This window comes from Poecilia reticulata, linkage group LG23 (assembly GCF_000633615.1).
Source record: "Poecilia reticulata strain Guanapo linkage group LG23, Guppy_female_1.0+MT, whole genome shotgun sequence".
Classification (NCBI taxonomy): Eukaryota; Metazoa; Chordata; class Actinopteri; order Cyprinodontiformes; family Poeciliidae; genus Poecilia; species Poecilia reticulata.
Window position 1 is genome coordinate 15,687,328 of NC_024353.1, and position 66,020 is coordinate 15,753,347.

The 66,020-nt window shown below is 39.7% G+C and overlaps 1 protein-coding gene across 1 annotated transcript; it reads right to left on the reverse strand.

The window, feature by feature from the left end:
- Window positions 1–18,285: 18,285 nt before the first annotated feature.
- On the reverse strand, window positions 18,286–57,033 carry ntf3 (neurotrophin 3). Its single transcript, XM_008401435.1, has 2 exons — window positions 56,875–57,033; window positions 18,286–20,026 (listed from the first exon to the last, which is right to left on the reverse strand). The coding sequence occupies exons 1-2, from the start codon at window positions 56,890–56,892 to the stop codon at window positions 19,130–19,132; spliced, it is 915 nt and encodes a 304-aa protein (XP_008399657.1). The 5' UTR covers window positions 56,893–57,033; the 3' UTR covers window positions 18,286–19,129.
- Between the last annotated feature and the right edge of the window lie 8,987 nt (window positions 57,034–66,020).

Below are 66,020 nucleotides of genomic sequence, written 5' to 3' on the forward strand. Positions count from 1 at the left end.
CTCATGTTAGTAAACCCATTTCCTGTTGTGAATTTGGGTTAGGCAGAGTTATGGAACTGATCCAGTTCACTCAAGTCACTTGCCAAAAATAAAAATTGCTGCCACTGTTGGTCCTGGCGACGACAATGAGCTCCTTACCTACCAGTTATTAACAGGAAGCTTCTGATGAAACTGTTGAGGGCTTCGATCCAAACTCCTGAGTGCTCTGCCTCCCCCCGAAAACCCGGCTAACTGCGCCGACAGCCAGAATGACCTGTCATTACACCCATCAGCTTCAGTTACTACTGCTTGGCTGCTGCATGCAACCTGTATGTGAGTCTTGGCAAAGCATGTGGTCTCTCATCATGCTGGTGATGACAAACAAGCTGTCAAGGTTGAGCCCATTTCACTTAATAAATGAAGCCGCCACATTGAGCCAAAGTTTAGAAATTAATGCTGTTTGCTTTTACAGATGTACAGACTTGTTTTGTGTGTGTGTGTGTGTGCGTGTGCGTGCGTGTGTGTTTGACAACCTTCTTGCTGTCTTCTATTGCTCTGAGTCGTTCTTTTTCCTGCTGCTCCCATTCCAAGCGCCGGCGGGCCTGACGCACGCAGACATGGACGATCAGAAATGTCGACATGGTGACATTTGATGTCCTGTTTGGTGGCTGTCGTTTCTCTTACCCTCTCCTCCTTTGTGTCTTTCCAGTTTTCCTCCAAGGCTCCCCGGTCGTCTGGGGAACCTCTGGTCGAGCTTCCTGACGCTCCCAGAAATGCGTAGTCCTCCTCTTTACACAAAGCCCTCATCGACTAGAATCAGGTGACAACTTGCTTCAGAATCAACCAACCAAATGTCTCAAAATGTAAGTTCAATGATGCCGATGCCGGGTCTGGCATTAGCCAAAATAAATAGAGTAAAATGTTTTCTACAAGTTGGACCCCCGACCTTGTTCAAATGAAAGGAATTTGGTGTGAAACATTTTGTGCTGCGTTTGTGCAGCAGATTTTGTTTTGTTTGTGCTTCTATCATTTTAAAAAACATTAGTATGTGTCCAGAGGTCATCAAAGGTCAACCAGTCAGTCCACATTTAGAAAAAATCAAACAAAATGCGGAGCCAGTCAACTGTGCTATTTGTGCTGCAACAAAATTTGTTTGTGCCGTTATAATTTTTAAGATTCAAAAAAATAAAATAAAAAAAAAAATGTTCACATAGGTCACGAGAGATCAAAATGACAGTGGCACAAAACAAACAAAAATGTTTGCTGCACAAACGGAGCCCAAATGTTAGACATCAATTTGGTTTGAAGGAGGTGGGGGAGCCAACTTCACTCTGGTTCGTACATGTTGGATTCGTGTTCTGTATTTCCTGACTGAATTTATATAACTACTTAATTCAACTGTGACTTTACATGAGCAGCAGGTCATAATGTTTCAAAAGCAGAGAAGCCACTGTGACATGCTGCACAGCCACTTGCTATAGGAAGTTAATAACGCAGAAGTAAGCCAGTCTTCACATCATAACTAGTTTTTTTTTAAATAATGGATTTTTATTTAATAGTATTAGTGGTGGAGCATGATTAGAATTTTTAACTGAGTGAATTGCAGCATCAGTAGTTAATTGCAATTTTTCTCATCTTATTTTAAAGATACGAACAAAATAAGCAACATCTTCCATTAAAAAATAATAGGAGAGCAATCTCTGCTATTATTGTGCATCCTTCAGAGGGAGGCCACGGCAAGTAGCAAACACACTGCTGCACAGGCAGTACAGGATTAAAGCATAATTCATATGAATAAAAGTAGAACTTTACACACCTTAGACATGGGGATACGTTGGAATCGTTTCACGTGAGACATCGTTGCATGAGATGGTCATACAGCTCCCTGTTGTGATTCTTAATCTATTTTAAATTGTGGAATTAATTCAAGCAAATCCTGAGCCCAAGGAAAAGATCATCCTCTCACCTGTTTGACCAGATAAAGTGACAACCTCAAGGCTTCCTCTCTGATGTTGGGCTGTTGTGGATGTTCGGCCCATCTGATCGACCTTATGGAGGTTTTTGACCAATGACCACACACTGCTTCCTCTCCAGTCACTTCCACAGCACAGTGGCAAAAGTGACACTTGTTCACTAATAAAAACTCAAGCGGCTAAAAGAGAGCATGGGATCATTATGCTGGCATGTAGCAATATGCTAGCGACGCCTGAGGGCTAATAGGAAGAAGGTTTTGTGCTTCTCAGTTCTGTTTGCAACCTATGCTGATTTGATCTTTTTAGAATTTTTTTTAATCAACTTTTTATAAAAATGGAAACAAATAATAAAAATTGCAGTGAATTGAGGAAAATAATGCTACATTGATCAGATTCATGTGTCTTTGTAAATGAAATCACAGGTATATTTTCCCTCATCACATCTTAATGGAGGTAACAGGATTTACAGCAGGTTGCTAACGGGGACCATCCGGCCAATCAGATTCAAAGTGATAGTACAAGAATGGTGACAGCTTGAGAATTGTTTATGTGTAGTATTTCTATTTAATAATGACAAAATGGTTTTGTGGCTGTCTTGAGAACTTTTTGAATTGCCCTCGGTAAAAATGACAACATTCTGGTTACTAAGGAAATGTCCTCCCTACTTGGAGGAGACGCTGAGTCTACTTACCTGAAGCTCTTACTGGGCGTCAGGTCGAATGAAAAGATTCTGCTACATTCAGTACACTCACAAAATAGTTCTTCAAGAAAATAATCTGGAGTGGATAAAATCATAAAGGGCGAAAAAAGCTGCACATCTGAAGATGAGCAACTATAATAAAAGTTACATTTTTGTAGATGGTCTATATTCAGATAACAGTGCAGTTGGGTCAATCGGAGGAGTCTGCCCAGCTAACACAGGATAGCATGAGTAGAGGATTAAATGAATGGAGTTAGCATATGTCATGAAACTCAAAACATGCTGGATATTACTCCATTATTGCTTTTAGCTAAGGAGTGCTAAAGAGGCTTAATCATGTTCGGGCCCTGTCCATTTGGTAGGTCACAACCAGCCGTGGTGGCTGAATCTGATCCGGTTAAAGTTAAAGAGAGAGCAGGGTCATAACTTTAATACTTTGTTGGCATGACCGCATGGACAGTTCTCTGACCTCAATTTCTCCTTGGCCTGTGTGTGTGTGTGTGTGTGTGTAGGTGTGTGTGTGTGTGTGCGTGCGTGTGTGTGTGTGTGTGTGTAGGGGTGTGTATGTGTGTGATTTGTTAGCTAAGTGCAGGAGTCGTAGACATTGTTTTCAACCCAGCTGAGAGTTGTTATCATGCGCAAGTCTGGGCTGATTGTTCCACGATCCTCAAGGTGACGTTACATTTTTAGATTAGGATTTGGACTTAATTTGTTGCTTAGTTTTGGTAAAACTAACAATGTTCAAATATTCAAAGCTGTAATGTACTCCTCAAACTGACTTTTGATTAACTTAAGACATGTCTAGCATGTTAGGTAGTTCTACCGATGAACATGCCTCACTGTAAAAACCTTAAAGTAGCAAACTAAAAGCAAATGTAGTCAAATACCTAAAGCATGATATAATTAATGTAAGCAATACAACCAGCAAAAAACCAGACTAGGAAACATTTTCATTGTGTGTTGTAATGAAGAGAGCTTCATTACTGGGTCTACTTTTACTTAAATCACTGTATAGCACTTTAAATGCACTTTTTGCACTTTATGAACAAGCACTTTATTTAGCACTGCACTTTAAGCAGAGATTTGCACATAAATAGCAATTTGCACACGAGAAGTTTTAATGGTATTTATTGAGTATTGTTAGTAATTAGCATGTAGCCTTTTGTTCTGGGCTCTGCACAGCTGCTCGTCATTGGAAAGTGAGCTGGTTGCCTGTGGAGGGAGGATAATTGTTACTCAGAGCAATGAGCTACTGGTGGGTAAAACTGAACAAATGTGTGTGCATAATCTGTAAAGTGTGGAGTGCTGATATTGAGTGACTCACCTGTCTTTTCTGTGTCCTCTCCAGGGTGTTTGGGCAAATACTACCCCGGGGGTCCAGACACCATTTATAGGTTCTGGGAGAGGCCATTGAAAAGTGTGGGGAGATAATCGTTTTTGTGGTGTTTCAATTAGTAGGATAAAATATGAAATATTTATAAAAAGTAAATTTAAATGTTTATATTTATTAAAGTGTGTTTTATTTAAATAGGTGGAGATTTGTTAAGGGAGATCCCACTGTGAAGTGGAAGTGGTTGAGTCCAACACAGCTGAGACTATTTAAGCCTTCAGTTTTCACCTGTGAAGAGAATAATTATTGTCTGTGTATTGATGCTGTGAGGAGAATAAACCCACTGCTGTTACCACCTGACTCTGCCTCCTGAAATCTTCCATCATCGTAAAATCCAACCGCAAAACGGCCGCCTTGTTACATATGTAGAGGCTAACAGTATGCTAACAATCTCAGTATGTTTTCATTTGAGAAATACAAGAACCAAAGCTGAAAGTTTGTCCTTTACATGTTCTAATAATTATAAGAATTTTGATTCGTTACATTGTTTTAAAATTACATAAGAGTTTAACACGATAAAAAAGAGAGGAAGTTGTTACAATGAGTGATCTAAAAAAGAATTATTTGCTACATTCCAGCTAATGCAACATTAGCTAGCTGTTAGCCTTGTGGTCTTTGGAGTGAGGTGTTTGGTTAAGGAGACTTTTATAATGCCTCTTGCCATGAAGTTTGGCCCAATAGAAAGACTAAGAAATGGTAAATGATTATTTTCTTTAATGAAACGAAATCAGGCTACAACAACAGGAACAAAAACAAATCATCTAAAGAGGCTCTATGGCTTTTGAGAAAGTTTTTAAAATCAAAAACTTACAAAAAGTTATGCAAACAAAACTGAAAGTACCCTTATATTTATCTCTATTCAGTATAAACAATTTTTGAATGCAATTTGTATCATGTTTTTGTGCTGAAATCTGTAAGTAACCTGTTACATAGCAGGAGTCCAGAACCTTGTAAAAGGTTGGCAACAAATTAAAAATCTTGCAAACATTTAGCTGAGAAAAAGGATCAAAAATTGTATAACCACTGTGATTATTAATAGAAATTGATCAGCAATACCTTTTATACAACCATAAATTTCACTTTCTAGTTGTCACTTTTAACACTTACAAATACCTCAACAAACTTGGCTATTATGATACATTTGCACTCAACAGTACAAATTTATAGACATTATAGTAAAAAGAAAAAAATCATCTGAAAACTCTGTACAGCTATGAAGGAATACAGAGAACCTGCAGAGTTTATCTGATGAACGTTTCATGAGAAACACATAGATTCATCTACAAACAGTAATATATTACTGTTTGCCTGTTGTTTTTTCAACCTAAAAAAGGGTCGTAAAACCAGTCTGGTAGAATTTATTTCAATGTGCTTGTTGTACTTTAGGCCCATTTCCTCAGGAAAATAAACCAGACAGTTCAGTTTCAGGTTTTGCTTATAAAAACTTAGCTTATAAAAATGGTTATTTAAGTACTTAGGTACTGAAATAACAATAGACTAGGCGTTTTGAGACAGTAAGACACAACAAATGTATGAAATGAACACAGACAATTTCTCCCCAAAATAAAGGAATTTTATTAACAAAAAAAGAATCCAACCTTCCAGGTAAATTTGATATACAAAGTAGCTGAACTAGTAACTCTCAACTAATCTACTAACTAAAGTGGAAGAATAATGGAAATTAATAAACTAACAAAAGTGAAACAGTAAAAAAAAATTATACAAATATAAAAATTACAAATGACAATAGAACCATTAATCTCACTGTTTGAGGCGATATGTGGTTGTTGATGAACCACATTTTTTTAAAGAGGCAGTATTATGTAAAATCTACTTTTTTTTAGCTTTACATCATGTTGTAATGTCACTTCCTCCCTCTTCATCTAAAACATACCTGGATGTTTGAAAAATCCTTCAATCTCTCATGGCAACCATTCAGTTGTGGTAAATGCCTGGGTGGACGTAGCCCCGCCCTCGAGACGGAGCTCCTCCTCAGTTTCCAAGCTTCTGTTTCACAGAGCGCCCCCTCACATAACTCCCCCTCTCCTGAGACACTTCTCAGTTCAACACTGGTTAAAAACGTTGCTAAAGGAGGGGATGTTGTGATGACTTCCTGAAGGCAGAGTTTCAGAAATGGTAGGAGTTTTTAAAGAGACAAGGCGTTAAGTTACAGTCTTTCACACCATAATTAATATATGTAGCATTTTTATAACAACCAAAGTTAACATATTACTTGATTGTGCTAGAAAATGCAACTACGTGGCTGGAAAAAAGGTGAAATTTGCTGTAGGTTTACACCCAAATCTGTATGACAAACAAAAAAGTCAAGTAAGGTTTAGTGTAATTTAATGTGAGATGGTAAGAAAGATGTTTGTCTCTTTAGGCGGTGGATGTGAAGATCTGGTTTCAACTGTAGATCCATCTACAAACATCACATGTACCTTTAGTAAAGAGCTGAATATAATATTTTAACTTTAAAAGTGGAACTGGAAGCCAAACTCGGAGGAAAAATAACAATGTGCCTTTGCGAAGCAAAACATAGTTAACGACATCTCTTTTGGTGAGACGAGCGTGAGGCCAGTGTTGTCTTTTGGAGGGAAAGATAAAGTCGACAATAAGGAAGAAAAGATAAACATTGGGTTTTATGACCAAACTGGGGCTTCGAGCAGCGAGAGCCAACGACGGACTATTTCTGGCTCCCAGGTCAAGGTTCTGCTTGAGCAGCGACTAAAATAACATTAAGTCAAATGCTTGTGGGAGCGCGGGTTCTGTTGAGCAGATCTCTCCTCGCCGAGGCCGAGGGCTCAAGCGTGTCCCGCTGTCCTGCGCCCGCGACCGCACGGCGGCGTGACCAGTCCTGTCGGAGTTGACGCGTAGAAAAATAATCCAAAACGATTCTTAGATTTCAATGAGTTCTCTGCAAAACTTTTTAAAAACAAACACACGAAGCCCCAGCTTCCAGGGGTTAAATCATACGACACAGTTCAAGAGAATGGAGGGAAATATCCCTGTAAAAACAATTTGCAGCATGCAAAGTAGGTTTTCAGGGGAATTGGAGATGCTGCATAAATCAGCGCGCTGGGAGTTAGTCAGTGTAAATGCATAAGGGAATTTCCAGCATACTGTAAAGTAGCAGCTGCTGTGGAATCAGATTTATTGTAGTGCATTTGTGCTGCACGAGGCGGGTTTTTGTCATCATTTCTTATTTAATAGTTACATTTGTAGGCTTTTTCTCACTTTTTGAACCATTAAAACATCCCTGTGAGCTTACTATGTTGACCGCATCAGTCTCTGACATCATCAGTAGAGCAGGTGTTTAAATGAGCTAACAACCACAGTTTGTTCAGGCGATCTGCCCTTCGTTTGGGAAATGTTTTTTTGGTGTTGAGTCCTGATACATTCAGGGAGTTGTTGTCTGTCAGTTGCTATGGCAATGAGTCTGAGTGTAGCGTAGCCGGCACAGAACGCGAAGAAAAAGCAAAATATGTTTTTTTCTGTGCTACTTCCTCTTTGCTGGGGCGCTCTGCACTCTTTACGTAGTTGTTCTACCCCCAGCATTCTGCTCACGCACAAAGTAAGCAGTATCACGCAACATGCCTAAAAACACTCTTAAGCACTCACATTTATTGTTTTTTTCAGAGTTTGTCCTGTATTGATTTTTAGGACCAAAGCAAGCTTTAACCTTTTTTCGTTTTAGAAAAGTGGGAAAGACCTGCACACACACACACACACACCCACGCACACACACACACACACACACACACACACACACACACACACACGCACACGCACACACACACACACTGCTGCAGCAGCAGAGCAAAAAAACAAAGCCAGCTTTAGCATCCGCTGGAATTCCTATAAGTCAGCCGCCATAACAGCAAAGAGTCTTAGTGCCAACATCCATCCTGTTCATTTCGTACGGCACAGCCACAAATCCAGACATCATCTGGGTATTAGGATTGAACGGGATTTGAGGATTGTCTTTAAAAGCAATGGCTTCCAGCAGGAGAGAACTGCATCCATATTTGGCCAGGTTGAGAAGTCTTCAGCTTGTCTTTTTTTAAAAATGTCTCAATAAATCATCTTGAAGCCTAACTTGGCCTCTGCAGACTTTTTAAGGTAAACTCCTTACACACGATGGACAGACAGACAGACAGACAGACAGACAGACAGACAGACAGACAGACAGACAGACAGACAGACAGACAGACAGACAGACAGACAGACAGACAGACAGGCAGGCAGGCAGGCAGACAAAGCAGTGGCAGCATTATACTGTGGGAAGCCTGGTTGAGTTAGATTTAGGGGTTGCACAAAATAATCCTAAAGAAAAAATCAATATGTTTGGGTTTGTTAGAACGACTTTTGTTTGGAATGGCCCAGTTAAAGTCCACACCGAAATCCACTTGAGAAGTGAAGCTGTGGCAACATAAAAAAATAATGTTCCAAACGTTCATTTTGAGCTTTTTGTAAAGAAGAATGGCCAATAATTTCAGTCCGTGGCCCATTTTTCAGATCTTACAAAAAATTGAAATGAAAACCGTCTGTGGAGTTTTCCGTTACACTGATTACAACAGGAGATAAGAGTTTCCACAATGTATCAATAAAGTAAAGCTGAAGTCGTATTAGTGATTTTGGTTTCCACGACCAGGTTGTGATCGCCGACTCAGCGTTCTGCATCGACGTTAATGATGTCACACCTTGAAGGACCTGGAGCTGAACTTCATCTCAGACATGTTATAACAGATGAGACAGAACTAATTCAAGATGAAGCTGTGAACTTTGCTCGGATATATTAGAATGAATTCGCTGCTTGTTAAGGATGAACCGGCGTGTCGCTGTCGCTGCAGGGACCCAGTGGAGGGGGGGTAGAGGGGTGGGGGGGTGTTAGGGGCCAGGGCTGCGTTCAGTATCACATGTTCAGACTGCAGGGCAGCGACCGAACAGCTCAGCACACAGGAACATCTCATTTCCTCTTTTCTGTGACCCAATTCTTTCTGCTGTCAGACTTTAACGTGGAGCTGCGTTTCCATTACAAGCATAAAAAAAAAAAAAACCTTGTCAAAATAACACAGTTTCGCATTTGTGGTGTTTCCGTTCAATAAGAAACGCATTTCAAAAATCATATGTGGATGAGCGACGTGCCGCCATCCTCCTACTGCTTCCTGTCGTCTTCTTCTTCGTGGCTGGCGCCAGGAGTCACAGCCAGTTGTTTGATCATGTGACTCGTGTGACTTGGGGAAAAAAAAGTGTTTCCATCGTCGTTTTGCAAAAATCAACCAATTTCGATACGGGTTTTCTCCAAAACTGCCACATTTCCATTAAACACATTTATTTTTGAAATATCAAATTATGCAATTATATCATAATTTGACATAAATCACAATAAACGATTATGATGTGCATGGGATTGAGTAAAAATCAACCCAATGCAAATGTAACATTTCATAGAAAGTTCAGAAAACAATGTTTCCCTTTAAATTATTCAACCTTTTTAGACTCAAATTGTTTTGAGATTGTTGAAACCTGCTTTGGCCTGAGCCTCCATTACCATTGGATTCATGCTAAAGGAGTGTTAGCTACTGCAGTTAAGATATTAGCTGCCGTCATTGGAAATGTTGTACGTCACAACACGTTGTTTGAAAGATCTTTCAAAATGATACCGAGATCATCTTCATTATTTATGCATAAAACACTTTTGGGATGTTATATATGCTCAATTCTGTGTTACTTCTGCTGCCTTAGTTGACATTAAAAAAGCAAAAAAGAAAATTCAACACAAAAACTACCTACGAGACGAGTGGATCTGAATGTATTCACAACTCTAGTCATCACAAACAGAGCAAAACCCAGAGATGGGGACCGATACGTTACCACGGGATTACACGACAGTCCTGGGAAAACATCAGTCATGTTGGTACGTTTCAGACTGAATGATAAAAAAGGACCTAAACAGTCAATGCATTTGAAACAGCAAGACAAGCAAAATAATTACAGCTAAAAGGGAAAAGAAAGTGTGATCATTTTCATGATGGGTAAATATGATCACCCATCATATTTAATCGCCCGATCTCCGAGCCACAGGCCATAAATTCCTTCCAAATTATCTCTGAAAGGTTGGAGATGCCTTCAGAACAAACAGATTATTATAAGAGAAACAGAACTTTGCTTTTAATGCTGTCAGGCTCTCAGCATTTCAAATCTACCGGTGGAGCTCTATTCTAGCTAGATCGACGTCTGATCCATCAAACGTTGACAAATCTCTTAAAGTCGTGTCCTTGTTGCAATCCAAACAGCTCTGACCTCTGACCTGCAACCTGAAGCTGATCAACAGGCTGCAGCATCATCTGAAAACCCCTGAATAGATTTTAGTGTCTTAGAGCTGAGAGTTGTTGGCAGCACTCAGCAGAAATGGTCTGGAACCACAAAGCCTCGTTTTTCTGACATTGTGGAACTTTTTTTTTTTAACCGCTCCCTAATCTCAACATGCTAAAAAAACCAAAAAATAAAAGGTAACACTTTATTGAAGGGGTGTGCATAAGACTGACATGACACTGTCATAAACATGACATGACATATGTTATGAACATGAAGGATTCTTTGTGAATGCTCCGACTGGTGTCATGAAATGTCATTTGGTAAATTATGAGACTTTTAATGCAAAATTGCATTAAAAGTCTCATTATTTACCAAATGACACTTCATGACATGTTTATGACAGTATTATGTCAGTCTTATGTACACCCCTTCAAATAGTTACCAAAAAACCCACATTACCCTAAAACCACTCACAGAGACGGCCTTGACTCCTTTTTTAACCCTAAAACTTCATTTTTCTTTACTAAACTTGTGTAATTGCCACTATATAAGTTGATTTGCCTATATGTATTTTTAAAAAAAACAAGCACCAACACAGGTGTCAATGAAGGAATGAGAGGAATAACCTCTTGAAGTCCAGCTAGTCCTCTTTACAGCCACGTCTGCCAAGCCGTGTTGCCAAATGCTGGAAGAATCCTATTTCCCGCTTTAATCCATTGTCTTTTCTTATTTGTCAAACATGCAACAGGGATACGAGTTAAGAGCCTAAGACCCAGGTCAAGCAGCTTTACTGCCACATCCAGTGGAGTAAGTAAAAAAAAAAAGCCATGAAATTTGTTGGGAGCGTTTATGTTTTATGCCAGCAGGGAGTTCACAACCAGCAGGCTAATAAAAACTACGGATTTGTGAAGGTAGAGAGGAGTTATAAGAAAAACATTGCTCACTGTTTCTACAAACTCTTGCCAATATATATCCATCCATCCATCCATCCATTTTCTTACACCCTTGTCCCTTAGTGGGGTCGGGAGGGTTGCTGGTGCCCATCTCCAGCTAAAGTTCCAGGCGAGAGCAAATATATATATATATAACATTCTTGGCTACTTCAACCATGACCTTTTACTGTGATTCCCCGATAATGCTGATTGGACCTCCAAGTTGTCATGAAGATTAGACAAGTTGGCGTTGTTGGTACATTCAGTTGCCACTGTGACATCTAATTGCGCCGCTTACAGGAATCATAAAGAAAAGCGTTGGTACGTTTTCGTACCATTCTGTATGTGTTTTTGGACAGAACTACCTTTGCGGTTGAGCGCACAGGAAGCCAACCCAGTGGAGGTGTTGCTGATATGTTCTCCTCTGTAGCCTGACAAAGTGTTAAGATCCTCTTAGAGTGGAGATTACAGCCGCAAATCCCAGCTCTGCCTGTATGTGCCTCTCCTTAAGACAGCTTTAGCCTTCTGCAAAATTCCTGGGTCATTAGAAGTAACGCACTCTGCTGCTCCGTCCCAACCGATCCACTCCGTCGTTACCAGGTCAGACACCTCCACAAAGAGACCGCTGCTTGTTTTTAGCACAACAGTCCCTCAGTTTGAATTTTACAGGATTTATATTTGCTTTAATGTCTCTTAACCGTTTACGGGACAAACCACAATCTTCTTGTAGTGGATGACGAGGTCCAGGCAAAATTCCTGTTGAAAGCTTGACCTTTCGTCTGGGAAGTAATAATACAAATCATTGAAATGGTTTGTTTCCTGCCCTGGACCTGGCTTGTTACTGAACTTCCATCAGATCTTAATAGGGTCAAGTTTGGAACCATTCCAGACGATTAAGGTTAGCCTATGTGATCCATTTCAAAAGGCAGGTTTGATAAGTGTTTGGAAGCCCTGCTCTGACGGAGCAGCAAGTTTTCCCTGAGAATGAACTGATTCAAGGTAAAGTTGAAGAATTTGGAGCTTGTCCTCTTTTGTCATTACTTCATTACAATCTTCCACAGTAAAGCAGTCTATCAGGTAAACCTTTCCTTTACAGTAAGGATTCTCATAGCCATTGTTATGCGTAATTTGAAGTATCGCATCAGAAGCGGTTGATGGAAACGGCAAAATTCAAAATAACTTCCTGAACTTCGCAAAAAGGTTTTTATTCTGAATTGAGGTGTTTTTTTTTGTTTTGTTTTTAATTTCCCCCTTTTTTAAAAAAAAGAATTGATGGCCAAAATGGGAGATGGACGTTCCTGTCCACTGGTAGAGTTTTGTGCCTCTAGTAAGACACGAAACTGAAAATTTCAAAGTTCACACCTCCAGCATGGAGGGAGGAACGGTGGCCTAGAGTGACCGGTGAGAGGCGCTCCACGCTGGGATGGGAATGGTGGAAAGCTCCCATTCACTCTGCCTTACCAGGGGCATGAAACTCAGAGACATTTCTAAGTTCAGCTCAGACATAAATGATCTGAGATGTTTGGTTGGTCCAGGCTAGTTTGCAACCTCTCCATCTTGTTTGCTACAGCCAAACGTAATGTCAACACCTGACGAAACGCTTTGCATCGTCAGGCTGATTCACTCCAAACCAGTAGATGGAAACAGGCTGAATGTGCATTTTTATTACATTTCACGTTTTCTTGAAATACACTTTACGATTCCTTGGAGAAATACCTTCTATCCTTTACATGTGCTCATCATGTAACCTTAACCTCGTGAAACAAGCAGGTCCAGTATAGATGAAACTAAATTCAGCATTGAACTGATGGAGAGTAGATCATATCTAGCCTACTGAGGGACCAGGTGAAACCAAACGATGACGGTCACATTTCCGTTCAAAGCTCCAAGCACACTTTTCCTTCTGGCAAATAGAGATCACCAGTGCTGAAGGGTGACTAATCCGGTGCTTGAGTTTAGATACCAAAACTGCCTGCAGGAAACATGTGTTTCTAGTTCACACAGTTCAGTGTCATAATAGCAGAAGGCCCTGACCAAACGCTTACACTCACTCCCTTATGCACTAATAAAACTTAAAAGAGCTTGTGTTTGATAGGGTGTGTGCAAACACTTCATGTTAAGGCACAGACTTTTACAGATCCTGGATTACAGATGTGGCAAAACATTTTAGCATTCACTATTCAGTCTGCTGTAGAATCGTCCTCAAATTCATTGTTTTGGTTTTTTCACATGATTTGATTTATTTGAGCCATAATCTATTTAAGAAAATAAGTTGAAGTTAGTCAAGCTTTGAACATTTGGTGGAGGAATATTTATGTGACAGACCAACTCAAAACTGGTGCATAAATGTGATATGGAGGGAAAATTATGCATGGTTTTCAGCTTTTGATAGAAACACAAATCTTGTGTGGTATTTATATTCAGGTCCTCTGATTCCATATTTTGCAGACTAGCAAACGGTAGTTGCTAGTCTTTAGAAGTATACTGTGTTTTTGCTCGCTCTCCCGTGTGAAACGACTCAAGCTCAGTCAGACTGAATACAGAGCGTCTGGACATCAGTTTTTATATTTTGCTACACATTTTCAATACGATGTGGATTTCAAGAATTTTGTAAGACTTGAATTATGATGTTAAAACACGGTTTAAGGTTGATGATTGGCTGAAAGTTGAACCTTTGCCCCATTATCACACCTTTTCTGCCCAATGAGGTTCCCAGAAACACAAAACAAAAGACACAAAGACAAATTTAACACCTCATGAAAAGACACCTGATGTTTTTGGACTAAATATGAAAACATAACACAACCTCAGAGATGAATAAGTACTGTGTCACCAAGCAACATCAATGGCTTTCCTTAAAGATGACATATGTTTTTCTTCTATTTTGATAAAGCTATATATTTTAGCCAAAAAAAAAAAACACTAGATAAAAGTTCAAAGATCATAGATTCCAATCTACTGTCTCTGAATTGAAAAGTAAGACCAACAATCCAATGAAAATTTATATTAACTCATTTAAATGACAATGTTCCAAGTACAATCTTTACTATGTAAACAACACAGCAACAGTCAACGTGGAAATGGTGTAATTCCCTTGCCACACCACTAGCTGGTGCTATATTTTTTGAACCTCAAACCTTTCTATCTGAAAACTGCTAAAAAAGGTCAAAATGGCAGAGAATAAAGTTTGTCTATGGACAGACAACGAGGTTCAACTGTTGCTCAGAGTGACTTTGAATGTCTAAAATCACAAAATTTCCAGAACATGTTGACCGGGAATTAAGCCTGTCAAAGTACACGAATATATATAAAGATTACTTGGAGCGGGAAAGGACGTGTGGTGCTAATTTATTTTGAGCTGTTTGAGAAAACCGGCTACTTAGTGCCCTGAATTTGGCTGATTTTGACCCCGTCACCGAGGAAACCACCCCTTCGAACTAACACAGTTCACTCCCCTTAAAATGTGCCTGTCATTTTGTAATTCTCCACATTCTCACGGTACATATTATCCTGTAACTATCCTTAAGTTTACCATAGAAACGTGGATAGAGTTTGTGTCTTGTGCTAACTTGTTGCCAAGGAACAAGTTAGCACAAAGTGAACATTATGACTCGGGGGTTTGGTGACAACCTTATTCCAAATGTCACAAGTGGAGATGAGCTGTTTGGATTTATAGCGCTATTAAATTGATCCATAACAATGGTTTATTTACAGCTTATTTGTACTGGCATTGTTACAATAAGATGTAGAAAGTTGCATTGTTTCTGCCGTCGTCTCACTAGGCAACGCGTTAAACTCTTGCCAGTTCTCAGATTTTAAATGTCTGAACCAACCACCATTAACGACACAATTACCAACAAGGTCTTGGGAACATTATATTTTTGGCCAGTTATGTGAGGAGAACAACAAAAGCTCACAATAATAAGATAACAACATGTTTAGAAAGCGTTAAAAATCTTTCGTCTAAATACAGTACCAGTAAAAACATTGTGCTTAATCGTACTCACACAGAACAAATGGGTTTCTCTTGATGGATTAAAGAAAAAGAAAAGCTTTTCCTTAGAAGAACGTTTTTATCTGTTATTGTCAAACTTCTCAACAGAAACCTTGGTTCAAACACTGTCTAAATAAAGTCCTAAACCTTGAAAACCAGACTGGTTTTAAAGAAACGCAGTCTGACCTGTGAAATATTGCTTCGCCTCTTAGAAACCACAGGGTGAAGAAACAAACATGCTTCATTACGCAGATCTCTGAGGAATTTGATAATGACTGATTCATATCATTGTCAATCGTGTTGCTTCGGCTGCATGACTGAAACAAGACCTTGTGCTTTTCTCCCTGCTCTTGAGCCATTTTCACTGCAGACATGAGACGTTTTGATTGTTTTTCCAGACATAATTGGTCTAGTCATTATAGAACTTACAGGAACAACGGATTTCCAATACCTTGTCTTGTTTCTAGCTACAAACCCCTTACTAAAAACATTGTGGCTCACTTATTGTACCTTTGAAATGACCCCAATTCCAACATTCTAATGTTCCTTCTTGTGTTAATGACTGTCCGTAATAGAAAATTAAGCGATGACTATCATTGAGTTGTTAAATCAATGCTACGATCAGGTTGCACCCTCAGGGACCACCTTCCAGTAATTTCTACAAACATTATTGGACTAGGCTTTTGCGTTTTTGCACCTGATTAGAGCCGTACTCTTCAATGTGAATCACAAGCTGAGGTCGTCGGAACCCTACACTGCAAAAATACAAAAATGTATCAAGTAATTCTGGTCTAGTTTCTAGTGCAAATGTCTTCATACACTTCAAAAAAGACAAAACTAACTAAAAAGTAACTTTTAGCAAGATTTCAGAGCTTGTTTTAAGTAAAAAGAAAACAAAACCTTAATATTGATTTTAAAAAAAGGAAGTTCTAGTTCCACTAGCAGATTTTCTTACACTTATGGGAAAAAATATTTTGTTCTAAGTGCAACAATCTGCCAATGGAACGAGTACTTTGTGTTCCACTGCAACCTTCTGTATCTTATTGTAACAATGCCAGAACAAATATATTTTAAACAAACTTTTGTTATGGATTAATTTAAAATGACTATAAATCCATCTCCACTGGTAACAGTTGAGATGCATCAATATCTGCACTAGAAACTAGACCAAAAACACTTGGTAAGATTCTTTTGCAGTAAAAGCATCATGAGCTCACATAGTTGTCAACGTGATTAATTGTAGCATTACCCAGTTTGACAAATCAACTTTGCCCCTGATTGATAGAGAGCGGCGTATTAATCAACACTAATGTACTTTGTTGAGATTTAATATAGCAAATTAACACATAATTGATAGAGGTGGGCGGATCAATACAAAAATATCGATGATATTGATACCAAGTCTACCAGTAATACCAAACTTTTTGGACCTTTGAAGCTCATAAATGTCCTTACGCTAGAAAATCTCTTGAGACCAATCTCAGTTTTTTGGCAGAAATGTACTCTTCCTTTGTTTTCTATCATAATGGCTCTAATACGCCATAATCTTTGACAGCAAAATGAAGAGTCTTACTGGCTGAGCTGTTGGTCATTGTAGTCTTTAATTTGGTCTTAAAAATGACCTGATTGTGCTTCTGTGTTACAATTTAATACTCAGGATTGGACACGTGCCTGTGTTTGTTATGAAATTACCTGAAGGTAAGTAACCACATAAACTCTTTTGGTCTGTGAACTCTAAAATGTGGGATTTAATCCTAACAGTGTGAACAAGGTGAGAAATGAATCTTTCAGCGTGCTTCTGAAGGGAATCCCCTCAGCGCTTGTCTTCTGCTGCAGAAATCTGTGTAAACTTTGTAGTTTCCAATTCACTGTTTTTATGCGCTGGATTGAGCTGGTGGCTGAGAAACACCACAGCGGATGATTCACACTTTTTTTTATTCTCATAAATTCTCTAAATAAACCCTCATGTGTTACTTCCAGGCAGGTTTGAATCAAACCTTCCAAACAAAGAAATACATATTTTAATCATAACTCCAAATGGAGTTACGTTCGATAAATTAATAATTATACGTCCTGATGAGTCTCATTTGTCAGATTAAAATTAACGTTTGAAATGAACCTTTACGCAGGCAGGTACTAAAGGTCCCGTGTGCCATTATGTGAAGTCCAGCAGCTGATATCAGCACAGTACTTCAGCACAAAAAACTTTTCTATTTTTTTCAAATGTGACCTTTTTTTTTTAGCATATATATTTGAGAGGTGATTGGAGAAGAACTTCTCTCAACATGTAAAAAATGAAAAAATCCCAGTGATCTATTCTTTATGCGGGCTCCTTTCAGTTATCATTTTATGTTCATTAGACTAAGTATTGTTCAGGATAGTACCTAACCTTTACTTTAAAATAAAAATGCAATCCCACTAAAAACTTTCAACTGTTAAATGGTGTCATGTCACGAAGAGACAGCTAATCAGATGGCACAATTAGCTCATTTTTACAAATTAACTGAGAAATTTTTAATATCCAGGAGATGGAAAACTATTGAATTTTTCAGTTTTTCCCAACCAAACAACGGCCATATTTTCTACAGAATATACACTGGCATCCAAAATGGCAGAACCATCTTCAGGCACAGTGAGAGGGTAAACTTTTACCTCACCTGTTGATGCCGTGTTTTCAGTCCGAGTTGTTTTAAATGACCAAAATCAATTATTTCTCTCTTTTTGGTAAGTTAGCCTGTTAGCTAACACAGGTAATCTTACGGAGTCCTTTCAGTTTTTGCTTTATGTTCATGTAGCTACATTTTTTCAGGTAGTTCCTAACTCTTACTTTTTAAACATTTTTTTTATTGTCACTCACATAAAATTATCAGGTGTTAAACGGACTCACTACCAACTGCCCCGGAAACGGTGCCGTTCAAAATGGGCATTTGAGTAAACATAACACGAGTCACTTCAACCAACCATGAAAACTGTGAAATCAGAACAGATTCGGGAGGTAAGCTGTGAAAAGAAGAATAAAGACATTTATTATCCTCTTACATATGTTATCTAATCTTTGGCACTGTAACAATTTGAAATGGGCCTTATTATTATTTTAAATATAAAATTTAAAACTTTGGGATACATGGGCATTTTTATTCAAAAGGATGAAACAAATGAAACCACAAGAAGCAAAACTTGACCGCTGGTCGACATCACGGCGAAGACACTGAAAAGATTTCTTGTTGCACATCTTGCATTTTGGTTGTCTAGCAACGGCGGGTCGGCGGGATGGGACAGGTCCCTGCTGATGGGTCACCTTACTACGGACTCGTTGCCAAAACGTTTATGGCAACCGTTGCTGCCATGTCCTGCTACTCACACTTCAGTGAAGGCACTTACTAAGTCTCGCTGTGAAGCACCTCTGCAGCCCCTAAGCTTCGCATTATAGTCTGAAAGTCAGGTTTAAGCTTCGCTTCTTTTTTTTTTCTTATTCTTATTTTCATTTTAAGGAATCTTCTGTCAATAAATAACACAAATATATTCATACATCATATAAAGATAGATAACCATGTATTCACTACATGCATTTCATATAATTTAAATAATTTATATGTACAGTTCTCCGTTGCGCAGTCCTCGCCCTCTCGAGTTGAGTTCTTTCGTTCCAGCTTGCAGCACATTGGTTTGAAATCGCATTCAAATGGACCCGAGTCTTCTTCAGATGTGTTTGTTTGGAGCAGAACGTCGTGGTCCGCCCACCACCGCGCCTAATCCTGTGGTGCCGGTTTGCTGTGGAAATAAAATCCCAGAAAAAGAAAAGTGGAACTCCACTGGTTCCGGTTCCGAGAAACTGGGATTTTACGTCTTGCGTTTTCTCCTCGACAACGCGCAGACGCAGGAAGTGTTTATGCGTATCCACCTCCAGCCCACCATGCCGCTGTGGTCTTGCGTCAGCGCGCGAACAAACGTCTGCGTCGTCTTGCACTGAGAGCTCCAGTTTTTTTCGTCGATTCCCCTGCACTGCCTTTCTTTGGCTCTGGCCGGCTGGTCTTCGCCCCGACAGTTCGTCTCGTAGAAAAACTGCTTGACCTCCCGCTTGTCGAAGGTTTTAACTTTGGCCATGACCGTCACGTTGATTCCCCGTAGATCCATGGCGCTGGTTTTGTCCATCACCCACTTGCTCTCGCTGTCGCAGACAGAATACTCCCCGCGGTAACTTCGGTGTTCGGCCTGCCGCTTCTTCCGCGTTTTGTTTCCCACCGCCGCTCCCTCCGGCCCGCCGCTCACGAAGTCGTCCGCCAGGTACAGGGGAGGCGGCTGGAGCGGCGGCCGGTCGCTCAGCACCACCCGCGGTGAAATGTATCTCTTGTGGTTCCGCAGAAGGTCAGAGTTCACCAGCGTCACCTGCTGCTCCACGGCGCCTGCGCTGCTCCCGCCGCTGCGGCCGCCCGCGCCCCACGGCTCGCCGTCTTCCTGGTCCTTGAACGGTAAGCTTGGGCCCGAAACATGGAGGATGGGATCGTGGTGCTTGGCGTCCCTGCCTCTCCCCTGCTGCCGGTGGCTCCCCGGGGTCCGCTCCCTCGTCAGGTCGGCCTGCAGCAGCTGGATTATGAGGGAGTTCAACGGGTCGGGGCTCGGCGGGTGCTGCTGCTGTCCCTTGTGGCTGCTGTTCATGCTAGATGCTTGAATACCATACAGGTACACAAGGGCCATCACATACAGCAGGATGGACATCACTAGATTCACCTGCAAAATCTGTGAAGACATAAAAAGAGAAGAGATGTGAGGTTTGTACCCTTAATATGCCCAAATTGGATTGTCTTTCATTTACAGAGGTACAGTGCCTTTGCAGGAGTGTTTGTATCATTTTACAGCTTTACAACTAAACTGGCCATTACCTTCCTGTGCTATTGCGCTTGATTAAAATCACGCTTCGCAGACAGTCTTGGCTTTTTCCCATTCACTTGGATTCACCTGGTAGAATTTCTACCGAGTCAGTTGTTGAACAGAAACTAGTTATTGGTCTAGTTTCTGCTAGACAAGACAAGACTAATTTACAAGTAACTTTTCACCAAGAAATAAGAGCTTGTTTTAAGTCAATGATTACTTAATATTGATGGAAAAGAACAAGTTCCACTCGCAAATTATTTCACTTAAAACATTTTTCCCATGTTGGTTGAATTGTCATCATTTTATGTAATCAAAGTGAGAACCTTTCTTTCCAGTATAGAAATTTGCACTATTTTGTGTTCATCTTTTAAATACTACGAGAAAACATGGAGGGTATGATTACTTTCGTAAGACAGACCTTTTGAAGAAAACACATCATTTATTTAGCCTTATGTGACTGTTTTCCAATAAGTAGTATTAAATATAGATCATGAAAAATGGGGCTCAGAACACCTTTTACGTCATCAAACCGACTTTGTGCGTTTTCATTTTCAAAGCGAGAGAATAACATGAAACGAAAGATTTGCGTGGCTTAATAAAGCTCCACATAAGAGGTGATTTCAGCTTCAAAAGCATTTAAAACGGCTGATTTTTAACACAAATCTAAAACGTTCGCAGCACGAGGACGTGCCTTCGACTAAGCATACACGCTTGGGAATTAACATGCGGCGACTTGTGTGTCATACCTCTCTTCCACGAAACATCCTCAACTGAAAAACATTTTGCCCGCTAGCTCTCTAAAAGGTTGTTGACATTGTCTGTTCCAGCATCTTAACCAGTTTAAGTAGCCGCCTCATCTGTCGCTGTTGTTTCCCACAGAGCAATGCTTTCAATTCAGCACATTGTTCACAACGGACAGAACCAGAACAATATCCACTGCTTCAAGTCGAGAGTCTGTTTTTTTTTTTTATTCCTCTAAGTTAGTTTGACTTGCTTTTTGTAGTCAGTTAAATCTTAGTTATCTACAGCGACGTCGTCGGCACGATGTTGTCAGGTAATTATTTGTTTTTTTTTTTGCTTTCTTTTATTACTTAATCTCTACAGCTAAAAGACTGTTTACATGGTTCTGAGAAACTTGAATATTACATTTTTGAATTCTAGGAAAGGTGTTGGAAAAGACATATCCGACTTTTTTTTCATTATTTCACTAACACTGTTAACCCTGGAGCAGCTGCACAGTGGCGCAGTTGGTAGAGCTGTTGCCTTGCAGCAAGAAGGTTCTGGGTTCGATTCCCAGCCCCGGTCTTTCTGCATGGAGTTTGCATGTTCTCCCTGTGCGTGCGTGGGTTTTCTCCGGGTACTCCGGTTTCCTCCCACAGTCCAAAAACATGACTGTCAGGTTAATTGGCCTCTCTAAATTGTCCCTAGGTGTGTGTGTGTGTGTGCATGGTTGTGTGTCTCTGTGTTGCCCTGCGACAGACTGGCGACCTGTCCAGGGTGAACCCCGCCTCTCGCCCGGAACGTTAGCTGGAGATGGGCACCAGCAACCCTCCCGACCCCACTGAGGGACAAGGGTTAACCCTGGTTCAAAACGTTAAAAAAAAATCTAAAGAAACAAAACTGCATTAGCATCTGGAATCATGAACTTTGAAGTCATTAATCTCCATTAAGACTGGCAAAAAACTAAAACAAGTGGCGTCCAAGCTTTGTGCCTCGAAGGCCAGAAATGTAAATACATAAAACATGGAAAAAAAACAAAAAAACAAGCTAAATAAACCTCTTTCTGAAAAACAGGGAACTCTAAATACTGTAAAATTAAAAACACAAAATACTGTAAAATTAAAAACAGTCTTTCATCTCAAAAAAAAAAAAAAACAAGACATCCTTCATTGTTGTTTTATTTGGCCGTGGTTAAGAAATGGTCCTGTCCAGGTTTTTCAGAAAAACATCCGCTAATAAAAAACTTAGTTAACGAAAGATTAACACTGCTCTGTAGATGTTTTCCATTTTAAAAATGTATTAGTCTGTATCTTGCGCCGTAATATTTTTATTCCACGTCCACCGCCGAAGTATACAAACCAAATTTATGCCACACCAAATCTTTTTAACCTGTGGGAGGAAAGGGGAGTACGGCGAGAACACCGCAGCAGGTAGGGGAAAGTTTGTCACAGAAAGACACAGTTTAAACTCTGAATCCTCTTACAATGAGGGAACCACCATAAAATCACTGCATTCACTTCAAAAACATAACAAAAAAGGAAATAAATATTTCCTTTGCAACTTTCAGACAGTGCAGAAACAAGGCTAACAGTTTTTTTTTCTGTCAAGCCACTCAGGTCGTTATTCATCAGTTCTCATTTTGAGCAGTGAAGCTTGAAAACATTTATGTGATTTTTAAATCACATAAATGATTTAAAATCACATAAATGATTGTGATTTAATGATTGTTACATTACAGGTAATGTAATGTTACCTGTGATGTAACATTACAATGTAACCTGTAATGTAGGTTACAATGCATGTAACCTACATTACATGCATTGTAATGTAGGTTTTCATTATTCGATAGATGGAATAAATAAGGTTATATAAGCTAATATGACCATATTTGCTTTCAAAAAGCAATCAAAGTGAAACGCAAAGTGGCTTCAAAACTAAGGTAGGTAAAATATTTAAATGTCAATTTAACTTGTGAAATTGTACAACTTAAAATATAAATGGGTTTCCTTTTATATTTTATATTAAGCAAGAGTTGAGGTGGCTCGGGCATCTGGTCAGGATGCCTCCTGGACGCCTCCCTGGTGAGGTGTTCCGGGCACGTCCCACCGGGAGGAGGCCTCGGGGAAGACCCAGGACACGCTGGAGGGTYTMYGTCTCTCGGCTGGCCTGGGAACGCCTTGGGATTCCYCCRRAGGAGCTGGAAGAAGTGGCTGGGGAGAGGGAAGTCTTGGCCTCCCTTCTGAAGCTGCTGCCTCCGCGACCCGAMCCCGGATAAGCGGCAGAAAATGGATGGATGAAAATATAAATGATACATAAATTCACCCTGACGACACGGATGAGCATGTATGCTGTTGAAGAACCGACTGGCCTTCAAAGAACTCTGACGTCAAACCAACAAAGCATGTTTGGAATGGATTGGAGCGGACACTGCAGACAAACGTCCGCCTTCGCCCCCAGAAATTGTTCCCACAAGAGCTGAAGCTTCTGTAGCCACGAATGGGATGTCACTCAATTTCAATGTCTGATGTTCAACCTCATTATAAATGTATGTCTACGTCAAGGCTGCATAGAGACTTAACATTAACTGGTGTCTAAAACCATTGAAATCAAATTCTTTGGTCAATGGGTTGCGATAGAAAAAGGCATGATAATTGCAGAGGTAGCCAAAATGTTGCCTTGTTCCAGTGTTTGTTCTTTACTTTCATGAGGAAATGTGGCAAAGACATGATTATATAATCATAAGAGGCAAACGGGAACAAGACGAATCACTTAAAGGCCCAGTTAACTGTCAGGAGGTCCCTCGCATTTTACCGTCAAGTGATTTCAGAAAGCCTTGTTTACAAGATAATAGCCGTGTACGCCACACTTAACTGGATAATTGTTCTGGGGAAAATGTATTTTTCATGTGATATTCAGATGGTACTGAGACCTGAAAATAGTCCCAGAACTGGGTGAAAACAGGCCTTTGAAATCCCATCAACCGGCCTAACTACAGATGACTTGGATTCATTTACTGTGAACCGTGATGCTAATTTGATTTGTAAGGAAGCACAGACCTTATTGAAGATTATTCCATGGCGGCTCTGCAGCTAAATCGCTGCCTTGATGACAAGTAAATGGAGCAAAAGCTATATCCTCAGTTCAACGTGCCACAGATGAAAGAGAGACGTTTTTATCCGACTTCTCTTGCTAGACGTCCCAACAAAAACGTCCCAAAAAAGGTCACAAGTTTGTCACTGTGAAAAATGGCATACTTTTTTCCATAATCAATAGTTTTCCAGTTACGGTCTGCAGCTCCATCAGTTACCACATTACAAAGGTGGACTCTAAGTTTAGAGGCTGAGCGTTCTGAAGGGACTTGTGTTTCTTAAGTTGACTCTTAGCAAAGGGCAGTGAAATATTACGGTGGCCCAGAAGGGTCAGCAAAATGCAAAACCCACAACACCACGATAAAAAGCCACAATAAAGTTATGCTAAAATGAAATTCACTGTATGCTAAAGCAGATTTTTGGCCAAAATGGAATTTAAGCTAAAACAGAAGGTATGATAAAAAGAATTTCATGCAAAAATATAAGTTATGCTTAAACAGAAGCTTTACTAAAATGAAAGCTAAACTAAAATAGAAGTTGTGCTAAAACGTATTTGATTTTAAAACGATAAAATGATTATATATTAAAACTAGAGCTATGCTAAAACGGATTTTATGTTAAAAATATAAGTCATATTAAACAGAATTTAAAATGGAAGAGATCCTACGGATAAAGTGATAAAGTATCAATCCTGTTTCAGCATGGCTGTTGTGGCTTTTGCTGTTGCGCTGAGGCTCTATGGTGACCTTCCTAGGCCACCATACAGTTCAAACCCATATCTCACTTTTCATAGGCCAACATTTTGTTCTTGCCAATCGCATTAAAATCCCTATGAAATATATTTAATCTTGTTAAATCATTTCACAGTGTGGACAGTTTTCTGCAGGGTGAGGAGAGGCAGCAGCTGAATGCTGGATTTTTACATTTACTTTCCTCTCACCAGTCATTCCTTTGACACAAAACAATACATGAAATAGAAGACAACTGGAATAAATCAGCGCCGCTAGCTTGATCCTCAAGGAAGGAGGACATATAGCAACCAAAAGCATTCAGCCATCTGCTTGGCAGCCTGTTTAAACACCATTTGTCTTCTGACAGAAGCAGCTTAGAAAGGTCCTGGCAGCAGAGACAAAGCAGAAAGGACCCGGCTTGTTCACTACAAAGAAAGGCGAGGACCAGCTGCTCAGGTGGAAATGTCTCAAAAATCTTTTCTACATAAGCCGTTATGAGTAGGACGTTTGACCTTTGCCTTTTTTAAGTAGCAGATATAGTCTGAGACCCCTAAATACAATCCAGCCCAACATTCAGGTGGACTGACAGACCAGGAAAAAGAACATTAATGACCGAAACAGCAAAGAGGCTGAGAAAATACAGGAAAACTCCTGGAAGAAAGTCTGTTTAGACTGATGTCAACACGTAGACATTTTTTGAATGCATTTTTTCCCGTCACACCTCAAAATGAACCACTATCTAGTGTTAGTCAGTCATAAACGTCTCATGAAACATCTGAATGTTTGTAGTTGTATAGCGAAATATCTAAAGATTCAAGCGATGTGACTGCATCTGCAACAAACTTTAAACTCAAACTTTCTGACTCAGAAACGTTTCATTTATTTGTTTGACATTCAGAAAGTCAAGAGTCAGGCTGCAGCAGTCTAACATAAGAAGTTTGAGGCTTATAATCAAATCCAATATCAAAATCCAATATTGACGACTGTTCATATAAAATATAATGGAAATTACATTAACAAAGTGTTTATTTGCTCTTCTGGTTCTGGTCTGAGTGCCAACAGACTGACTTTCCCAGCTGCAGTGTCACAGCTTGATGTCACTTGATATGTATAAATGCATGTACGTATAAATATAGAAGAAACTAAAAACTACTAATTGATTTGGGTTTATTTCAATTAATCAACATGGAGATGGAACGGAATGGGGGGGAAAGTTTAAAGGGTAAGAAGGACTGGAGGAGAGAAGAATAGAGAATACAAGAAAACATTGTACCAGTTTGCTTCTACACCTGCAGAAAGAGAGAAAAAACCCAGAGAAACCACAGCGGGAAACAACATATCAATTACAACAACAACATCACTCAATCAATCAATCAATCAAATGTTATTTGTATAGCACATTTCAGCAGTAAGGCATTTCAAAGTGCTTTACACAATTAAAATAAAAACAGCATATGACATTGAATAAATGGTGAGAAAGAGATAAAAAAAAAGGATAAAAACATTAAAACCCCTTTTGGGATTCTAACCCTCTGGGACTTTAGTCAAAAACACCGTTTGACAAGGACTCCAACCTCTAGGTTTTTAGTTGAACGCCGTCAACTGGGACTCTAAACCCCGTAGAACTTTAGTTAAACGTCGTTTAACTGGGACGTTTTCCGAGGGGCTTTACATCATTATAACGTAAACAGTGAGAGAAATGAAAAAGTAAAGATAAAAACATTAAAGAGATTTTAAAAAAAGATTAAAAAGGTCAAAACATCAAAACCTGCACTCTAACCCTAATTTAGCCATAAGCAACTCTAAACAACACTGAAACACACTACCGGTTGATAGAAGAGGTGCTTAGTGGTGACCGCAGAATCTTTATCTGAAAACACCAGGTGTTTTTCATTTTGTAATCGCATAGAAACCACATCATTACCGGCTCGTTTTGGTAATAACAGTTCGCCTCATCACAGAGCATGACAATTAGCGAATATGAACTGACTTACCATCTCTCATTGTCAGCATGATGGCAATGAGTTTCTTCAACTCCCTTCCACACTTACAAAAGTGATGCTCCTTACCAACAAACACCTACAGCCAATACAACTCAAAGATCTTCGTTGCCATTTTTCAATTTTCAACCATTTTTATAGCTTGGAGGGAAAAAAATAGAGCCACAAATTGTACAGCCTGTTTTTAAACAACTAGATTTTAGAGAAACGACTAAGATTCAGATCAGGACGACGAGCAAAAGTGTAATGAGAAAATACCAAACAAGTTAACTGCCGTTTGCTGTAGATACAATACTGACCGTATGGAAGTACCTACCATAGAAAACGCATCAATTTAGTTGACTGGAAAATTTAGATTGATTGATACATATGGTGGTGTATCTGTATGTACACAGATTTAATAAAGAAGAAGAATACTACTCAACCTCACCAGGAACCAGCTAGCCGTTAAGTCTAGTATTCTGAGGGATACATACAGTCACAAGTTTTCTTTTCTACTCCACTCTTTATCCGGGGATAAAGTTCAGTTTTCTTAAAAATTTACTCAAATGTTAAGAGAGCTGCTAACTGAACTAAGAAGAAAATAGTTCCTTGTAAAATAAATATGCTGAGGCGAGTTAATCAGCGTTAGTAACATGAGTTTAAGCAAAGCTGCACTAAAATGACAGAGGACTGATTTATGTGTGCACTATTTGATGATTTATTCATTATCTCTAACTAATCTCATTTTGGCAACAAAAATAGCTACATAAATGAATTAGTAAATGAAAGTGACATATCATTGGATAACTTCAAAATTCTTTATTTTTATTTATATATATATAAGTCCCAATAGGGAAAAAATGAAATTATACTTTATTTGTTTGGGATTACAAAAACACCCATCTGTAGTTTCCAAACATGAAAAATGGCAAAGTTTTTTTCTCTGACAGCTGCAGCGATTTAAACGTTCAAAATGTCACCCAGGACTGAATCTGCTATTGTTCATTACTCGATTTGTGTAATCATGTCAACATGTAGAGGAATTTCCACTGAGCCTGAAAGACGAGGCAGGAAATGCACCCAATGCTCCTTCACAAGACCGACAATACACACATCTGAGGTCAACACTGAACCGTTTTGGATCAGTTCCTCCGTTTTTAGAGGACTTTTGTTGTAGAGGGCTGATATTAATGCTCATAAAACGGTAAGATGTTAGCCAGGGTTATAATGGTTTTGGTGTTTTTATTATAGTGACATTTTATCAAATTCAGTTTTAATTCGTTTTTTTAGCATGTGTTTGCTAGTTTTTATGAGGTATTATTAGTCAATTATGGTTTAGTTTTTACTAGTTATAGTACCAGTTTTAGTTTTTTCACACTTTGGTTCATTTTTAGGTGCAAAATTCCAAAATGTCAAAGTGTTGCATTGTGATAATGGTTACATTGAGTAATGAACACATTTTCAAAAAATGTATTCAATTATTATTGAACAACCATCTGACTGGCGTTTTCTCCAAACTTTTACAGATTAGCATAATCACTGCCAGGAGAGAAAACCGCTTGTCAATTTCATATTCATATGCTACATATAATACATTCATAAACACGAAAACAAAGAATATTATATCTATACCTTCAGTATGTTTTAATTTTTTTTTTTTTAACGCACAATACAGTTAAAGTTAGTCTAGTTTCTCCCAACTTATTACAGTTTATTATTATTTCAGTTTTCGTTAGTTTCAGTTAACTATAATAACTTTGACGTCAACTTTGTGGCATTCACAGGACGTGAAACCCAAACTTAAAGCAGAAGGCCATTGATTAGCAGAACGTCAGTCTTTAATCTGAACAAATTAGATTTGCCTCCCCTCACACCTCCGACATGCCTCACTCGTTTCCCCTAGCAACTCTCAGAACTGTCCCGCTTGTAGTTAGCTCTTTAAATGGAGGTGAGACTTAATGCTGACGCCAGGATTTCTAACTGCATTCAAAGCTTTGCTATGGTCATTTAATGGTAAGGCCTCAACTAACCCCTACACACAACAGGGGTGCATACACACACACACACACACCTGTGAGAGGGAGGGCAGGTTTCTAAGAGAGAGCATGTGGTGCTGTAGCAACATTGTCTCAGGGATGTAATAGGTTAGAGGCTAATGTTGTAGCTTCACACCATGTGAGCTTTTAACACCTAATTGATGGGATTGATGCAGATAATCACCCTTAAGGTGGCAACGTGTTAGCAGGAACACTCACAGGTTTCCTGAGTTGCTGCAGCGGCCTCGTCACCGCGCTGCCTTGGCTAATGAGAGGTGACATAACTCGAGTTCCCGGGTTTATGTAAATCAAACATTAAATATGGTGAGGTGTTTAGCATGTGCCAACACATTCTGTGGAGAACGCCAGTGGAACGTGCCATAAAATAAACACGCAATTACCTCGAAGCGTTGTTGGACGATGTGGATCACAAGTTAGCGACACTTTCTCAGCTAGCGGTGTGTTCGTGTGCAACGCATCTTGAGAGCAACGTTTTATCCTTGAGCTGTTTTCAGTGTTTCAGTTCAAGCATAAAATAATGTAGATCAAATTCACACTACTGGTTGAAATCTCTATTTTGTAAGCATGCTGGTCACATTTATTCACTGTCCTGTTGGGCTTTAAAGGGGCAGCATTAGGTGTTTTCCAGGCACATACTGCCATTTTATAGCACAATCTATCAAGTAACTATGCTAACTTCAGTTGTTATAAAAAATGCTACATGTTTCAAATACAACTTAAAAGAAATTTGATTTCGCCTTGAAATTGGGCCTCTGTCTCTTTAAGAAGCTCCTGCTCTTTTTGAAACTCCGCCTTCAGGAAGTCATCACACCATGACTCGTCTATTAACTCTTTTGATGAGGGAATAACATTGAAACATGATGAATAACTAAGAAAAGGTCAATTTTACACTTTACAGCATACCTGGCATTTTCTGTTTCTGTAAAAATGTTGTTAATGTTTATTTGTAAAGCTTTAAACTTCTCACATAACGCTGTTAAGTCCTTTTGCTGAAAACTACAACCTTACCAACATAGGCTGGGAGAGCATTAATCAGGGTAACAACCAAGATCTCCATGGTTACTCTGGAGGAGCTGCAGAAACTAACAATTCAGATGGAAGAATCCATCAACCGAGCAGCTTGAAGCAGGTCGCACAACTTCTACTTCTGCAGCCGCTTCACTTACACCAGTTAAACTCTAAATGTCCAGTCTTGTTGTTACATTCGGCAAACGTCTGGGTTTTTCTTTCCAGGTAAATTGTTAACGCACTGAGAAATATTTTTGCAAGTTCCTGGGGTTGCTGATGTAGATACAAAATTTACCGGATCCTGTAGCGCCAGTGGCAACACAAGTCGCATCATGTCATCAATCTGTGTGTGTGTGCGTGTGTGCGTGTGTGTGTGTGTGTGTGTGTGTGTGTGTGATTTCGGGATGCTTGTGTGTAGCTCTTAAATGTTTGCTGAATCCTACAGAATGAATCACCACTCCTCCAGAGAAGCCGGTGTGCCTTTCACACACAGCAGAAGTGCAGGTACCAGTGCGGTGAGAGCAAAAATTTTTTTCTTGTTTGCACTAGTGCAGCAAAAGATTCGTGTCTTTTTTTTTTTCTGGCAATATAACGTACTTTTGTTTTTTCCTCACTTTAAGGCCAGCGCAAGTAAAAATGAGCGAAGGGAAGGATCCTCTTCTGTGATTGGCTCTGTCTGCCTGTGCAGTATCTGCTTCCAGTACAAAAAAATGCACAAATATTTGCCTATGATCTCCTAGTGTTGCAAAAATTACAATTTTGCAACTGCAGCGTTTACATTTAACAAGAAATGAAATTTAAATCACAAGTGAATAAGTTTGCTCGCGCAATAACTCTTTAGAAATCATGAGTGAAAACAGTTGCATGAGATATATTAATAATTCAGTCATGAATCTATCAGCTCATAGATTCATGACTGAACGAGTAGCGCTCATCCTCTATCAGCCAATCAGAGGAAACGTTGATGTCTTGAAACAACAAGCCCCGCCTAATCTGGAGCAGCTACGTATTTGGTGGTTTGGGCAAATTGTAGTCGGGCGTCTTACAGAAGAGCTGTGGATTCAACAGGTTGGAATGACACACAGCTTTTTCTGAACCGTGTGACGCTGTGAGAGCTCTGGTGGAGCCAGCTGCACATTGCCTGGAAAAAACAAACACAAACCATCATCCTAATGCCTCTTCCTGCCATTTTCTTTGCTGTTTCTGCCAGTAGCAACATCCACCTGTTGATCTCCTCTGATGACGATATATTTGGCGGTTTTGCCAATTATATCGTCATCTTCTTTCAATTTAAAATGTTTATCCAAAACTGCTGTGTTTCCGTTAAGCAAATTTATTTGTAGAATTTCAATTTGCACACTTCTATATTTAATGAAAAAGCGGCTAGTCTCTGTATGTTCCAACTGATACTCTCCAATTAGCAAAGCAGCTTAGTACAAGGTTATAAAAGCAGGAGTGTGACCAAGTATGTTCCATTTTGATACGGTTGAAAAACCCCATCCCAGTGCAACATCTTTTTATCGGAAAACGTGACTTTTTTTTTTTTTTTTTTTTTTAAGTTGGCATGTTTTCATTACACAAATTTTTTTTTGTAATTTCAATTTGTGCAATTTTAGTTAATGGAAACACAGCTAGATGCATACGTTTAACATGATGTTTCACGGTGTGATGTATGTAGCATCAGCTGCAAAGCAAGAACTGAGCACACAAAAGTCTAACGCATGCATAACCCACTTTCCATGGAATAGATTCTACAAGTGAGCCAATGTGCTGCACCGAATTTATTACAAAAAAATCATCCAGTCAAAGCCAGATCAGAGCATTAACCTCCTGTATGGAGGAAATAGAAAATGAAACCTCTCCTGGTTACCTCACTGTTTCCCCTAACAGGTGTTCCCTGTTTTCACTGATTCTCCCAGGAGACCCGTATGAGAGTCTAACATGACAAACACCAATGACAATGTCCAAATTGACCAAACAAAATTATATCTCAACACAATATGAGATATAATTATATAATATGAGAAATTGACCCCATTTATGTTTGCGCTACAGTTTATGTAAAGTTGAACGTCCTTTCAAAGTTTGAACATGTCTGAACATGCCTACTTTCTACTTTCTGCAGCAGCGCCTTCAATCAGACGAACCCCAACCCGCTGCTTCAGCTGTTGCTGGTTAAAGATGGATTACTTCTGTTCTCAGTGGATTCACTTCTACTGATTTACGTTGGAATTGGAATGAAGTGAAATACAGCTGAAAGACGTAAACGTGAAGCAAGCACTGAAAGCCCAGAAGGTGTGATCCGTATGCTGGTGAGCTAAAGTTTTGGGAGTTTGGAAATCCTTGACCCATACCTTGGGCTACGACTGACCAGAAGAAACATCTGGGTCCGACTCGAGAAACAAGTTTCGTAGTTGGACTCATTGACAAGCCAGATAAATAAGTCGGTAAACAAAATCAGTCAGTTCCTTCAGATTATCAGCCCAATTATTAAGAGTTGAAGGGACTGGTGTGACATTATCCTGTTAAAGATGCAAAAGTTGATATTTTCAAATGTGTGTGTAATCTGTATCTGCTCTGCAAAAAACATGTTCTAAGGATAAGTTCTTCTGATGCCACGATGATGTTGGTGGCTCAAAAGGATTTCAAATCTGGTTAAAAGCAATCTGAATAAGTTTTTATTCAATTTTTAAAGAGTTTATATAGAATCTATTTGAGTTCTGTAAAGGCAAAGAAGGAACAGTCAGAGATGGACAAGATAGCAGCCTGCCTGGCTAACCGTTAGCTGCTAAAAATGCTAATTCCTACAAGCAAAAATAGCTCATTCTTAGCTGAGAATGCAAAGTCTTAGCATTCTCAGCTTAGAATTAGCTAAGCGTCAGCTAAAAATGTTAATTCTTAGCTAATTAGAATTAACTAAGAATTTGCATTGTTAGCAGCTAACAGGTAGCTTCTAAGAAAACAGAAGAGCTTTTTCTGTTTTGTGTAGTTCAAAATCTAAAATATTTACTGTTACAAATTAATGCTTATTCTTTTAAACACAGTTAGAGATTTATAAAGCTTTATATTTAGCTTTTGGCTAAGTTCTTTGCATGAATTTCATATAAAATATGCATAACAACCTCAGTCTCTGGGTGAATCAAACCTGAAACAGGTTATTCTACACTCATGTTGTCTTAAAAGCAGTTAGTTATATAAAACCTTCTATTCCTTAAAACAAAATGTTCCCATAAATTTGGGTAAAATCGTTTCTCAATCTCGTAAACCCAATAAAACACGCATCGTCTCGTCCCGTGAAGAAGATGTCATTACCAAATAGATTATTACCATTATTATTATTGGTTCACGAAACCGACTATCAAGAATGTTGCATACCATGTTAGAACAGCTACTGTGGAAGCATAACCAAACACTCGTAAAAATATCAGATTTTCTGACATTCAAATAAAGTCACAAACTATAACCGATTCCAAAAAATAAAAAATCCTACTTACTTCTGATTGTCCCAGTAAAATGTGGATCTTATCATGGAAGAAATGATTTTATTGGCAGTAACGGGAGCAAGTTGGCACACGTCGGTCTAATTTACACCAGCAGACTGGCATAAATCTGGCAAAGAGGCAACATCATCAGTGCCAACAGTAGTTACTTCTCCACAGGCTGCTGGAGGAATACCACAGAATCGCTGTAAAAATACTGTAAACCACACATCGGGACATTCCTAATTGGAGGATTTTCTTTAGCAACAAAAAGAATCAGAGTCTTCAAAAAATAAAATAATAATAATAATACCTCCACGCTTGCTTGTTCTTATTGTTGAATCATAATGCTGGAAAGTTTGTAGTTAACTTGCTCTGTGTGAGGTATGGATCTATAGGCCATGGAAGCCCTCAGAAAGTTGTGGTCTAGACTATTAGATTATACATCTTTAGGCAGTGAAGTGCTGACAGGACGGTTTCATTACAACGTTCATGTAAAGTTTGCAACTTGCACAAAAAAGAATAGCAGAATTTTAAGCATCCGGGTGATTTTACTGAGTTATTGGTTGAAATGTTGTATGTGCATCCATCAATTGAAACATACAATTAGTTAAAGGTCTATCAAGCTAACCAACGAGCCACAAAACTAACCAAACAAACAAACAAACTGGACAACCAATAAAATGCTTCAACTAGTCAACCAACCATCAGATAACCAATCAACCAGCAATCCTCAGCTCCTACTTTTTTTTTTGTTAAAGACAACAATTAGGCCAAGTGTGTTTCAGTGTTTTCATAGGTTGTATATTTAAAACTCAAAGATTAGTTTCTGGTTCCTTTGATTACACTTAAACTCACCTCAAATAGATGCACTTATCACAACAAAAACGAGTTTTAATGTGCTAAAATAAAGAGATTAATAATAGCTAATCTCTTGATAATGGCATTGAAGAATAATTTGAATGTTTCCGGAAGGAAGTGTGGAGGAGGATTAAAGGATTTAGAGATGTTGGGATTGAACGGATTGTGACCAACACATCACTGTTTAACCTCTGAACTAAAGGCGTCCAGCTTGGTCAGCTTCTCCAGATGCAGCTTTAAATTAAGAACCAGCTGTTTATTAAACTCAGTAAATGGAGAGTATGGCAGCGGTAAATATTAAGACAGAACTTTACCTTTCCCTCTAGTCATAGACTGATTGACTTTTTTCCAGAACAAATCTGTGTTTCTGTTGGATTTTACCATCCATTATTTGACTTCTTTTTTGTCATGTTCAAGCTTGACTTAGCTGCGTATCTTAGCTTTTGGTTGTTCATCCTAAACATGTAAAGGGAGTCGCCCCCAAACAAATTAGCGATGGACGACTGCATTCAGAGCAGAAGCAAGTCTAAACCAGCGATTCTACCGAGGAACTATATTTTATTAAGATTCTGTCTTAGTTGACTCATCACCACTCAGTGCTAAAAAAAAAAGAGGCAAATCAATGGAATTTAAATTCAAAGTGTTACATCTCTAACTGAATGTCACTTCTTACAGTGACATTCAGCCACGTATCCAAATGCTACTGAAGTCACAGGTTTACTCCTGATACCTATGGAGTTAATATTTAATATCCTTCTTTTATTTTATTTACAAATCCCAAAATACACTTAAATTGATGGTCTCAACGGTACTGAAACAGATTATTTTATTGACCTGAAAGTCTGGGTTCTCGCAACAATTACGATGAAGCAGATCAACTTTTGGAAAAAGTTTTGTTTGAAAATAATAGAAATAAGTTACGTTGTGAATTATCAACAATTCCTATCAAAATCAGAATGTGAACACGCTAATGCTAGTCTTCAGCTTCTGAAAACTACTGTAAAATGTTATTATAAGTAAGGAAAAGTTAAATCTACTGAAAATCCAAGCTGTACTAGGAGGACAGCTTTACACAAAAAAAAAACAAAAAAACAAACTAAACCTAAATAGATTTCAACGACATCTTAATTGTTGCGAGAACCCAGATGTTCAGAGTTATCAAGGAGTTCTATCAAAACAGAGGCTTGACATTCTGACAACAGCCAACGAAATCACCAGGAGTGAGATGTTTATTTAAAGAATACTGTAACATGTACGAGTCAAGTCTGATGTATCTGTGAGGACAAATTTTAAAACTGTGCATGTTTTCGGTGAAGTATTGTTAGAACAGCTAAGGTAAGTTAAGATAACACATTGTTTAGCTTTCTTCGGCTTAAGTTTAGCTTAACTTCCTTATTTAGCTTTATAGGTAGGACTACACTCAAGAGAGTATTAAGCGACTTAGATCAGTATTAGGAACAAAAAAATAATTATCTGAAGCTGTTGGAAATCTTTCCGTATTAAAACGGATTAGATTTATAATAGGCTGAGCAAACCTGAACCGAGTCTGACTATTCTGAATGTTACTAAAATAAATCGGATTGAATTGAAAATGTCATTTGAATTATTTAAATGAGTCATTCAGTTAAATATTTTTGAATCTACAGGTTTTAGTTACAACAGTAACTCGAATCTATTTGATCTTTATTTGCGTATTTCCAAATGCTAAATATAGCTGATCTGTGATTCCAATAGAAACGACTGTTGAACTTAAAAATAACATAGGTGAATGACTGATGGCAACTCTTACAGACGAGTTCGGCTGCCTGTCAGAAAACCTTGGCAGGAAGCTGAAGGTTTATTCACCAGGATAAATAAACTTCTGTTGGGGATAAATCTCTCTGGACGAGGCTGGACTGGTGGTCAAAGTCACATACGCTTCGATTTGGAGTCAATTACATGTCACAAAGCTTTGCTGATGAGAAATAAGTTAGTGGCCATCATAGCACATAAAGAGCCTGTGGTAGAAACGGCTGGTCTTACCCAACTGAGGCAATATTGTAAAAGTGTCACATTTCAAACTTTTGAACCCAAAATAGATATTAGACCAGTAATGAAACCCATGTGTGTTCTGTACAGCCCTAGTCAATATTAATTATCATCAAACAATAACATTATACAGACACTCAGCTTTGACCCTCTCGTTGGAGTTTCACTTTCCTTTGGGTGGGGGGTCTCCACTGGAAGTTGTTGCATCAGGAAAACCACAGCTGTGCCACTCCGAGGCCGTGAGAGGGATGATGGCGTTGCCACGGAGAACCCGGTTACAACCCCCACCTGCCCAACCCGTCCACCCGCCCAGCCCCCGGTCGGGATCGTTTAGCGACAGGCTTAGCGCTGTGAAGCAGCGTGCCAAACCCGGCAAATCCTCCAGAGGGATTTTCACCCTGCACTGTCTGAGCCCGGTCCCTGCTGTCCGATTGACTCCAGATGTTTCTGCACATATAAGCCACATCCAGGTCAGTCTGCAGCGTGATCTCCAGCCAAGCATATGCCCCCACAAATACTAATTCTTCCAACACAGACGAGTATTAATTTTTTATTTTTTTTAAATGAATAAAAACCCTGTGAAACACTGAGTCAGAAGTGATAACCCTAATCATCCATCCACGTGTGTAATTTAAAAGTTGGCAGTACCCCCCGATGGTCACATGTTATTTACACGTAGCCACATTTATATATTACTGGAAAAGGTCCATTTTTTTTCATCAGTACAGAAAACTGGTCTGCAGCAGAACAACCTGGCCAAAAAACATGAGGCTGCAGTAAAACACTTCTGCAAATAAGAATATGCCAAACAACTCAAAACCCAGCTATGCTACACGCACACACACACACACACACACACACACAGAGACTCGTTGCCATAGCAACCGGCTGACTGCAACGCCACTAATGTATCAGAATTCAGCACCAAAAAACAGTCAAACATTTCCCACACAAAGAATGGAACGTTCTGTCCGTTGCGGTATCACGTTTCGGGCTCGATGTTTGTTTTGCGATTTTTAATAAGTGATGTTTGAACACAGCAGTGGCTGATTGGCTCATTTAAAACACCTGCTCTATTGATTTCTAATCAGAGAGATCAGTTAATATAGCACATTTCAGCACCAAGGCAGTTAATTGTGCTTTACATAACAAAAATACTAAATTACAAAGTTATAAAATTTAAAAAAAGCAGCATACAGTCAACATTTGAACAAACATTATATTTTGATGAGTCATCCCCAAAATCATACACATCAAATATGGTGGTCAATGTTTCATTTACTGCGGTTACCTTTTTTTTTTCCAAGTAAACTAAACACCAAATTCTGCAGCACATCCACATCATAAAGTTGTCAAAGTCAAGCTAACGTGACTGATCTCCTTCTCCCTCGTCATGTTTTTAACAATACTTTTTACTGACCTGTGAAATGTGATGGCCTTGAACCTTGTTGTCCAGTTCTAGTGTTGACCGTAGCAAAACATTGCCTTCCTTTTTCATATCACACACATTTAAGATTCAGTGTGTTACGTTGACAACTTCACAGCTAAAAGCAACGATGGTCACTGGKGGGATCTTGTGTGTGTGTGATATCACACTGCAGTGTGTCCATAACAGAAACAAAATCTGAAAGGGGGCAAAATGGATACAGTATAGAACATTTATTATTACAGTTACATAACTATAATATTTGTTTTTAAAATACTAGACTTTAGCAAAAATATAGCTGGAACACCAACATAATTTACTATTACTTTTTAAATAAACATACCAGTTGCACAGAATATCTTTTTTCAGCAGTTCTGCTTGTGTGTGCACACACACACGCGCATACACACACACTTCCCTATAGCTTGCCAAATGTGACGGGTGATAAGTTGTTCATATTTCCACACCTTAACTGTTGATGTTTTAGTGATTTGAAATATTTACAAAGGGATGAAGTCTCATTTGAAAGCCAGGGAAAGGCCTTCTTCTACTCAGCTGGTTGCCAACATGTGGGGGAGGGGAAGCGTAGCTCTCCACTGTGCTACATGGAGCTAAAAGAAAACCCCAGAAACTCTGTTACATTCCACAGTATGTCTTTAAAAAAAGACTGAGATATATTTTTGAAATGTCAACTTTTTTAAACATTGATGTATCTTGATACCCGTACCTGCCACATTTCGTCCGTATGGTCGGCGTAGTTGGGAGTTTACGTCTATGTCTATAAGACCCACAGAGGGTTTACCAGTACAGACATTCTACATTGTAACTGTACATTGTTTTTTTCCTATGCTGTAAATTTGCCCTTGCTGTACAGTCTATTGCTTCTTTTTATTATTTTTATTTTATTTTTTAAACTTTTCTAAGAATCTGAATGTTTCCATAAATCTSTCAGGGCACCGTAACTAAAATGCTAGCTGTGCTAACCCTAAAGCACCAATCATAAACATTGACTCTGCAAGTGCTAGAGCGCTACACCAATGCAGTAGCTAATGCTAAAGGGCTAACTTGAATAAAAAATTATATTTGCCCTTGAAAAACTACAAACCTCGAGTAAAAATTAATTTTGAGATAGTGTACATGTTCTATCTATCATGCCCCTAGATATTGTATTCGTATTATTAAACTATTAAATGTTATTTCCTCAAGTAATGGAGGGGAAAAAAGAGAGAGAACTGCTGCTTTTAAACGGCTTTCTTTTACTTCAAAATCAGAGCATGAATACACGCACAGTACTTGAAGAATTTGAGAAGTCGATGTCAAAACCTTTGACACAGATGTCAAACTTTATTCAACTGATAGTTTACAAAACCGCCAAGTAAATCAGCACATCAGAAAAATGTAACTAGAGGAAACTTAAGTGCACTAAATATTTTCAAAACTAGCAAAAGTGTTAGCACTAAACAAAAGATGAGTTCTGCTATTAGCACGCTAGCAGGCATGTGCCTCCCACTTTATTCTATTCTATTCAGTTCTATTGTAATCACAGTTCATGTGTTTTTGAATACAAATGAATATAAAAGGCCCAACTAAAGGTAAGTGGATATTTTTGTTTCAGAAGATAAATTATTTCACATGGTGTCCAAAACATCAGCCATGTGTATGGATCAATTTTTCATACACATGAGACCCATACTGATTTGAAATGTAAGTTTTCCCATCAAAGCCTCAATAAAAATTACAGTATTTCATTGGCAAAATTTGATCTCCGGATCTGTAATTGATGGCACGTTTGATCCGAGCGACTCCGACACCCCTAAATGTACACGGACGAGCCCCCTTAGGCGTGTAGCTCACCCTGCCACCTCCACCTCTCACCACCCCGTCTTTGAACCCCAGAGGGTGTCAGGGTGAGTGCAGGGAAGGGCAGAATTCCAGTCATAACAGTGAATTACCCTCTGAATGTTTCGCAGCCCTGAGCCAGGTGACTCATCGGCATTCACGGCTGATCATGTCCTCAGAAAAAAAAAAAAAAAAACGGGTTTATGCCCATGCATGTGTTGACGCAGAAAGAAAGTGGCTTTGTAGCGGTGAGAGTTTTTGTGTGCCTCAGAACAGGGGGGGGGGAAGTGAATCCACAGCTAATGCAGAGGAACGTTTCTGAGAAGCTGTAGGTCAAAGTGTAACGCGTGAGGACGGAATGTTCATCCGTCCACACACACGCCTACAGGTACATTTCCTTCACGTATGTCAAAACTCACACCTTGTAGCACAAGTAAGAGTGGTCTGACTTCTAAAAGGCGCCAGCAGACAAATTTCCTGTTGACTCTAAACGCTGCAAACCGTAATGAGACTCATACTGATTCAGTTACAGCGTCATTTTTAACCAGAGACGATGACAAACACGCCACCGAAGTTACAGAAGCGGACAGTTTAATGGAGAACTGCATCAACTCATATTCTGTTGCTTTCAAACATTAGATTGTGCAAGAGTGGATTTATGGTCTTGGCCAGACCTTGGACTTTTATAGCTGCTTTCTGTCCATCTGCAGGTTCACCCATTAGCAGAAACCAATGCTAAGTTAGAATAAATGAGCACATATTCATACTGTAAATGTTTCAGACAAGACTAATGGGTGTCAGGCAGCTTTTTCTCTCCTAGTGATTGATAATGTGACCTTGTAAATCACATTTTTGCTTTGGAAAAATCTGAAGCTGCCAGTGGAATTGAATGATTTCACCTTTCAGGATTAAAAGAAAACAAAATACAGTTTCCTAATAAGAAACATAAAGTGACAGCATTAAGAAAACATACCGCTCTACGCATAACGTTTACAAAAGTCCACCATGTTCAGTTGATGTCATTTTTTTTTACATTTCTCTGACATTGAAGATTTTATGTGTTATGTCTGTCTCAGTTTTACAAAAAACTATTTCTATTTGGTAAATAACACAATAATAATAGAATGTTTTTAAAGATAATTCTTAATACTTTCTTTAAAGTCTGACAGCCATAAATAAAAAGGAGATTCCAGCCTACCAGAATTATTCCAAACCTGCATCAAAGATTCAGACAGGAGGTAAAGGTTTGTGTTCAACAATAAAAATTAGACTGGGTTATTATGAAACGGGTCCGTTTCCAAAACCACTGCTGATGAAACTGGGTGGGAGTATCATGCTGTGTGGGTGTTTTTCTGCTGGAGGAGCATCCATTTCACAAAGTAGTGGGAGTCATGACAAAAAACAAAAACAAACTAAAACAAATTGAAATATTGAAGTAGCTTCTCAAAATATCTGGAATGTAAAGCTTTGGTTCAAATGGGTCTTTTACAAAGTCGATGTTTCTGGGAGTCGGGGTGAGAAGCTGGCTCAGTTAAAGCAGCTCTGTCCTGAGGAATGAGACAAATTTCCAGCAAACTACAGGATGAAAAAAAAACGCAAGGAAAGGAAACGCAAAACATCTGAGCTGGATGATACGTTTTAAAGGTAATTCTGACAAATATACAGAAGTGTGTAAACTTCTGAGTTTAAGGAAACTTAAAGAAAATTCTCTGCAGTTTCTGTATTACTCTTTTATTATTCTGGTAATTAACAAATAATAATAATCCTAGCTGAACCAGGAAACGTTTATTCTGATTGAGTGTTGGACATCGAGAAAAAAAAAAGTTGGTTTTTTTCTCTGTGTTGAAAGAATAGGAAAATATCGGATATCGACTTTGACCCAAATGTTCATATCAGTTCATCCATACGTTTTGTGACCCTTTACTTTTCACACAAATCTTAATTTACTAATGATAACAGGCATAATAACTATCTTTAACCTGTAGTGTCATTTAGAGTTTGAGTAACATACTAGATGCCAATTATTGTGCACAACGTTGTATTTTTACCAACACTCAGATTATATTGAGCTGGTTAATTCGTCAGATTATCTGTTAGGGTAGCTAGCCTGCAGCCTGCTGCTTTACAGTAATGCCAATTGTAGAGGAATGGTTGTAGTAGTCACTGTAGTTCCCAAACTGGCCAGTAGGTGTCACATCACATTGTCAATCTGTGATGTACTTGTATCCTACATGCTTTGAAAATCACCTGAAAACATCAGTATTAAATGAAGTTAACCCTCTTCACTGTTTTTTATGTAACAGGTGATCAGCAAATAGCACAACTATAATCTGAAAAGCAATATTGTGATGTAATCATAGGTGGTGAAGATCGTCTCTATTTATATTAAAACAGAAAAGCTCTTTCTTATAAAAGTCAATCCTCAAATCAGTTTTGGAAAAATCTTTGGCACCACATCTGTGTAGAAACGCAGATGTTGTGCATTCCATCTACAAATTGAGTCGGTCTGAAGCCTTGAACCTCAGTCAGTTATTCAGGTTAGATAATATCGTCATTGTACAGAATGCCGCATCATCCCTCGTACAAGTTAAATCATTTTCTGGTCTTTTATGCTCCATGGATTAAGTCTGTCATTCTGGGAAGAAACACTCCCAGCTTCAGTTTGTGTTCATTAGCAATGACAGTTGCTTTTAAGTGGCCAAGTGAAGCAAAACTATGAATACAAAATCCATCTGTCACAGAACCAGACATGCTGGTTAGCTAATAGAACAAGAGAGTTTAGTCACTTTATTTTTTTTTACGCCAATCTGTCAGGAAAATTCGGAGCCGGTCAGAGATGATCGGAGGATGGATGGAACTAAAAACAGGGAAGACGGAAGGAAAACCTGTTAGAGGTTGAAGAAGAATTGAGCCGGGGGCAGATATTCACCTTCCAGGCACAAAACAACCCCAAACATTCCTGCTGATGTTGTCTGAACTTGAGCTGTTCTGCAGAGAGAGCTGGGGAAGAAAAAATTCAGGATCTAGATTTGAAAAGCCGGTAGCAACATAAACAGAACTGCTGCTGAAATTTCAGTAAAAGATGAAGGGATTGCTTGACGTAGGTCTCGAACTAATTAAAACACACCGAAGTTTGGAAAGTTCCTGGGCAAAATGCGAACCCTCCAAAATGCCCCCCCAAAAAACTTAGAGCCTGAATAGTTTTGCGACTACTTTCTGTTCTAACAGCATCTGGATCCTTGACTGTCACTTTCCAACTGTCTCTTCTGAAGCTCCGGATCTGGAATTCCCACTTTGTCAGCGCTGCCAAGTTGGACACAGATCCCCGTTCCTTAAAAAGTTTTTTTTTCCCAAGCACACAGTTTACATGTGCAACAGAGAGAATCAGGAATAGGTTATTACCCCTCGACAGAGTGAAAGCGATCATCATAACAGAGCACAGCGCAGGGAGAAAACATATTTCAGAGCTGTCACACTTCAAACAGAGACGGCGATCTCAGAAGTGAAAGCAGCTGCGGGATTGTTTGTGTGGTGATGCGAGCTGGGAGTCTGTTCGCACTCAAGCTGAGAGTGATTGCCACAGTTCGGTCTATTGGATAAGCAAACACGGTGGTTATTGGTTTAGTCCTTGGGTGAAAGAGAGGAAGTAACAGAAAAGTGAAGGCCCTTAATCCATGTTTTTCTTCTCCAAACAGGCCGGACAGACGCAGTATGGCTGGTTGGGGTAACGTTTCCGGCTGGGTTTCTTTAGGTACAAAGGAGAGGAGGCCTGTGTTACCTTGATGTGGTTCTCTTTGTACTCTACATCTGACAGAGAGCATCATGACTGACACCCTACACACCTACGCTGATCAGTGGTAAGGGTCTCCCCTTCTGGCTGGTCTCTTTTTGAAATGGATCTTCTGCTTCTTTTGATGTTTCTCAACTCCTATGATTTGCAGTCACATCTAGACAAATCTTAGATTACGTCCCACAATCCCTCCTTCACCCCCCCCGACCCCTTTGTGCCCCTTTCCAGCCGAGCCTCCTGGTGGGAGCGCAAACAAACACGGAGCTCAGGAGCAAGTTTGACGATGGGGAATGTCCTATCTGCAAACTCTGTAAGATGGGGTAAATGGATTGCCACCAAAGGTTGTGCGAGGTAGAAGAGGGACAGAGCAGTAATAGTTTACCAAACAAAATCAGACAAAGAGATCAGGGGAGCTAATCCAGCATCAAGCCTAATACAATCACTGAAGCAGGAATAGACTGCAGGGCTCAGCAGAGGCTTTGGCTCGTGTGTGTGTGTGGAGCGTTCCACCATTATGGACACACACACACTACTCACAAAACTCACAAATGGCTGTTAAACCAAAAAACACCATTATGTTTGACTTGAATGATGATAAACTGGAGTTCTTGATTGATATTTATTGCTACTTCTTGAGAAAACTGAGCTTACTTTAGGATTTTTTGCATCGTTACAAGCCGTTGATATTGACAATATTACTCTAAACTAAAGGTTATCTGTGGCTCATTGTCATAAGCAGGAAACGTCTCGTCTATCACAACAGTAGATCTACTTTAACCATTAATACTGAAGGTTTTTCTACACCAAGATGACAGTCAGAAATGTGGAATGTGTGGAATTTCGTCTGTCATCCATCTCATGTCATTTGGTTTCATCTATGTGATTGGTTCAGTCACGAAGGAGCTCTGTGGCTGCCTGTTCAGTGAATAACTGCTCAAGAATCAAGGCAATGCCAGCAACACGCCCTAAATTTGCATGTTACACAAAGTTTCTTCCCGTTTATCTTTCTGAACTAAGCAACACTTTCCCCATCAACATGAACCGACGGAGTGACGTCTTCTGGTACGCCGTGTTGCAGAGAGAAATCTGCTCTGGTGTTTGGTAGATGGTCTGACATTGGGAGACCCAGCAGGGTCTGTGGCCGCTGATGGTCCTGACTAATTCGCATAGCAGATCTGGGACGAGGCCACACTCACCACCGACTAAGGAGGATTGTGGTCTTACGCACAACTCAATCTGTATTCTCTTGTGATTGTGATCTTGCTAATCTCCAGAAAATCCTGCTGTCTCTCGTGCCAACTTGCAATAGGGGTTAATGGAGGCAGAGCGGGTTACTGCCCCCACCTCCTCCACCGCCCCCGGGGCAAACAAGCAAGTTGGGCAAGATCCATAAAATCAAACGGAATGTTATGTAGGCAAATCTGAAGACGCGCACGTTTGGCATATTACTGTTAAATTCTGTTCAAGAGCAAATGAGACAACTGCATGATGTCAATGCAGTGTAGATGACACACTGTTTACAATCCTCCCTCAAGCAAAGGATGTACCACATTTCCACAAACAACCTAGATTGACAATACACTGACATTTTCATACAAGACATTATTGAAGCCTGTCTGTGAATTTGTCAGTAATTCATGGAGCTATAAAGAGTGCGCAAAATATAATAAAATGATGGTCTAGCTTTGCATGCCGTGATTGTAAAACTAGTCTAGGTCATTCATATGAATTTGTTTATCTATCAACTCTTTGTTTTCTCTTTCAAAAAGGGACAATGAACAACACATATATGCCAGAGTTAGCCACGAAGGCTAACTTTCATCTGCAGGCCCTCAAGGTACAATCAATATAAAGATAAATATGCATTCTTGCGAAATAAAATAAAATAATGATAAACAAAAAGCATTTTTATATAAAGAACACATCACGTTACAAATTAAAAAATAAGTCATAAAGCACAAAAGTTTACCATGATACAAACAATGCATGAAAAAAATCTGATCACATGATTGCATGTGACCTGATTTGCACGCTGCGCTGAAACACCTGGTGGCATCAGACAGAGCTGCTTTCAGAGTTCATCTCATGTTAGCTGAATTATCAACAAGTCCTATCAAAATGCAAAGAAGCCATGCTAGCATTAGCCTAGCACTTAAAAATACTCCTCGTGAACACATTGTCGGCAGGAGCAAGATGACGTGGACACATACTGAGCATCAGAACGAAAACGATCCTGATGATCAAATCCCAGGTTTTTTACAGTCAACACAAAAACATCCATATTTGAATTTGCACAAACACAATAATCTTCTCTCTCAATTATTGTGATTTGCTCGCATGTATGAAAGCTTAACATTAAGATCATGCTGCATCCACATGATTCCTTATTCAATTTACAACAAACCCAGATGTTATAATCTCTTTTCTTATTAGCCTCTCTAGCAGTGTATTCACTAATCGGGCCAAAGATGAACATGATTCAGTTGTCAATCTTAATCACTTCTCTCGTGTCCCATCCTCACTTACACCGTCCTGCTGTCACTCATGTGACATTCAACCAGGAGGCCCACCTAAGTGGAGTGAACTTGGTGGAGCTGGAGAGGAGAAAAAAATTTAATTAGCATCAGTGTGGGAAATGACAACAGCAGAGCTTGTATTGTACAGTAGTAGAAAAACCCCAAATAGGCATTTATTTCAGCTTTTAGCAATTAATGAATCACTGGAGAACAAACAGTGCTCACCGCACCAGTCTGCACAGTAACTTCAAACGTTACAGTGAAATATAATCCAAGACGGCGTTGAAGGACGAGAAGACTGCATGCGACTGTTCATTGCTCCACCCTAAAAGGCTTCAGTGAAACAAACACTAATCCATATCACATGGCCGCAGCTCATTATTTGGTCTTTGTCAAACGAGGCACAAACGAGAAAGTCAAAATAGGACCAGCTTTGCTTTCTGGTTCTCCAAATAACTCAAATCAGAGAAAGTAAATCCAATAACTGAATCACTTAACTAAGACATAGGAATTAAAAAAAAAAAAAAAGGTGTGCGAGCTTCTTTCGTTAGTGCATTTTTATACAGGATAAAGCAATTAGAAAGCAAATATTTCCCGCTAAGCTATGAAGTGTAAAGCCAAAAACGAGACTCTACTCGTCTCACAAGAGTCTGATTTGAGGATTTATGATTAGATTGAGCTGCATGAAAAGGCAATGCAGTTATTATCTGGGGTCATCACAGGTGTAACAACCAGCGAGTTTCAGGATACAAGCTGCCTTTCCATTGATCATAAAAGATGTGCAAACTGGAATTCCAAAAATAAAAATATTTGCTTAATGGAAACACGTCAGTTTTGAAAAAAAACAACCCCTCAATACAGTAAAAAATGAAAACGTTTAGGAAGAGGTCGTTTTCCAGCTACATGGAAATTGGTTTATCTTGAAAAACTGCAGTGGAAACACTTTTATCACGTCACAGGAGTCAGGCGATCAACAGCCGGATGTTACTACTGGGAGGAACAACAAAGAAGACAACAGGAAGTAGTTGGAGGATGATGGTGTTGCGTGTTTTTTAGTGACTGTGTGTCAAACTTATTCATGTGTGATTTTAACTGTATTTCTTATTATTTATTGGAAACAATGCAATTGCATTAGCAAAACTAGAGAAATGGAACCTCATGTCTGAGTTTAAGCTAACACACACGTACGGGAAGAAGATGGAAAATATTTGATGTTTGAGTCAAATGGAGAACAAACTGGTGAGGAAAGGATGTTTAATTGCCTTTCTTGTGCATTTCTTACAAAATAACCACAAATGACTAAAGGCTATGTTCAGTTCATTAATAGTTGATGCTTTGACTGGATTTCCAGTATTGCTCTGACTGAAACCTCAACAAAAAGTTTAGGCTGCAAAGAAAACGACACACCTGGAAGGAAAACGCCTCGGATTAAAGAAATGTTGAAAAGTCCTAAGAAGGGCAGTTAATGGTAGAAGCAATATTAAGGTTTGTGTTTTCAACTTGACTTTTATCTGGTTATTCATCTGTGCAGTTAAACAATGAGAATATATATATATATTTTTTTACATGAGCAAATAATTTCTAAATTACTGCTAGACAATTTATAAGGCCATGACTGAGATCCTCTGTGATTAAAAAAAACATTTTACGTTGTCTTCAGAAGTATTAGACAGAGAAAACCTTTATTTTGTTGAAACATCATTGGCTGAATTCAAGCATTGTCACTGTGTCATAGAGTCATTAAAAACTGCTGAATATGGCACGTTTGCAGATCATAAGCAGCTTATTTGTCATTAAACGTTTCTAACTTCTTTCACAAGCCAGCTGCGCTGTGGTGCTAGTTTGTACATGAGCAGAAAGAAATTGAAATGTAGCTTCAGCTGTTTTTCCCCCCCGTATTTTAATACGCCTCTATTGCATTTCCACATGAAGGTGTTCAAAACCTCATTTTCAAATTTAAGTCACTCTGTTGTAATTCCCTGAATGTATCAACACAGATCCTCTGTGGTTTATTGTTCTATAATGGGCAATCAACAGATCTGAAGGACAGTAAGTCAATCAGCAGCACCAGCTTTTCAAAAAGTAAAGCTATAAATGACGACTCTAACATTTAAAAGTCCTGTATCTTTTCAGAGCCTAAATGTTTCATTTTAGCCAGAGATCTTCACAGGCCAGTGAGATTTATGATTGATCTCGACATTAAAATGGCGTAGCATGTGTAAATTAAATGAGAGCTACGTGCTACACTTCCAATTCAATTTAGTTTACTTCCATTGCAGGAAGTCGCATCGTTTCCAACATTCAACCGAGTTCTTGACTTCTTCTCGTAAACTTCTCAAAATTGATGCTGTTGTGGGGGTTTTTTAGCAACAAAAAAAACACAACATGTAGTTATAATGGCTTCTCCAAACTTTTGTTTGGGGTAAAAGATGACAAACAAAAACTATAAAAGAATTATTGCTGGAAAATTTGTAAAATATTGGTTGAAACGAACAATGGACCTGTGGGTATACATTCCTTCAGTGTTATGGATTTAACTAGTAACACCGTTGCATACATTAGACAAAAGGCTTCCTGTGTGGGATGGACTGCGTCCCATAAATCTCATTTCCTGTTCTTGCTCCGTCATCAGAACGATGTTAAATCTTGACATGAAGACATGAAACCCACCTCAGAGTCACTCACCATGACAGTCTAAGCTCCCGGGTTCTTTTTGTCTCCGATGTTTTTGTAAAACAAACATTAAGAAATTCACTTGAAGCAAACTGCACTGAACTGCTGAGAATGTGGAGGAACAGTTGTGTTTTGTCCCAATTCACCAAAATATAAACCGATTATGGTAAAGAATACTGAATCTAACTAACAAACTGGGAGACATTAAATGAGAGAAACTCATTTTAAAACCAAAGGACAACTTGAGTAAATACAAAAAGCTGTTTCCAAATGATTATTTATATTATTAAAGTACAACATTATCCTCGAGAGTGAAAATTCTCAAACCTAAGTGACGAAGTAGTTCTGAGTTGGTCACGAATGACATGTTTTTGACATTTTATTTTTGAAGAAAGCTGAATTTTCCCAGCCTCTCTGAGACCTGATTACTGCTAGACCTGCAGCTTTAAGAAAAGGTCGAGAAAAGCGGCACATCCTGTGCAGACTGAGAGAAATTCAAGAAGAGAGCTTCTGAGGCTCTACTGTGAAGCAACGGAGCTGCGTTCCCTTTACAAATGTCAGCAAAACTTTGTCAATGTTCTGCTAATGTTGGGGAACAAAAACAAAAAAACACCATTTCACGATTGGTGTGTTTTCATTACATAAGAAATGGAATTAAAATCCGGCGTGAGTAAGTTTGTTCCTGTGATAAGTTATTAAAAACACGCTGCACCATCATCCTCCAACCACTTCCTGTCGTCGTCTTCTTCGTGGTTTGCGCCAGTGGCAGTGGCCAGTTATCGATAATGAGACGTGTATGATGGCAAAAAATGTTTCCATTGCGGCTTTGCGAAATTCACAAAAGAACCATCCCAAAATCTGAGGTTGTGGTAAAGCAGACCAGTTAAAACAGGCTCTGGTAGCAGACCTCTTTGGTGAAAAAGCTCTAAAAATGACAACAAATGTAGATTTCCTCCTTTTCTGCCCAAAGATTTCTGGGAAATTATTCTGTGGATTCATATAAGAGAAACTTTGTGAAATGTTCATGTCATTAGATCTGATTTCAAACTAACACAGATCTTTGGAAAAACACCATATTGACAGTCCGACATGGGAGTGGCATGGCAGAGCTTTACTGCTTCATGACATCATCACTTCCTGTAACTCCTGGAGCCATGATTTCTGCTCTAACGGAACATCCTGAAGGAGAAAAAGCCTGACCATCACTTCATGACCCCAAGCTCAAGAAAAAGAAAAAAAAGCTTTGCAGCTGCAATAATCCAAAGCACACCAATAGATTCGTCTCTGAATGGCTCAAAAAGCTAAATAATGGTTTTGCAGAAGCCTAGTCAAAGTCCAGGCTGGATAAAATCAAGTGGAGTTAGTTTAAACAGGGCCTTCAATGTGGCTGAATAAAACAATTCTGCAAAGAAAAGTGGGTCATAATTTCTCCAAAGGTGTAAAAGAATGACTGATCCGTAATGAAGCTGTAACACATCAGCATCAGGTGAAGGGAGTGAGTACTTTCTTTTCTTTTCTTTTTTTTTTTTTTACATAGAAACACGTTAGTTTAGATAACATTTTTCACTTGATAAAAGCACAGCTTGGAAATTACAGTCCATCCTTGAAATTCAAATTTGTTTCGCTCAAAAATTGAAGTGAAACAAAAACAACAACGAAAAAAAAACACAGAGGGAAGTACTTATTGACATAACTTTATCTAATTTAATGTTAAGGGACATCGTCATGGCGATCAAAACCTACAACGACGTATTATCAAACATTTTCCAATTTCAACGTTTTTTCTAAAAAATTTCTGAAATGAATCTCAAAATTTTTGAGTTATTTTGCGCAAATTTGTGACTTTTCAAACAGACATTTCTCCGTTTTTTCTAGAAAATTCATGAGACTAACCTAAAAATGTTAGTTATTTTTGGCAGAAATGTACTCCTCCTTTCTTTCTATCTACATCAGTCCAAACATGCCGTTGTAAAGACCAGACATTTTACCACAAAATCTAAAATCAGCCGGTCAACCCACCACACCAGTTTTCTGTTCTGTTTCCCTCCAGGTAGAGATTCAAACTAGGATTAGTATCATGTTAGTGTTAAGGTCAAACCAAATGTGCGGACAAGTGTAGCGGATTGGATTAGTGCGGGGTGAGCTTCAGAATGCGTCTAAAAGCAGCAGGTTTCGCCTGCAGGTCATCTGAACATCTGCCGGCTCAGATATCAAAGGTGGATCCATCGGTCTAACGCATATGTCACTCCGAGGCGTCTCCTTCTGAGGAGATAATGAGGTGGGACTTCCTGGTGGGCTGCATGCAGTTTGTTAGCACGGTGGTTTGGCTCAAAGGAAACTGCAATACCTTAGATATAGCATCTCAGGTGTTGCCGCGGTGAGGGGTCAGCTGGGTGAGACGGCAGCAGGAAGCCAGCAGGTTGGAGGACAAAACGGGAAACTTCTGGCCACAAACGGCACCATTCTTATTGGGTCCTTTTTAGATGGGCTAAAAACATGGCATGTCTACGGTGGCCCTGAAGTGCAAATCACTCAACACTAGTTCAAATTGAAAAACACAACATTAGCTAAGGGGCTGCACAGTGGCGCAGTTGGTAGAGCTGTTGCCGTGCAGCAAGAAGGTTCTGGGTTCGATTCCCGGCCCGGGTCTTTCTGCATGGAGTTTGCATGTTCTCCCTGTGCATGGTGGGTTTTCTCTGGGTACTCCAGTTTCCTCCCACAGTCCAAAAACATGACTGTCAGGTTAATTGGTCTGTCTATATTGTCCCTAGGTGTGAGTGTGTGTGTGCATGGTTGTGTGTCCTGTGTGTCTCTGTGTTGCCCTGTGACAGACTGGTGACCTGTCCAGGGTGACCCCGCCTCTCGCCCGGAACGTTAGCTGGAGATGGGCACCAGCAACCCTCCCGACCCCACGAAGGGACAAGGTGTAAAGAAAATGGATGGATGGATGGAACATTAGCTAAGATCAAGAACAAATTAGGGAAACACAACATCCTTAATTTGTAGTCGTTGCTCAACTACAAATTAAATGAAATCGTAGTTGTTGTTTATGAACATCTACAAATGAAGAAATTACAGTCTATTTCCACATCGTCAAAAATGATTTCGTCCAATCAGCGATCTCTTTGGTTTCCCACTGGGACCTGCCACTTAAATTTGGTTAATGTTGTCATGTTTTTGAACATGGAGTTGTGTTTTTCAGTTTTATCGTATGCAGTGATTTGTTGATGTAGTTTGAACTTCAGGGCCACCGTACATGTCAGTTGATTTAGATTTTTCTATTCTATTCTGCATCTGCAGATTAAAAGTCGTAGTTATGATTGCTTTATGGTCAATGGACTGAATTTCTACAGTTCCTTTCCAGTCATACAGACTGACCACTCAAAGTGCTTTACAGTAGTGCCGTGCTCACACACCAGAAAAGCAATATGGGGGCAACTGCCTTGCCCGAGGGCACACCAACATGTGACAGGAGAAAGCTGGAAATGAACCTACAACCTTCCGATTGCAAGAGGGCAATTAAGTCGCCAACTGCCTAAATATGGGCAATTGAGTTTTTTCAGTAAGGATTCATCCCTTAACAAGTTTCATTCTCAACAAGATTATACATATCCTCATAACCTGCATGGGGTGATAAATTGGGTTATGCTGGAATTCAGGCCAAGAATTGGCTGTATCAGGGTCAAGTACTTTATGCAGAGGTCAAGAGTACAACAGAGAGAGGTTGGATGTTAACAGAGTCGGAAAACCAGGGAAGGTAAAGATCCAAACGGCAGGTTTAAGGAATCACATGTTCTCTGTCTGTTGTGTCACTGGGAAAGTAAGAAAAAGACAAACGGGGAGAGTTTTGGTTGTTGCAGTGCTGATGATTCCAGCCCGGCTGCACTGAGCTGCATCTGATCACACTGCCACTGATCCACCTCATCCACATCCTCGCAGTATGTTTTGCTCTAACTAGTCATAAGAATGTGCAGCGCATAAACACTCGGCTAAATGTGTAAACCATCCCAGAGCAGCCAGGACTGTCAGACTGCAAAGCGTACAGTAGAGGAGGAAGAGCAAACAGTAGAGGAAGTGTCGAGAACACGCCGGGAATTTCACCTCCAACTTCCGCAACACTTAGAAAAGCGTAAAAGATCGGGTCAGAAAACCTTAAAGCTTCGTCGTAATTCAGGCTCTTGACCTAACATCGCATTAACACAAATCTTTGTATTGTTTTAAAATACTCGAGTTCCACTTGACTTTATTATTAAGAGCCGTTGGTGTTCTGAAAAGCAAAGGCAGCTGACAAGAAACAGGGCCGAGTGCTTTCAGAGGAGAGCAGAGATGGGTGAAGCCCTGCTGCTCTGCAGGAAGGTTTCCTCACAGTTTGCTTAGACTTTGACACTCAACATTTGCCTTTTTTTTTTTTTTTTTGCCAAACATGATTTTGGCAAAAATCTTGTATTGTTTTAAATGAGAAGGTCATTGTTACGAGCTACAACCGACGGCGATCATCATAGTAACACTCATATACTTCCATGGAAATAACAATTTAATCTAAAAGCAGCAGCTGTGTAAGGGTTTATAAATACATGAGTCACTATCTATGAAAGTTAAACTCACATTACATAATACACATCTTCTTCGGTTTTGAACTTATTTGATTAGCATGAATGCTAATCAGCTAAGGCAGATCTTTACTTTCTGTAGTTGAAATATTTACCACTCACAAGTACGACGTTCCCATTTTCCAAATATCTAATCCATCCCTCTTACAGATGTGAAGATCATCAGCAAAGTTTTTTTTTCTAACATTTGACCTCAAAGACAACGTTTGAAATGAGAAAAACAAAGAGCCGAGAACAAAGCCCTGAAGAACTCTACAAGTGAGTGGAGCTGGCGAAGAGAAGAGTTAGACGTGTCCCAAGGCAATAACACAAGGAAGCATTTTCAGAGCCGTATGTTGGCATTTCTGTTCATTCAAATAAGTAACATTTTCATCGTTTTTAACCTGCTACTACTATAATGATCCCTCCAGTTTTTTATGATTCCAAGCTTTTTTGGAGCTAATTCATGATTGTGAGTTTATTGTTTTAGCAAGAACATTCAAAACGTTGGGTTTACATGGCCGCCAACTCCCACCTGCAGGTGGCAGTGTTTCTTACTTTTCCCACACTTCTGCCTTGGCCTGACTTGATGTCAAGCTACTGTCCACGATCAATATGAAGAGCAACATTTAGGTCCTTTAAAATATAAAAATAAAAATGTTTGTCCAGTCTGTTTGATTGCAATTTTTCTTATCTTTTTTCTTTGTTTAAATTTTTGTAAGGGGTTCAAATGAAGAAAAAATATAGCAAAGATTTGTATGGTAGAGGCAAAAAATATGTGACTTTTTTGATTACAACAACTCAGACTTGGCTTCACCTCAACAGTTCATGCACCCATCTTCTTCCCACACTCTCATTTTGTTCCTTCATTTTCATACCTGTACATTTATAACCTGGTATTTAAGTCGTGATGTATTAGAAAACAAACTGATGGACGGATGAATTCTCATTTCATTCAGTCGTTCTAAACTGAATCATTCCTTCGTCTGTCTTTCTGTTCTGACCAGATTGAACTGGACCTGACCTCCAGCTATATCCCAGACCTCAAGTCAAACCTCACTGACCATTACTCACTTGTATCATGTCCATCAGGCTAACTCTGTTTGAAGCTGGGATTTCAGAGCGCTTGCCCCAATTATCTCCTTAAACCGCTGCTTAAAGGGGACTTCCCCACCGAATGAGGTCAAAATTCTTTGAAAGGGATCCGATTTTCCTGTCATGATCAGCGATCAACTTGAACTGCTTCGCCTCGTTTTCAGACGCTTTCCTCGCAAATTTCTGGAGGCGAGGTCGTGACATCGTGCAAGTAAACGCCACTCATTAGTGGAGATGACCAGCGAGCAGAAGGCGTCGCACGCTGACCCGGTCGGACATGGAGCGGGCTTCCATCACATGCGAACATTTCCACAGCACCTTAATCAAAGATAAAGCTTCACAGCCCAACCACACGGTAATAAATGCGTCCATCACTGTACGTGCAAAGTTCAGAGTCTGACATCGGTCCTTCTGAGAACGAGTTTGCACTGCTCTTGATCTTTGACCTTTTACTTCCTGGCACAATCAGTTTGAAAGTTACACCTTCTTTTTTTTTTCTCTGTTTTTTGACAGAAGGATTTACAGCATTATAGTGCCTTGCTAAAGTATTCACACCCTAAAACCACAAACCCTGGCACATTTCAGTCAGACTGCGTAATTGTGAAGCGGAAAGAGAATTATATATATTTATTATTATCATTTAAAGAAACCCTAAAAAGTGTGGCATGCTTTTCTATTCAGCCCCCTTGACTCTGATGCCTCAGTTTAAAACAGACAGAAGAGGATTAACTGGTGAAGTAGTCAGTCTTCTTAATGACACTCAGGAGTGGCTGCATCATGCTGTGGGAATCATTTTCTTGAATTTGATTAGTAGTAAGTGAACCATTAATCAATATTTGATGTATATTTGCTTGACGGTTTTAATTATATCTGACAAACTGCAGCGTTTATTACTTGTTTCATACTTGATGTTTTTATGATGCAAAGCACTTTGAACTGCTTTGTTGCTGAAATATGACATGTAAATATGCCTGACTTGACATTTGCTCCTAAAGAAGAGAAAGTCCACAGCATGATACAGCCACCGCCGTGTGTGTGTTTTTATCACCCATCATCAAACACAGCTGTTTATTCAGAGGAGGCTGAATATAAGTTCATGCTGCAGTTTTCAGCTTCTCATTAATTCAAAATGTGAGCATGTTATCACTAGCTGTTTCCATCGACCACACAGTTAAAGAATTTGGCATTTTGAAAATACATTTGTTTAATGAAAACACAGCAGTTTAAAAACAGCTCTTTCAAGAAAAAGTTTGGGCGCTCGGATGAGGTGTTTAGTTTTACTTTTTATTTCTTTCTGAGGTATCAAAATTCATTTACAACTGCAACGTAAACGCTCGAGTCACATGACCAACAACCGGATGTCACAGGCGCAAACCACGAAGAAGAGGGGAACAGGAAGTAGTTGGAGAATGATGGCAGCAGCATATATATTTTAGCTACCTGCCACGTGAACAAATTGATTAATTAACTTATGTTTACATTACTTACGCGAAACTTTGATTTATTTTTTTTGTTACATTCGCGGAATTTTGACGAAGTTCAGCGCACATTTGTAACGGAAACACAGCTGCTTCCTTCGCTCCGTGCATAAAATGTCAACAATACACACTAATGTTTGCGCTGCTCTTCAAACACCTCCCATTAGCTCCACCCTCGTCGTATTGACTCCCCATTTTGTTTTCCTTCCATCTGTTTACCTAAGTGACTCCCACAGTGCTGCAGGTAAACTCGCAGCTGGAGCTTCCGTCTCTCTCTCCCTCTCTCTCTCTGCGCCAGACGGAAGCCATTACCGGATTCAAGTGTTCATAAAGTTACATTATTGTTTTTCTTCCAAGTCAACTCCATTCGAGGCCTCTGCAGCAGGAAGGCTCCCGACAAAAAAGGGCCCACAGCGCCCACTCAGCCGCACATACTGCAGATTGGGGAGGAAAACGTAGAGGGGGGAAAAAAAAAAAAAAAAAAAAAACCTGTTCAACTTTCACTTATTTTAGTCCGTTTGGGTCCTGTCCCACTTGCTTCTCCCCCAGAGAACGTTCATTTCTGAGCGGGACTCTTCTGCATTCACCAAACAATTATGCACACATGCAGTAGGAGGCGGCGCGGCTGAGGAGGGGGACAGATAACCCCCCGTTGAAGACATAGCCCGCCTTTGTTTTGGGACTCATCTGTTACAGATCAGCTTTCACACCTACAAAACCGGCGCACGGGGGCCCCGCAATTAGCGCGTGGGGAGCCCGAAAGGCGCAAGTAGAACCGCAGTGGTGCGCACTCCCTGCAGCACCTGCCTTTCCGACTGCTTAAGACTTTTAAGAACTAATGGAGTTGCTGACATTCATGTGCATGTGTCAGTGTGTGTGTTTCGGTGTGTGTGTGTGCGTGTGTGTTTGGAAATACCCATCCCTTTTGTCTACCTCCACGCAGCCAGAGAGGCGAGTAAAATGAGTGCGTCCCCGCTGCGCTGCCTTCAGGGAGCGCACGGTGCGCGTCTCACGTTCTGCTCCGTTTTCCTACTGGAATCCAGCTGTGACCTGCAGAAATGAGCGGGTTTGCCCATTTCTGAAGGAACTAAAATGTAAAATGTGACTTTAGAGCGAAATATACAGTCTCTGAAACTTTTTCAGCCTAAAAGGAAATAAACTTCAAATCTGCCTAAAACGCAAAGAGCGCGTCTTTGGAAACTTTGGAAACGGAGCTGCTGGAGGATTAGGTTCACTTTCTCTGTTTCTATTGGATCAAATTTCTGTCTTGAAAGTGAGAAAAAAGAAGAAGAACTTTGTGCACATGAAAAAGCACCACAATTGGGGGGGAAAAAAAGAAAAAGTGCTCCTACCGTAATAAAGGTAACCATAGCATCGGCGGGTTAGTATCCAACAGAGTCGACATGAAGGTGATTAATTCTCACACAGAAGCTTTTGGCGAAAACTTCCCACTTTCTGAGGACTGCCGCCTGTCAGTGCGCCACACTGGATCTGTGCGGGAGAGGAGAGGCTCAGGGTGTGCGCAACTCTCTCTCTCTCTCTCTCTCTCTCTCTCTCTCTCTCTCTCTCTCTCTCTCTCTCTCTCTTAAAGGACAGATGGCTGTTGGCGCAGGAGAGTCTCGCTTGCATGCAGCTCTGACCGTTGTGTCACTGGAGAGCCTGCTGACATGAATTAGGACACCGAATTAGAAACGTGTGTTTGGAGTGCGGGCGTGCGTATGGATGAAACCAAAAGTCACGCACGCATGTGACCTTTTTCCTTTTGTATCGCAAAAGGTGAAAAGTTCAAAGTTTCGAGAAACGACAACAAAAACACAACACACACCCATCGCTAACGAGCTCTTCCAGAGCGACTGGCTGCAGGGGCGATCAGAGACTGTTGGAGGCCCCGAGCTGTGACTTATGGGAGCCCACCTACAGAGACTTACAAAAAGGAGTGCAGCACACACACACACACACACACACACACACACACACACACACACACACACACACACACACACACACACACACACACACACACTTTGTGTTAGTTCATCACATGAGGTTGGACTTTTCCTGATCAGAACTGATCATCTACCACATGTACTGTTTGCTTTTCTTGCTGCTTTATGGATTCATGATGGATGTGTTTGTTTGTGTTTGTTTATTGTCACACAGACTCGCTTTATTGTTCCTGAACGTAGAGAACATCTGGTGTTGCTTTTTCCATCACGTCTGAGAAATACATGCGTGCTCCCTTTCCAGCCTGCTACGTGGTTAACAAAAGTTGTTTTTTTTTGTAAATACACTGTAATGACCTTGAAATTTCTCTGTAGATGCACAATGCGAATTACTAATTCATGATGCAGGATGTTAGGCATTGGTGTTGCTTGTGATGGGGATACTTGATAACGTTTTCTTTTTAAACCATTCACCAAATATATGTTTAACTCCTCTGGTAACTTTGGGATCAGTAGAAAATATTTAGTTAGTTGCAGTTTTCTGCTTCCGTCACTAGATGTCACTGTGTCAAATACATCAAGCTTTTAAAGGGTCCGTATTGTGTTTGTCAGGCATATAATGCCGTTTTATAGCACAATCAAGTAATTATTTTGACCTCAGTTATTGTAAAAATGGAGATTAACATATTTTTAAACGTGCATGAAAGAATCAAAGCAACACTCCAGATTCATTTTTGATTATGTAAAACTAAAAAGAGTATATATATATATACACTGGACTGTGGGTTTCAAACTTTAACTATAAGCTCTACATCTGGTTACACTCAGACACTTTTACTTGACACACTTTTTTTTCCCTGAGAATTATTGCCACTCTATTTCTTTTCCCTGCGTATGACTAAGCATTAGTCATACATCACAAGAAGTCCCTTAATGCAGCATTGTAAATGTTTTATCATTACAATGCTAACATTTTTAGCTAGCAGGTCCTGGAGGCTCCCCCACAAGACATGACAACCATGCTATTACCCCGAACCGAATGGGAAGTCATTAAATATGTAGGAGGAGGAAAGTTTTAGAGGGAAGGAGCTTGGAAATTAGATGAATATCTAAAAAATGAACAGATGATGGAAGAACATGCTGAAAAGGGAAGATTAATATTAATAGTGCTCATAATTCTGTTAGAAATCAAACTGCAAACTTCAGGAGACAAGATGTTTGGATTACATCGAATCCATGCAATGTAATGTTCACCCATCTAAAGCAGAGAGAGTTAAGGAGACAGAACTGCATCAGACTCTGGTACCATCAGCGATGTAATGTCCATTCATGTGTCTGGGGACAAACCAGGTCTAAACCAATCAATGCCAACAGCAGTCACCATCTGATGCATCGTCAGGGCCAGCTGAAAAAAACTGATCGAAACTGATTTATTTAGCAAAACTGCAATGGAAACACTTTCCCCCCCCATCTCATGAGTCACATGACCAACAACCGGATGTTGTATTGACGGAAACCATGAAGAAGACAACAATAAGTAGGAGGAGGATGATGGTGAAGCTTATTTGTAATGTAATGACTTCATGTGATTTTTATTGAGCTTCTTGTTTAATAGAAACACTGCAATTGTGAAATTGTTTTTTTTTTTTTTTTACATTAAAGAAATACTGGAGTAAAGTACTATCAGGATTATCGTAATTGAAAATAATATGTAATCAATAGCTGGACCCAAACTCCTACATTGATGTCTGAGGTTCTAGTTGTAAATGGAGGGACTTTTTTTTACTGTCCATGAATATAAAGCATGACCTGCCATCCCTGCTGATTTTCCCTTTACTTTGCCTTCTACTCTTTGTTGTAGATTCATATGTTCTTTTCAAACCCTTGTTAAATCTCCCCGTCCCCAAATATGATTTATACACGTTACATAATTAACGAGGTGAAGCGTGGATCTGCTGCCGGTGGCTGAAACCAGGGGTGAAGAGGAGCTTTTCTCTCAGTTCGGCTGCCTCCCAGACATGTAGACAAATATACAGCGGAAGTAGGGAGCAGTGTGGTCTGTGTGTGTGTGTGTGTGTGTACCAGTGAACACACTACCTATGGCTCTGACAGCGAGGAACGTGTTTAACGGTTCAGAGCAAACACAGACCTCCCATTGAGGGGATGTGTTTGTGTTGACACGAGCTCATAATGGACCACTGGTGTTTAGGAAGCGGTGTGAGGACCGTCGGCCTTCGTCTGACAGTGGGTGGGTGCAATTATTTATCCTTTCAGGGTGTTTGTATGAAGAAGTGAAGAATAACAGTCTTTGTCAGCCAAAAGGTCCTTGATAATGAGCTTACAGTTTATGTTACCACAAAAGTAAAAAAAAAACATGAATACATGTAGCACACACTCCTGCTTTTAAGACCTGGTGTGAACCTGTTTTGCTAATTGGACAGTTTCAAGACTTCTGTGATGTTTCGTAAGCTTGCTATAAAAATGAAATCTAAATATTAAATATGACTTAAAAGAAATTTGATGCAGTAATTTAACGTATTGACATTAGGCCTCTGTCTCTTTCTGAAGCTCTGCCTTCAGGAAGTCATCACAATGTCACTCTTCTATTAACCCCTTAAAAATGCTTTAACCAGCATTTCACTGAGAAGTAGCTCCTGTAGTGAGCTCAGCTGATGCTCAGTTCCACCAGGTGTTTGCTAATTGCTGCTGGCTAGTCTTTAGGAGCCGAGTGGTGGAGAGCTGCTCTCTGAGGCAGAAGCTCAGAGGAGGAGCTAGGTCCACCGAGGAGCTTTGCACAGCTGAATGGTTGCCATGGAGATTAAAGGATTTCTCAAACATGCATGAAAAAAAATCAAAGTAACAATCCACATCTGTTTTTCACGAGGGAATAAAATTCTAACCTGATAGAAACCTCAAAGTCAATTTTACATAATACTGGCCCTTTAAATGCATTTATTAGAGAATGTATCAGCTTTATAAAAAGATAAGTTATATGTCTTATACAGATTACACTTGTTGATGTAGTTTGCCAGTTAGTATTTAGCGTGACATAGTTTAAGGGCTAGCCGAGCGTCCAGGTTTCCACGGCAGCTACTCCTTATGTCCAGTCTCCTGCTTTCTCTCAGTCACAGCAACAGTTCTTCCCTGACTTTAGCCAAGTACATTTAGTTGTGAAATGTAATCAAGCCTCAGTGAAAAGGGTTCAGGGGGAGGAGTGTGTGTTATTGGCGAGCAGCGCACCGTGCAGCAGCTTTCTTTTCCTAAGCAAAGCCCTTCATCCCGTCTTCCTCTTGTTGTGGCTCTTGTCTGTCGGCCATCCTATCTATCCATCCAAGTGGGTTTGCTTTAACTTGGCTAATAGGCCGCAGATGCTGATCCGCATGGAACATCGACCATATCTCAGTAAACACTAATACTTTCCACAGCACCTCCATGACAGCGAGACCCAGACCGGCCAGAGAACAAACAGGCTCAACATAATAGTAGCATTTAAACTGCAAACAAAGCAAACAAAAAAAAAAAGAGCCAGTTGTGTAGAGCTAAACCAAACACTCTGGTTTTTTTTGGAAAGCCATAAAAATGTTATTAGAGGAATTAATTAGGATGAAAAATCTACCAGCTCAAAGTTGTTGTTTTTTTCTGCGGGTGATCCAAGTTCATCATGTTTTTCATTCCCACACAGTTTTTCTGGCAGCAGAACCCGCCGCTTATTTACTTCCAGCGTTCGAATATGAAAGAATGTTCAGCTGGCAGCAGTATTTACTAATGTTTATTGATATTAAACATGAGGCGATCAGGTTGTTTCCTAACAAGTAAAAGAGCTACAGGATATTACTGACACATGAACCGTTTTTTTATTATTATTTATAGCTACTTCTCCCACCATTCAATCAGCTTTTGATTTAATTTTGGCATCTTCCCTTAAGGAGTCTTGTTACGTAACATGTCCCTTAATATCTGAATCTGAAATGTTCTTTACAAAACAGATTGTAAGGACTTCTCTTACCTTGTTTATGTGATCACACATGTTTGATTCTATTTTAGTTCTAAACCCTGTATTCAACTTTCCAAAACTGGATTTTTCTTCTGGACAAGACACTCTTCTTCCTGCTACTTGGTCTTAAGCTGAAAAAAAAAACAAACTAGAAAAATCCTAAAGAAAACTGAAGGTTTTGAGGTCAAAACTGACTTCAAGATTTTATTCATCTGGACAAAATCTTTAGTTTTATCAACTGAATAGCAGAATGCTACCACTGCCATATTTGACAGGGACAGTAAGCAGTGGTGGGCACACCTCCTGCCAACCTGCTAATAAAGGAGCTAATATTTTGTTTAGCGCTTTAGCATTTTTGCTAACTTTGAAAACATTAGCACAACCTGAGTTCATTTTTCCAGATACATTCTTCTACTTCACTGTTGTTCATGCTCTTATTTTGAAATGGGTGAAGACTACTTAACCAGCAAACCTGTTTCCTCTCATTATGTTTCCCCTCCCAAGAGAAACTTTATTGATAAAACAGCAAATACAGAACAACTGAAGGAATTAGGGTTACGGAAGAAAACAACACTGACATGAGCAAACAACCACGGGAACAAGGCGCTGGTTTGTATCTGGCTGCTCTGGAACGGTTCAAACCAGAAAATAGGTTTAGGATGCAGGGAAGAATTAGAAAGTTGAGAATCTTAAATGATGGAGAGACAAGGTGTTACTAATAACAGCTATTAGAAGCCTTGACTGCTGGTATCAAGATGAGGCTGGTAGCAGGTGGTAAACCCCCGTAACCTAAAGTTGGGACAAACCGTTATCTTTGTGTAGTTCTTTCTCCTAACTGAATAGTAGTTTATTCAGTTTGATGATCAGCCCAGGTTGGGTTTATAAATATCAAAGGTTGACATTTTCCCACAATCATCCCTTTCCCCCGGAGAAGCTGTGGGTATCTGAAGGGTTATACGAAAAGAAAAACAGTCCTTATAGCAAGTTCTAGATCTCTCAAGAGACGTGTCCAGGAAAGCATCGTAATCAGACACCTGAACCACTTCAGCTGATTATACCTTAAGCCCCCCATGGATAACGAATCTCCTCACCCTATCTCTAGTGCCGAGCCCATCCACCTAATGGGGGAAGATAATCTCAGATACTTGTAGCTAAATCTTGTTCTTTCGTTCATGATCAGCGTGACCCTAACTGATTGTTTGGAAGATGGGAGGACCACAATAGGTCTAGTTCTCCTTCACCAAAATAGACCAGTCGTTACTGTGGATAAACTAAGATAGTTTGTTTGATAGATGGACATGCCAAAAAAACCTGTGATCAAGACTCTCAATCTCTTGATCCCAAACCTGCTGCCATATTTGACAGGGACAGTAAGCAGTGGTGGGCACACCTCCTGCCAACCTGCTAATAAAGGAGCTAATATGGAGTTCTCCACCTTAGCAAGCATATGCCATGGTACAAACAGGACGGTAGCCACTAGATACCTGAGCCTCTCATCTGTCTAATAAAACAATATAAGCATCCATTTGCCTTGAATGACAATTTCTAGAGTATAGACATTACTTTGTAATAAAATTCATAATTAAATTTATGGTTTTCACATTGCTGTGTCACGTCTTTTCCTTCCCCTTTTTGAATGAATTACCGCGAGGCTTCTTCTCTTGTTACCTCATTGCTTGTAACAGGTTATTGAATAAATGTGTGTGGCTGGGATCCTTAGCCTGAAGCTGAGTGAGAACGGAGAGTAGAGGGGAAGGGGTGGAGAGGGGGGGTAATGTAAAGCAGAAGAAAACAGAGAAAGGCATGAAGACACTAGTAAGTTTGTTTGGTGAGGGGTTACATACAATACACGGACAAAAGGGACAGAGAAAGGGAAAAAATATGTGATGATGGATTGCCGAGAACAAACAGAGGAACGGAGAAACGGGTGAGGCAAGGACAGAGAAAGGAGCAGCAGAACAGATTTTACGGCTATCTGGATCAGATTTCCTCCCGCTTTTTAAAAAGTTCTTTGTTTTATGTCGGTCTCTCCCACACACATCCATAAAAATACAACCAAAAAAAAAAGAAAATTCCCTCCCTAACAATGACAAGAAACATGGGAGTGCTACGAACATGAATTTGTAGCAAGGAAACCAATGATGAAGACTTGAAAATAGTTTGGTGGTTGTAAGAAACACACACACACACACGCAATGAACAATTAAAACAACAAAAACTGGTAATTAAAACCAATTTTGAAATACAAGCAACTGTGGGAACAGTACTTACCATGTGGCCTGGCAATTCCTCAGCTCTGCATTTCTCCAACGGACGTCTATAACGCCCTCCAATCGCCCATCTAAGCTGTTTCATTAGCTGTACAACGACTCTACCTCACATCCAATCAACTACTGCAGAGATCTGACAATAACTTCATCAGCTTTTGTTTTCATGTCCATATAAGATTTTGGGTAGACATTCACAAATCAATAAAGAAAAGCTACGTTTAATTCATGTAATTAAAATATACAGAGAACACGTCCCTGAGTATCCTCTCACACGTCCCAGGTTTTATGATTTACTGTAATGTGCAATGCAAATGTACATCACTTTTCCAATTTGCTTTGTATTAAAATATTGGTTCAATTGGACACATGTTTTAGGCTAGAGATCATAAATATAAAAGAACAAAATTTGCATTAAAAAAACGACAGTTTCAACATTAAGATTTGTGAGGCTAAAGATTCTTCCAGAACCACATTTCCCTGACGAGGTTTAGCTCTTCTTCTCTATAATTAATGTTGTCAGCTTAATTTAGCCATTTACAGTAAACAGAGAGGACAAAGTGGGTGAAATGTGGAAAAACACACATGAAAACGGCTTCATTCTTCTTGTGGTTTCACACAAAGGGATAACATGACAATGGCTTCTGCTTTTAATTATCTCTGCATATGCAGGACTTTGCTGTCATTACTGGAGACAATCTCAGTGCTGTGAGATATCGTCATCAGATCCTGCAAACAGCAACAATCCCATAACTTAACTCTAATGTCCAAGTTGTCCATGCTCACCCGTAGAGTGTAGTTTATCAGAGGCAGAATTTGGGGCGTGGTTGATGTGTTGTGGTTCTTTCTCTCCCACACATTATGTAGGTCATTGTGTGTTATATGATTTAGTTGTTGAATTTTAAATATGTCTTATTTCTTCAAACATAAATCATCTAATCAAATTCAGAACACTAAACAACACAATAAGCAGCATTGGCAAGTTTATTTATGACCCACAAACGCCTTATTCTTACAGATGTGGCAACATTTCAAGGGACCTTAAGAGGTACATGGATGGTAGATGAGTTTCTGAGTGTGACGAATGAAGGTGGCGTAAATATCCCGTATAGCTTCCCCCAGTTCTTACTTTCGTTCCCTGGTCTACAGTCATGTCTCCCCCCAACCCCCCACACACATTAGGTTTGTTTGTTCGTATTTCCACCCCCATCTTACGTTCGCCTGCCGCCTCCCCCCAACTCTCCAAGCGACATTTCCTGTATTCTCAAACTCAAAGCTTGACAGGTATGGGGCAACGTGAGAGTTCATCTATTAAACTGACTGAAGATGAATACATAAACGAAAAAATTGATTACAGATATTTTTAATAAGCGTATTTGTGAGCCTGCCTCTTTTCATTAAATTGAAAATAAATTCAGATTTCTTCAGGTTAACTTAGAAAGCGAGTTGTTATTACAGGTTAGTTTTCTAAACTACAAAAAAGGAACTGTTAGGGAAGCTCAAAAATGAAAAATTGGACTGTTATTGATATCTAATAGTAACTGTTATGCCAGATTTACGAATACTTTATTTAGTACATTTTTAATACGATTACTCGATTAATCGACTACTAAAATATCAGTTTACAACATCCCTAATTATATAAATAAAATAGCACATCTGAGAGGGTCGGGGGATTAACGTCTCTCCTTCGCAATAAGAGGTTCATCCGTCCATCCCCCCAGCACTCAACGGTACGCTAGACAACCCCACCCTCTTTGCCCCCTAGCACTTCTAATGGTACGCTAGCCAACCCTCAACGTCTCTTCTTCGCCCTCTCCTTCGCTTCCCCCGACCCCCCATGCCCCCTAACGATACATCAGCCCCCCCACCTTCTCTCCTTCTTCTTCAAACCCCTTCTAATTATACTCTAGTCCCCCCAGTCCGCCACCGTTACCTCGGCCCCCGATTCTGACTCTTCGGTAGGCTCTACCCACCAAGCTTTGACTGTAACAGCAGATGACTAAAAGTTTCTGGTATTCTCAGATTGAACATTTGTAAGCAGTCTAAAGGCCATAATCATTCACTCTTGTGAGTTGTGAAGTTCTGCAGAAGAAATGCATCCAGTTTTGACACTTCTGATAACGTGTCTCTCCGTGGGTGAGAACAAATCCTGTAAAAAGCGTTAGGAATGAGGACTCGGAGGCTGGTCCTGACTGGGAAACTGGTCCTGACTGGGAAACTGATCCTGTCTCAGAGGTTTGTCCTGACTCAGAGACAGGTCCTTACTGGGAGGCATATCCTGACTCGGAGGC